The sequence below is a fragment of the Malus domestica genome, chromosome 07, assembly GCF_042453785.1.
Source record: "Malus domestica chromosome 07, GDT2T_hap1".
NCBI lineage: Eukaryota > Viridiplantae > Streptophyta > Magnoliopsida > Rosales > Rosaceae > Malus > Malus domestica.
In genome coordinates this window covers 5,439,369-5,491,390 of record NC_091667.1, presented here as the reverse complement: position 1 = coordinate 5,491,390, position 52,022 = coordinate 5,439,369, and the positions used below count along the sequence as shown (strand labels likewise).

General features: G+C 37.6%; 7 protein-coding genes and 1 long non-coding RNA gene across 9 annotated transcripts; 5 read left to right on the top strand and 3 right to left on the bottom strand.

The window, feature by feature from the left end:
* Nucleotides 1-4,228: 4,228 nt before the first annotated feature.
* On the bottom strand, nucleotides 4,229-6,939 carry LOC103438767 (uncharacterized). The gene is made up of 2 exons (XM_008377310.4): nucleotides 6,153-6,939; nucleotides 4,229-4,727 (listed from the first exon to the last, which is right to left on the bottom strand). Exons 1-2 carry the CDS (start codon nucleotides 6,694-6,696, stop codon nucleotides 4,546-4,548), a joined length of 726 nt encoding a protein of 241 aa, XP_008375532.2. The 5' UTR covers nucleotides 6,697-6,939; the 3' UTR covers nucleotides 4,229-4,545.
* Nucleotides 6,940-10,402: 3,463 nt separating this feature from the next.
* On the bottom strand, nucleotides 10,403-12,499 carry LOC103438819 (pentatricopeptide repeat-containing protein At1g11710, mitochondrial-like). The gene has a single exon (XM_029105327.2). The coding sequence runs from the start codon at nucleotides 12,005-12,007 to the stop codon at nucleotides 10,865-10,867; it is 1,143 nt and encodes a 380-aa protein (XP_028961160.2). The 5' UTR covers nucleotides 12,008-12,499; the 3' UTR covers nucleotides 10,403-10,864.
* A 1,960-nt stretch (nucleotides 12,500-14,459) lies between these two features.
* LOC103438766 (uncharacterized) lies at nucleotides 14,460-16,964 on the top strand. Its single transcript, XM_029105326.2, has 3 exons — nucleotides 14,460-15,346; nucleotides 15,950-16,104; nucleotides 16,571-16,964. Exons 1-3 carry the CDS (start codon nucleotides 14,683-14,685, stop codon nucleotides 16,823-16,825), a joined length of 1,074 nt encoding a protein of 357 aa, XP_028961159.2. The 5' UTR covers nucleotides 14,460-14,682; the 3' UTR covers nucleotides 16,826-16,964.
* A 282-nt stretch (nucleotides 16,965-17,246) lies between these two features.
* On the top strand, nucleotides 17,247-18,364 carry LOC114825815 (F-box protein CPR1-like). The gene is made up of 2 exons (XM_029104824.1): nucleotides 17,247-17,698; nucleotides 17,818-18,364. Exons 1-2 carry the CDS (start codon nucleotides 17,247-17,249, stop codon nucleotides 18,362-18,364), a joined length of 999 nt encoding a protein of 332 aa, XP_028960657.1.
* A 9,082-nt stretch (nucleotides 18,365-27,446) lies between these two features.
* Nucleotides 27,447-29,202, bottom strand: LOC139197855 (uncharacterized). The gene is made up of 5 exons (XM_070825848.1): nucleotides 29,002-29,202; nucleotides 28,813-28,921; nucleotides 28,642-28,710; nucleotides 27,886-27,945; nucleotides 27,447-27,518 (listed from the first exon to the last, which is right to left on the bottom strand). The coding sequence occupies exons 1-4, from the start codon at nucleotides 29,120-29,122 to the stop codon at nucleotides 27,891-27,893; spliced, it is 354 nt and encodes a 117-aa protein (XP_070681949.1). The 5' UTR covers nucleotides 29,123-29,202; the 3' UTR covers nucleotides 27,447-27,518; nucleotides 27,886-27,890.
* Nucleotides 29,203-39,219: 10,017 nt separating this feature from the next.
* Nucleotides 39,220-43,849, top strand: LOC103420560 (uncharacterized). Of its 2 annotated transcripts, none has more exons than XM_029105325.2 (3): nucleotides 39,220-40,103; nucleotides 41,418-41,572; nucleotides 43,456-43,849. In XM_029105325.2, exons 1-3 carry the CDS (start codon nucleotides 39,458-39,460, stop codon nucleotides 43,708-43,710), a joined length of 1,056 nt encoding a protein of 351 aa, XP_028961158.1. In that variant the 5' UTR covers nucleotides 39,220-39,457; the 3' UTR covers nucleotides 43,711-43,849. The 2 variants fall into 2 exon arrangements, with proteins under 2 accessions (XP_028961158.1, XP_070680629.1); XM_070824528.1 differs by having other exon boundaries at nucleotides 39,262-40,103; nucleotides 43,467-43,849.
* A 94-nt stretch (nucleotides 43,850-43,943) lies between these two features.
* LOC114825814 (F-box protein CPR1-like) lies at nucleotides 43,944-45,599 on the top strand. The gene has a single exon (XM_029104823.2). The coding sequence runs from the start codon at nucleotides 44,063-44,065 to the stop codon at nucleotides 45,242-45,244; it is 1,182 nt and encodes a 393-aa protein (XP_028960656.2). The 5' UTR covers nucleotides 43,944-44,062; the 3' UTR covers nucleotides 45,245-45,599.
* A 4,833-nt stretch (nucleotides 45,600-50,432) lies between these two features.
* LOC114825764 (uncharacterized) lies at nucleotides 50,433-51,662 on the top strand. Its single transcript, XR_003774563.2, has 2 exons — nucleotides 50,433-50,653; nucleotides 51,319-51,662. It is a non-coding gene; the product is annotated as an uncharacterized lncRNA (long non-coding RNA).
* The last annotated feature ends 360 nt before the right edge of the window (nucleotides 51,663-52,022 follow it).

Genomic DNA, 52,022 nt, shown 5'->3' with positions numbered 1-52,022 from the left:
AAAAATCCACGTGGTGCCCAGTCATTGTCCACATGGGCACCACGTCACAGTTAACGGAAGACTTAACAGTTTGACTAACAGATGTATGAGACTGTTCCAAAATTTACACTTTAAGTATGACTCTGGGACGAAAAAAAACTTGATGTACTAAATGTTGAAAACCACAAAACTTCAGGGTAGTAAACAGAGTTTAACCCATAATAATAATAATAATAATAATAATCAATGATGATGATGATGATGATGATGATAATAATAATCTCTATTAATTAATAAAACCCTTTTTGTCAACCAAAAGAGAGTGAAAATACAAATTAGTCTTCTATCACACAAAAAAAGGGCAATAATGTAATTTCACAGGTCTAAATTTTACTGTTTTTTATTGAAACCTCACCTACATGTGATGTTAACATAGCTCCAATATTAAAAAATAAAAATAAAAATTTCCCATTTCCCACATTCTCTATCACTCTCTTCCTCTCTCCTTCTATTTCAAAAACAAAAATAAAAATTTTTCTTACACACTTTGTGTGTGATCATATGCTAGAGAGATAATCCATTTGAACCGTATTTTGTAAATCACATGATGTTTCATTGATGACTATTTTTCTTTTTTTAAATCATTAAAGAAAGAATTCAACCATCAATTGTCACATCATGTCTCTACAAACTATGATCTAAAAAATTTGTCTCCCTAGCATTTTTCGAAGGGTTAAGTGGAAATAAACTAACAATGGGCTGGAAAGTCATCAAACGTTTATCATTATAATATTTTCCTTTAGTGTGTAGGGTTTAGGTCATCAAACACTAGTGTTAACGAATGTCAAATTTTAAAATATTAGGTAGTTATTTGAAATAAAATTGGAATAAGAACTAAAAATGTATGGCGCCCATATAAAAAAGGGAGGATAGTATCATTCATTTGCTCATTTTTACTTCTTACACACTCTTATTAATTTTTGGTCATTGATCTTCAATTAATTCGATCTGACTCCCAATTATTGAGAGTAGTGTGTGAGAAATAAAAATAGACGTGTGAATGACACTACCAAAAAAGGGAATGTCATTCCAAATTTTGTAGGAATGACATTTCTTGACGGGGTGGGATTGGAGAAGGAGAATGGGAATTAACTTTATATATCAAAATTGCATTCACATTTTTTATTGATGAAAAGTGAACTAGTTTTTTTTATAATGATTCATTAGTGGAATATATAGAGAGGGAAGGAGAGTGTGTAGCATAAAATAGAGTGGCGCGATGATTGTTATTAATGCAAGGTGAGAATCAACAGATTCATTAATCCAATCTACAACAATATCGGGTTCCAGACCATTCAACGGAATCAAAATACAGAGTGGGATTTTGGACCACTCAACGGAATTCGAACATGATATGATTCCGGACCACTCAACGGAATCTCGGAGTAAAAGGGATTCTGGACCACTCAACGAAATCTGAGTGGATACGATTCTGAACCACTCAACCGAATCACAGAGTATGAGAGATTTTGGAAATCACAGAGTATAACGGATTTCGGACCACTCAACAAAATTGTGGAGTATAAGGGATTTCAGACCACTCAACAATTCAACGGAACCCCAACGAACTCAGTTTCGAACCATTCAATGAAACTAAGCGGAAGTCCAAGAAACATATCAACGGCTCGAAGAAATAAGACATGATTCAAGTTACTCAATTTACAAAAGCTAAACAAAATGAAACAAAACACAAGCACTAAATTTAAAATGGATCAATGAAGCGAGAAGTGAAACAATATCGAAGCAACAAATCCGCATGACAATGGGTTAAGGTCTGCTACTAGCCCTCACATTTCACAAACAATTCAACATGCACTTCAAATGACATTTCACAAATATTTCCAATGTACAAGTCAAATCACATTTCATAAAATAGATCGATGGCTAAATGAAAAAAATCACATTTAAGAAGAAATCACATTTATAAAATCAAATCATATCCACAAAGAATACATAAGAATCTCAGGGTAATAACCATTACCACATATATTAAAGTCACTCACTTGGAGTCCGCGCTACGACTCCTAGCATAATTATTGAGGCGTCCACACGAACGTCGCCAAGAACAAATATCAATTCTTGTCTCAGAACTTTAACGATACAACCCATAATTTCATGTTCTATACATCCTCCAAGACATTGTAAAAGAATTAGGAATGCATTGACCAAAAGTCAACCGGTTGTCAACCATCAATAGTAGGGTCCACAACCCTACGTAACTTGAACTGGAAGATCTGCGCATCGGATTTTTGATCTGTAACTTTCTAAGGTCCTCATTATGGTTCTAGAACAACATATTAAAATTTCGTCACGATCCAACAGTTGGATCTCCACCAATCGCAAATTCAAGTGGCGGTTAACTAGGTGGTCAACTCTGAACTTACGTTAAAACATCGGTATGTCACTAAACGAATTAGGGGCATCGATATTAGCTTGGGGGGAGGTCTTGGGCGAAAACCTGAAAAGTCCACAAAAGTTAATGCAAGGAATATTCGAGCCAAATGGTAGCTGCAGATGTCCTGAAACTCGGAAAGAGGAGAACATGTTAGCACCTGTTTGAAAGCCAAATGGTGGCTGCAGATGTCCTGAAACTCGATGGAAAGTCTCAAAGCTTTTAGAATGTTAGTTAATGGCCCTTTTTTTATTTTCGTGATCCAAAGCTCATTTTTAAGCTAGAGAAAAAAGGAAGGTCGACCTGGTGTTGATCAAATGGTTAGAATCGGGAGGTGTGTGGTGACGTGTATGCTCAAGCAAGGAAGAGAGAGTTCCAGAGAAAGTGAGGGAAGATTGAAAGAAAAAGAAAGACGGGAGAGAGAGAAGCCGGAGAAATCTAGAGAAGTGGAAAACGGTATGTGGGTCCCACGTGGCACACAACCCCATCTAACATGTGTTCCAAACGGCGAAATTATCAAAATGTCCTCGAAGTTTAAAGGTTCGTAAAAATTTCACTATATCTCTAAATTTAACTCTGTTTGCGTTCACGAGTTCGCATCGACGAGTACTATCTAAAAATGCCAGGAAACATGAAAAATATGAAAGGATCAGTTATGACCTCTAAGAATCCTATTTAATCCATTAGGGTCGTTTTCGTCTTTTCACACATTTAAAAAAAATTATACATTGCAAGTATAAACTTTTCGAAAATAGGAAGGTCGACCTGCTGTTGTTTTTTAGATCAAATGGTTAGCATCTTGAGGTGTGTGGTTATGTGTGTGCTCGAGCAAGGAAGATAGGGTTTTAGAGAGAGTGAAGGAGAGTGAAAGAAAAAGAAAAACGGGAGAGAAGGAAGCCTAGAGAAATCCAGAGAAGTGGGAAACGGTCTGTGGGTCCCACGTGGCACACAGCCTAACGTAACATGTGTTCCAAATGAGAAAATTACCAAAATGCCCTTGAAGTTTAAAGGTACATATTTTCTTCGCTATACCTTCCAATTTGACTCCGCTTGCGCTCATGCGTTCGTATCGACGAGTACTGTTAAAAAATGCCAGGAAACATGGAAAATATGAAAGAATTGGTTACAATATCTAAGAATCCTGTTTAATCCATTAGGGGCGTTTTCATCTTTTCAAACTTATTCTCATAAAATTGAGCATTAGTTTTTTAACTTTGACCGAATTGGAGTTGACTTTTGAATAAAAAATTCGTGAGTATTGATCCCTAAACTTATTATAATGTGATTGACCAAAAGAAATTTTTGGTGTAATGTGGAGCAATGGTCATTTTGGCCAACTCTGTTAGAACTTCCATAAAAAATAAAGGATTTAAAGAGACAAAAAATTGATAGAAGTTCTAAACGGAGTTAGTCAAAATGACCATTGCTCGACATTATAATAAGTTCAGGGACCAATCTCACATATTTTTTAGTTTAGGTACGCTCCAGTTAAGCTAAAGTTCAAGGACCATTACTTCAATTACCTCATTTATTCTCTTCTTTTTCTTTTCCCTCCTGTTAACGTAAGACTCGAGACAATGACTAATAGAGGTGTGGAAGTGATGGAAAAATCAATGTTTGAATACAACAGTGAGACAAAAGAACTCTGGATACTAAAAGCTGAAAATTAGAGAAACTTCAAGGTAGTAAAACGAAAATTGCCTGTGGGTTCCCAACCAATTGCAGCAACAAATTTGGGATGTTAAATGTTCAAAGAAGGGAGAGTGGAGATGAAAGAAGGAACAAAATACCAAGAGAGGAAGAACAGCCGGTAGGGCCATTGGAAAATTCACTTGAAAACTCAGGGGGTCGAGCATGTATCTTACAATCATTGCATTAATTTAATATGTCGAAAATTATAAATCTTCTTACAAATTAAGATAATGTTCAAGCATAATTACACACATTAAGTCATTCAAGAAATATTGACGTTCCCGACTTAAAAGTAGCATCAGAAAACATGGATGTCGCCGGTCTCTTTGTAGCCTGGTGGCTTCGTGTTCCACATGAGGTTCACCGGGTCAACAGTTCGACTGGCACCACAAGAAACCATGGCTATCTATTACTTTGGTTTATCAGTTCTTCTTAGAAGGAGATAACCGATGTTTTGACCACTCTTCCAGAGCCCTGCGGTGTAGAGCATTCATCCTAATGTGAGGACGTTTCTCTCGAATTAGTTTCTCAGCATTTTTCCAGTCCTCTGTCACCCCAAGAGCAACTAGCAGTGCACACATGACAGCTACACTTCTCCCATGACCTATAAAAGAAAATTACAAAACAATTTCTCGTTACAACTTACAACTCAATACCTACACCCATCCAAATAGTTCAGCAATCAAATATCATTAAAAAGGTCGTACCCAGTGCACAAGGCTCCCGCTTTACGCAGGGTCTGGGAGAGGTGAATGTCGGCTAGCCTTACCCCCATTTATAGAGAGGCTGCTCCCAAGTCTCGAACCCGAGACCTACCGCTCATGGGCGAAGGCACTTGCCATCGCATCAAGTGCGACCTCTAGCAATCAAATATCATTACTATGAAAAAAAACACAGCGGAAATTTGTTACGAAAAATATTTAGGGACGAGCCCCTTTATCACCCGAAACCTCCTATCGCAGGAAATTTAATGCAGAAAACTTTATTCATCAATCCAACTAGACATGGGAAAATTGGAACTAAAACAGGGAAACTAAAAACCTCAGGAAACAAACAAACAACACAGGAAGGTAATCCAACCACAAAGATATGTTAATGAGATCATCTTTTCTTCCATCTCTTTACTTGGTAAACCGTAAATGGTTTTTCAGCAATGTCCTCATCAAATTCTCTCAACGAAAAGCAATGAATCTAGAGGCTAAAAGTTTGAATAATTCCGCACATAACATCAGGGTTTATCCAGGATCATGCTCAGAATTACACGCGTAAATGCAAACTTAAATTTTGTAACTGTGTGTGACTGTTATTTCTGAAAACCAACAGCGATGACAGTATTGTTCCTCCATAAGAAATGACTGGACAAGATCATATCTAGCTTAAAAATGAGACAGTATGAATAGTTTCGAACCTAAACAATAAACGAGTTAATATAATCGTTAAGTTTCTTTTTCTTTTTTTCTTTTTCTGGGACATTAATTATGCAGAGTATAGAGCGTTTCAAAGATGTTTTGAAGAGCCCAAAGCTAATCGAATCATTTCAACCTCTTGATGTGCTGCGCTTATAACTCATCTATGCTTTTTTAATTATTTTCGTTCTCTTTTGTGTGAACCTTTAAATGTATTTAAAAAAGCGTAGATGAGTTATAAGCGAGAAAGTGCCGAGTGGTAATTGGTATCGAAAGCACTGTGAAACGCTACCCCGTTTCTTATCATCCATTGTTTACCAATTACCATTCTGCAGGAATGATACCCCGTTTCTTATCAAACCCGAGGATGCCCTGAGCAGAGCAGTGGTTGATCAAGAAGTACCTCCTCCATAGGGCTTAACCTTAAGGCAATCTTATCTGCATTGCACCACAACTACCCCTCACTTTACTCACCTATATAGATATCTAGGAGCTAATACCACCAGACATGTTGCATTGCAGAACAATTCACAAATATATACAACCACATTATATGCATCGCAAAACAAGTGAATCTATCTCACTACCAACATGAAAAATTACTCAAAATTTGAGCAGCGTACCGTGGGCGCAGTGGACGAAAACAGGCTTATTCTGAGCCCTTTTTCGGCAAGCCCACTTGACAGCAGATTCAATGGCAGCCGGCGGAGGAGCCCTCGTGTCCCATGTTGGCACACACAAATAAGAATGCCCTGTAACCTCACACTTCCTTGGCAATTCACAAGTGCAATCAACAATGGCAGGGTCACCTGGTGGCAGTTTATCCGGCGAAGAAGGCCACCCGCCAACGAACAAACCCTCGGAGATTTCAGTGTAAAGAGCCTCCCTACTATGCAACCTCTGAAATGCCGAGGAGACGCGGACGAAATACAAATAGGGGCTGAACATTATAACCGACCAAGTGGGGAAACTCCCATCTGGGTTCTTCCCCAACAGCATGGGAAGGTCTATCAATGGATGAGCAGCAAGTGAAACCAAAGCTAAAACCAAAGAGGCATATAAAAATGGTATGGAAAGCACTGTGAAACCAGAGCTTTTGAGGCATGCAAACAACGCGAACAATACTGCTGCCTTCCACCCTATCCGAACCGATAGACCATGACCCATCTTTGCTCCACTACTGAGTACCCCAAATGTGCCTGCCAGGGGCTTGATGGAAGTCCTCAGAGAGGCCAAGGGCAGATCTTGTTTTGCAGATCATATCTCGACTGGAGAAATGTAGTTTAAATAAGGGTGGGATTGGATGCTGGAGGGTATCCTCGTGTTACTCGTAAAAGCAATTTCAAAGTGAATTTAAGACTCCTCCTTCCGTACTCAAAGAATAGAACTAGAGGAATTGATGGTTTCACGGAATTGGTATTGAGACTTCAAAATTCTTATTTTGTCTTCTAAACTTTTTACATATAGAAAGAAAATACACTTGTGAGATAAAATGAGATTTTTATAATGTTAATAACAGTTTCCATAATAATAATAATAATAATAATTACGATTAAAATGACGATGGAGAGATTATTTATTTGACCTGTATTTTGTTAATCACATGATATGGCGGTCAAAATGGGAAAATGATCATCGCCGGATACTTTTCCTAGGGATTCTAGGAATTCTGTGATCGTGACCGTTCATCGTACATCGTGCGGTCATAAATCATTTCAAAATATACAATTTAAAATTAAATATAAATAGTACTTAATGAAAACTGATCACATAATATACGATGAACGATCACGATCACAAAATTCCTAGAATCCCTAGGAAAAGGATCCGGCGATGATCCTTTTCCCATTTTGACCGCCATATCATGTGATTAACAAAATTTTCATACTCATAGAGTATGAGTATGAAAATTTTGTTAATCACAAAATAGAACTAGAGGAATTGGATGCTGGAGGGTATCCTCGTGTTACTCATAAAGCAATTTCAAGTGAATTTAAGATATCTCCTTCCATACTCATAGAATAGAACTAGAGGAATTGATGGTTTCACGGGAGACTTTCTGTTTACTGAATTGTTATTGACATTTCAAAATTTTCATTTTGTATTCTAAACTTTTTACATTTAGAAAGAAAAATACACTTGTGAGAAATACAAAATGAGATTTGAGTGCTAATAACAGTTTCTATAATAATAATAATAATAATTACGATTAAAATGATGATAGAGAGATTATTTATTTGACCCGTATTTTGTTAATCACATGATAAAGTGTCGAAAATGGGAAAAAGATCATCGCTAGATCCTTTTCCTATGGATTCTAGAGATCCCATGATCGTGATTGTTCATCGTACATCGTGCGGTCATAAATCATTTTAAATTTTAAAATTTAAAATTAAATATAAATAGTACTTAACGAAAATTAACTACACGATATACAATGAACGATCACAATCACGGGATCCTATAATCCCTAGGAAAAGGATCCTCGCCGTCTCCTTTTCCGTCAAAATGTAGCTTAATAGTTATTTTAAGGGTGGGATTGGATGCTGGAGGGTATCCTCGTGTTACTCATAAAGCAATTTCAAGTGAATTTAAGATATCTCCTTCCATACTCATAGAATAGAACTAGAGGAATTGATGGTTTCACGAGAGACTTTCTGTTTACTGAATTGTTACTGACATTTAAAAATTTTCATTTTGTATTCTAAACTTTTTACATTTAAAAAGAAAAATACACTTGTGAGAAATACAAAATGAGATTTTATGGTGTTAATAACAATTTCTATAATAATAATAATAATAATTACGATTAAAATGATGATAGAGAGATTATTTATTTGACCCGTATTTTGTTAATCACATGATAAAGCGGTCAAAATGGGAAAAAGATCATCGCTGGATCATTTTCCTATGGATTCTAGGGATCCCATGATCGTGATTGTTCATCGTACATCGTGTGGTCAGAAATCATTTTAAAATTTAAAATTAAATATAAATAGTACCTAACGAAAATTGATTACACGATATACGATGAACGATCACAATCACGGGATCCTATATTATCCCTAGGAAAAGGTTCCTCACCGTCTCCTTTCCGTCAAAATGTAGCTTAATAGTTATTTTAAGGGTGGGATTGGATGCTGGAGGGTATCCTCGTGTTACTCATAAAGCAATTTCAAGTGAATTTAAGATATCTCATTCCATACGCATAGAATAGAACTAGAGGAATTGGTGGTTTCACGAGTAGACTTTCCACCACAATCCAAGGACAAAATGAAAATTTTGAACTACAAGTTTCTATTATAATAATAATAATAATAACAACAACAACAACAACAACGGTTAGTATGATGCTAGAGAGATAATCCATTTGAACCGTATTTTGTAAATCACTTAATGTATCATCGATAACTATTTTCCTTTTTTAAATCATTAAAAAAAGAATTCAACTATCAATTGTCACATCATATATCTACAAACTATGATTTAAAAAATATGTCTCCCTAGCATTTTCCCAAAGGTTAAGTAGAAATAAAGTAACAATGTGCTGGAAAGTCATCAAACGCTTATCATTACAATATTTTCCTTTAGCGTGTAGGGTTTAGGTCATCAAACACTGGCCTAACCAATGTCAAATTTTAAAATAATAGGTAGTTATTTGAAAAACAAAAAAAAAATTGGAATAAGAACCAAAAATTTGATAAAAAAAGAGAATAGTGTTATTTACATACTCATTTTTACTTCCTATCACACTCTTATTAATTTTTTGTCATTGATCTTCAATTTATTTGATTTGACGACCAATTATTAAGAATAGTTTGTGAGAAGTAAAAATAGGCGTGTGAATGACACCACCCAAAAAGGGAATGCCCTCCCAGATTTTTGGAGGAATGACATTTCTTGACGGGATGGGATTGGAGAAGGAGAATGGGAATTAACTTTATATATCAAAATTTCATTCACATTTTTTATTGATGAAAGGTGAACTAGTTTTATAATGATTCATTAGTGGAATATATAGAGAAAGAAGAGAGTTTGTAGCATAAAATAGAGTGGCGCGATGATTGTTAACGCAAGGTGATAACCAACAGATTCATTAATCCAACCTACAACAATATCAGGTTCCAGAACATTCAATGGAATCAAAATACAAAGTGGGATTCCAGACCACTCAACGGAATCCGAACAAGATATGATTCTAGACCACTCAACGGAATCGCAGAGTAGAAGGGATTCTGGACCACTCAACGAAATCTGAGTGGATACGATTCCGGACCACTCAACGGAATCGAGGAGTACAAGGGATTTCGGACCCCTCAACGAAATCGCACAGTATAAGGAATTTTGGACCACTCAACGAAATCGTAGTGTAAGAGAGATTCTGAACCCCTCAAACGGAATCCAGACGGAGCAAGAAACCAGACCACTCAACGGAACCCCAACAAACTCAGTTTCAAACCACTCAACGAAACTGAGCGGAAGTCCAAGAAACATATCAACAGCTCAAAGAAACAAGACATGAATCAAGTTACACAAGTTACAAAGGCTCAACAAAATGAAACAAAGCACAAGCACTAAATTTAGAGCGGATCAACAAAGCGAGAAATGAAACAATATTGAAGCAACAAATCCCCATGACAATGGGTTAAGGTCCGCTACTAGCCCTCATATTTCACAAACAATTCAACATGCATTTCAAATCACATTTCACAAATATTTCCAATGCACAAGTCAAATCACATTTCATAAAAATAGATCAATGGTTAAATCATAAAATAGATCGATGGCTAAATGAAAAAAAATCACATTTCAATAGAAATCACATTTATAAAATCAAGTCATATCCACAAAAGGATAAATAAGAATCTCAAGGTAATAACCATTACCACATGTATTGAAGTCACTCACTTGGAGTCCGTGCTACGACTTCTAGCACAATTATCGTGGTGTCCACACAAACGTCGCCAAGAACAAATATCAATTATCATCTCAGAACTTTAACGATAAAACCCATAATTTCATGTGCTATACATCCTCCAATACATTGTAGAAGAATTCGGAATGTGTTGACCAAAAGTCAACAGTTGGTCAACTATCAACGGTAGGTCCACAACCTTACGTAACTTGATCCGAAAGATCTACACATCTGATTTTTTATCTGTAACTTCATAAGGTCCTTATTATGATTCTAGAACAACATGTTATAGGTTATAATGTCAAGAAGATCCAGCCTCTATAACGAATCCATCAAAAGTTTTGAAATACCCACTGATGCCTCTTTCCGCAACCCATTTATAACAGAATTATATATCATCAAATTAGTTTTTTCTTCCCCTCACATCAGCTTTTCATAAATCTGAACTGCACTTCCTATGCTCCCTTCTTTGCAGTGCCCATCAATCAAAGTGCCATAGGTGACAGTGTCAGGAAGTAAACCACGAACAAACATGCTGCCCGTCAATTGCTTGGCTGCTGTCAAATTTTTGCTTTTGCACAAATAATCAATCAGGATACTGTGGGAGAAAACATCCTTGATGAGGTTCTTCTCAAGGATGTGGTTATGAAGTCCAACTGCTTCCATCACAAGCCCACTTCTAGAGAGCCCCTTGATGAGGATTGAGTAGGTGAACTGATCAGAGCATATATGCCTATCAATCAAGTCAGAGTCAGACAATAAGGAAAAAGCTTCCTCAGTATCTCCTTCCATGTGAAGCCGATGGATAATTGAATTGTAAACAACAGGATTAGGGGCCAATCCCCTTTCCACCATTCCATCGCACAATCGAAGTGCCAACTCCAAACGCCCCTGTTTTGCATACCCATCTACTAGAGTTGCACAAGTCCTCAAATTGGACTCAACACCTGCCTCGGCCATTTCAGCATGAATTTCTTCTGCAACCGGTAAACCACTAATTTTGCAAAACCCATTAATGATACAATTATTGTAAGTAACTGAATTGGCCGTAACACAGTCCTCCGACATTACCCCCATCTTTCTCAAAACCTTCAAGGCAAGTTCCATATCACCCATCCTGCATGCTCCAGGACCATTTAAAATCATGTTAAAAGTAACAACACTAGGCCAAATTCCACTCTTCAACATCTGATAATATTCCGACATTGCTTCTAGTAACTTGCACTCCTTACAAAGAGCATAAATAACCAAATTGAAAGTATCAACATCTTCAACATACCCATATGAAAGCATTTCCTTATACATCTTCCAAAACCTATCAATCTCATTCAACTTAATTAAATGATTAAGAAAGTTCTTCCATGCGTGAATCAAAACCCAATCCAATCTAAGCTTCTTGATCACCTCATAATCACCATCTATGGCCCCGAACCGAGTACAAGCCCTCACAAGTGCATCAAACACTGCAGGGCTTGAACGACCACAACCTTCACCATAACTAGTAACCAACCCCTCCAAAACAACCAATGGGGGCAAACCCTCTTCCCCCATTAGACTCTCCATAAGAGACAATGCATCATCGTACCTCCTAGAATGGATCAAAACACGAATTAAAGTACAAGAAGATTCCAAAATTGAGGACAACAACTCTGGTTCGTACGAACCCAGTTGTAAAACTCTAAAGCCAACTGCGACGAGTTCCGAAACCCGCTAACAACACGGCTGACTAATGAACTGGTTAGAGTGGGGGATACCTGGTCTAAGAACTTCCATCTCCTCTGTCGAAGATTAACACAAATCATTTTGAAAACAATGTTGTCGGAGTTTGGAGGTGAGAATTGCTTACTCGCGTGAAGACCGCGGCAAATTAGACGGGTTGTTTTTGGGGAGAGAAGAAGCTTGGAACCCAGTTCATCAAATAGCACCGCAGTTTCTGGAACAAACCTTCGGACCCCAAATCCAATGCATCGTCGCGCTTCACTGAGATACTGCGACAAATTGCGATAGGCCACAGAGCTTCTACTTCTACGAACCAAAAAGTAAAAAAAATAAAAAACCAGAGTTTCTCTTTCATTTTTTACTTTTATTTTTAAACCTAGATGTTACTCACTGTTGGGCTTTCTGCAGTAAGTCCAAATAAGAGTGCAACTTGGGTCGGTTCAAGACCAACCGGAGCTTATGAGAGGAGTTTGGTGCGGTTCGAGGGGGTTGAACTGACCCGCTATAGTACAGGAAACTACACGGATCATGCGAAGCGTTGTCATATGATCATATGATGATTTTATCAACAAAACAATGACATAGCGCGGATTTATCGATCCAAATCTAAAGGTTCAATAGTGAGAGTAGATATGAAAAGGGAACGCACAATCGTGGATGCAAATGGGAACGCACAATCGTTTGAGACAAATTATGGACTTGAGAGAGTTATGAGAGAAGTAAGTGGCAATTACCATTTTTCTTGTTTGACTTGCTATTTATAGATTTGAACCATAACAAGCAGTTGGGAATGGACGTTTCATGCCATACTAGGTAGACCTTTAAGATCTACTAGTGATGGTGCAAACCAGTCTCCACAATCCTGCCAGCTAGTGGTCCTAAAAGTCACTGTCGACATGAGCGCAGGCCCGCTAGACACCCAAGGGGAGACTCCAAAGGGTCAACTTCCTGCTACCATTGAGCCGAGCATGGCCAATTGACAGGACATATCATGGGCCTTGAGCACCTTTTGTCACACCCCGATCCTGACATACGTCCAGAATCGACGTGCAACGGTAGACTATGTAGGGGGATGCCAAGAAATACAACCGAAATACTAAAATGAAATTAACAATATTTACAACAACTATGCAATAAGGATTACTCTCACTAGGGACAATGTCAGTAGGCTTCCAAAGGAAAGTCGAAAATAAATACGAGGAAAGATAAGGGTAACCTAACATTCCTAGCTGTCTGGCAACAATATGCTACTCCAGAGGCTCCACATATCAACTAAACCTGCATAATCGCCCCTACACCATGGGAACGGTGCACCCGGTAAATCAACAACCCAGATAAGCCGTGAAACTCGTGTGAGTGACAATAATGCAATGTATGTGATAATATAAAAACGTATCCATCAATCACGGTTTATAAACATAAAATATAAACTCAATACTTTATGAAATCATAATCAAACCACTGAAAATCCCGAAAGAGTCACACACACATCCATCGACTTTTCTATAACAAACCACAAAGATCACAGTCAATAGTTCATACAATACACTAAAAAGTAGGGCTAGAACAACACAGTTCGGTCGAAGCCTATATCTTTGAAGCTGTCTCAAATAATTCAATCCAAGGAACCAATGAATCAAAGGATGCAATTTTGGAACACTCAACAAAATATGATATTTTATTTCTCTAATTTTATCAATTTTTATATAAGATGGGTAGAGAATTTGCATGACTTGGCCGTTGGTGAAAGAGAGTAACTTTTCAAATCTTGTTGTTACAGATTGTTACTTGTTTTTCTAAATAAAAACGATAGTTTTACTCTAAACTACACTAACGAAAGGGAGAAGAGTTTGAACCGGGACACAGTAGGTAAAAGAAGATTCTAATCATCAAGACAATTACCATTTTATTTTAGTTGTTAAGTGACTATTCAACCTGTTGGGTTGCTAATGGGTAATTGTTAAGACACTTTAATTTGATATCACTATAATATACATGTGAGATTGATAGTGGTGATGATGGTGTCAGATGATATTTTAACAACTCAATGAGTTGATTTGCCACCTCTGCTTAAAAGACTATATTGATTTACAACACCTATTTTCAAGAATTATTTTGATCTGATTTTCAATTTCAATGACCATCTTTATCTTTATGAGGTGCCTCAATTTTAGAAACCGGATAAAAACTCTTTATTTATTTATTTTATTGGACAAAAGAAGAAGTGTGGTTGACGCACTTTGCTACTAACTTTCATTATAATCTTAGTTCGGATCATACTTGGCTTGACGCTGTCTCTCTCTCTACTTTTTCATCATATCTTGTTCCTCTTTCCATCCATTGCCTTGCAATGCAAGCAAAGTTCCCATGTAAAGAGAAATCAACCACCACAACCACTGCTACTCTATATAGTAATATACATGATGAAAGAATCTAACGGCCTCAATTTTCCAAGTTTTTCATATATAATAGCTACCGGCCGCTACCGATGATATATGTATATCTTTGAATTGTAAATAATGGGGATCTGTTTCGCGAAGCGGAAGAAATCGACGGCAGATATAGTGCCGCAAAAACAACTGACGACAACAGTCCGACTGTACGGCTCTCCCAGCAGCACAAACTACATCCGATTTGCCCTCAAATACAAGGAGGCGGCTGTCTCACTTCGCTGCGTGGTGGTAGCCAGATCTAACGACGACAACGACGACAACGACGACAACGACGACAACGACGAAAACGACGAAGATTATAGAAACTTGGAGGTGGCGATGGAGGTGGAGGAGGGCGGGTCATCGTCGGATCCAGCTGAGAGGGTTTCAGGGCCACCCAATACTCTGCTGCAGTTGATGGAGGCCAGATTCCCTCATCCGCCGCTTCTTCTTCAAACGGGGTCGTCCTCTGAAACCCAAACGACGTCGCTGGTGGCGGCGGTTGTGAAGCTGACTGAGCTGCAACACAGGAGCCTGGCGTGGCACTTGGAGAGGTTGGTGAGGTGGGTTATGGATCTGTTGAAGCGTCCGGGTAAAGGAAGAGGAGGGGTGGTTGATCCGACGGTGGGGAGTGCTCGGATGGAGTTAAGGAAGCTGGGGAGGAACTACTCGCAGCTTTTGGAGCTGATGTTGGAACACGCTCAGATGGAGGAGAGACTCCTCTTCCCCATCTTCAACTACTGTGATCCAGGTCACATCTTTTTTTCCTTTTTTCAGAAGAATATTTACCAATTAAACTTTTACTTTTTTTTGGTATATATATTTTTAGGATTGCAAAAATAAAGGTATATATGTAGGAATCTTCTATAAATATTTTCGGGCACCTAAACTTCTTGTCATTTGTAAGAATTTTCCATGAATATAATTTTGATGGAGTAAAAAACCATAAGATTATATATGTAAGTGAATATGGCAAGATTTTTCACACATACGCCATACTGTATAATGACATAAAGGGAAAAAGAATAAATTGCCATAAAACTCGTCATTTTCGAAATTTGAATATAATTTTTTTTTATTTACAAGTGAAAAAAATACTACTAGATTGTAATACTAAGTGATATAATAATAAATTATTTTAAAAACCCAGCAAATGTCATAACTTAGCTAAAATGTTGAGTTAAAACAAAGCAACTGTTATTAGCATTCCAAAAATCTCATTCTACACTCCTAACAATCGTATATTTCTTTCTGATTATAAATTTTTTTTAGAGTAAAATGAAAATTTTAAAATGTTAATAACAATTATTATTAAATAAAGTTAAGATGGTAAACTAACCAAATAATTATGCAGGAATCTGTAAAGCTGCGAATGAAGAACACGCAAGGGACCTACCCATCATGAACGGCATCAAAGAAGACATCAAATCCATTGAGGTTCTTGACATTGGGAGTCGTTACTACAAAGAAGCTCTTTCTAACTTTTCTAAGCGCCTCAATTCACTACAGGTGATCCATGTTAACTGCTTCTTGTTATTGTTTTATTAGTGTTATATAGAGCTAACTAGTTAGTAATTTAATATAATATTAATTGCGTGTTTAAATTCATTCCATAATCTTTTTTCATAATTCAAAATATTTATTTTTCTGGATCTTCATTCAAAAATCTTTCTTACAGAATTTTATCCATATCGAAAAGCGTTTCAATATCAAATTGGGACAAAGAAAAAATAGACATGCACAGTGTTGCTAAAAACACAATGAAATGTTTATAACAACAATCAAATAAAATGATTTTTTATTTGGACGAATTTTTGTATGGAGTTCTAAAAAATGAAAGGTTTGGAACTTTGGATGATGAGAGAATATTATACAGTGGGGTCTACGTGATTAGCACTGTATTAAGTCATACAATATAATATTCTACACATAATAATATTACTAAATATATATTTTATTTGGACTTAATATGTAGGAGCGTTATAGACAACACTTTACGGAGGAGGAAAGAGAAGTATTGCCGTACATGGAGGCAGCCGAGCTGAGCAAAGAGCAGCAGCAGAGACTATTGGACGAGTGTTTGGATGTGATGCAACAGTCACACTCATCGCATTTGTTCAATTTTCTCCTTGAAGGGCTACTTCCTTGTGAAGCCATGCACTACTTGGACTTGATCTCCATGTCCACCAACAAACAACGAACAACTTCTCTGCTTCACATGATCATTTAGCTACTTATAACATCTTCCTCGTGCATATTTGTTGATAATTTGTTTTTTTAATTTTTCTTTTTTATGATTATATAGCACGAACAATATTTCATTGAGAAAGTTGGTGAGACTTACATAAACTTGTGCAGTTCGAGACTTACATAGATAACTAGCCACAAACTCAGATATGCCCCCTATCGATCTTGTTGGTCGGTGGTCTACTAAAGCCAAATTGGTGTTGGAGCAATAATAGAAAATATGGAAATAACACAAAAATTCTAATAATAATAATCATAAAAGAAATTCACAATATCAATTATATATGAAATTAATATAAACAACAAATTTTAAGGATTCAGATTGTTTGACGAGAATGATTAGGTGGAATCCTTTCCTGATTTCTCCAGATTATTGTTGCTCCTCAGAGAAGAAACCAACGTCAATGTCAGACTTCCCACCGGAGCTACTGTTCGACATCCTATCAAGGCTTCCGCCCAAGGATTTGATTCGATTCCTCAGCGTTTCCAAAGCTTGGAATGCCATCATCCGCCACCACCACTTCATCAAAGCTCATCTTCAACGCTCCATCCAAACCAATTCCTTTCGCACCATTTTAGTCAGGTCAATTGGCTCCCCCTCATTAGATTATTTTTCATCGGCTGTCAACGGCAGCGAAACGTTCCGGACAGTCGTTAAAATTGAGCGGCCGTTGAAATCCCCTGAGAGGTATCAGATACTGGGGTGCTCGATTCATGGAGTGGTTTGCATTTGCAATAGTCTCCGTACGAATGTCGCTTTGTGGAACCCGTCAATTCAAAAGTTTAAGATGATTCCCCTCCCAGCCATTGAGCAGCAGCAGCCATCATCAGATTTACATATATCCCTAGGGTTCGGGTATGATTCAGTTTATGATGACTTTAAACATTTGCGAATTGCGGAGCTTAGTAAGGGAGTCTTTGTGAGTTCTGAGGATAGTATTTATAATATAGCCTCATATTGAACTCATGGAAAAGGATCAAGAACTTGCCTCGCAATGATTTTAGTACACTGAATGTGTATGACACGGCGCTGGAGTTTTTAAATGGTGCTCTGTGTTGGCTAATGCCGAACAGATTAGATATGTATCGATTCATAATTCTGACCCTTGATCTTGCTACTGAAAAGTATCGGGAGTTTGACACCCCGGTGGATGAGGATTACAGTACCGTCATGGAGTTGGAGGTTTTAGTGGGCTCTCTATGTGTTTATGTTCATGATTGGGACACCGGAAATGATGTTTGGATTATGAAGGATTTTGGAGGACCTTGGACCCTTCTGTATTCTATTAAAAAGGAAACTATGACTTGGTTGCTTAACTATTGCCCACCTTTGGTCTTTTCAAAGAACGGTGAAATGGTTCTTTTGAAGGAGGACGAGGAAGCATTTGTTTGGTTTGATTTAAAGGGAAAAATTGGATACCAAGATAATATTTGCGGTCTGCCAGTTCGCTTTGATGCAAAGATTTGCGAGGGCAGCCTTTGTCTTATTGATGGTGATCCCGTGATTGGTTGGAGGCAGTAGTTCTCTTCTACCTCTAATTTCAACCAGTGAAGGGATAAATTTTTTATTGTGACGGGAGCACAAGACGTGTTTTTATGTAAGTAGTGAAAAATTTTATTTTTTAAATTATTAACTTTTTAACACACATATCTCACCATTTGTATAGTGACACGTGATGTACCAACTCGTGTGTTGGTTACACTAAAAAATCTCTCACAAGGGTTTGTAGAGGTACTCAAAGCAACAAAAGATGACTTTAATTACGGTGGAAGGTGGGTAATTGGCTTGATAGGTTGAAATACAAGTACGTGAACTTATGTGCCTTGCTATGTACGCTTATTGATCTCTCATCTTTTGGCTAAGTGTTTTTCCTTTATTGTAACAGTATTAACTAGATTGTTTGCTAGTTGTCAGAATTGTTTCAAATCAATCGTTACCTTTCTCGTATGTTTGGTTGGTTGGTTTTCTTCTTGTGTCTGAATAACTGATGATGTGCTGCAATTTCCTGGCATCCGATTGACCGTGTTCCATGGTCTTTTCTCTTGATGTTTGTCCTGTTTCTGTTGGGAGCTTTGTAAGCATATTAATATTCGGAGGACAATTAACCATTTACGGATCAAATTAATGACATGCTTCAGATTCCCTTTTGAAAAAGGAACACACATTTTTCGTGCAACCTTGCTGCAAGGCCTTGAACATGCAACGGAACATGAATGTATGATGTTTTCTTGTTTGTCTCTTTTTGAGGGAGGACTGTCGTAGGTTTTTCTTTTAATTCGTTTACAGCACTTCCACCTCTAACAACCCACTCCACCCCACCCAATAGGTTGGCCCAACGTGGAAGCCAGCTTTAAGGTCAGCACATAATAGATTGAGCAAGAGACCGGCTTACATGACGCCAGACTGGCGTCAGCTATGTGAATTTCCTTTTTTTTTTACCGTTGGCATGTGGGATTCAGGGTGCGCATTCAAGTGTTAAAAAAAGTCAGAATCTTAAGGGCCACGTGTCCACATTTAGGCTGTTGGATTTCATTTTAAAATAAAAGATTTACACACACACACACACACACACTTCAACCATTTTCACAAAAATTGTATTTTCGGAAATGACACGTGGCATGACAAGATTGATTAAAATTTCTATCCGAAATTTAAAATATTTTTTTTAATTATTTTATAAAATTTAATATGGATTGACTAGACTTTTGCCCAGCTCATTTTTTAGGAGTAGAGATGTACTTGGCCAATTACTGTTCATTGGAGTCAATTACTATTCATTTGGGTGGATTAAATGGACTTTGGGCCAACTCATTTTTTAGGGATGAAGTTGCTCTTAATCGGTAGTAGACACATTTTCACTCATTTTGCACTCTTGCTTTCTTTTGTACCTCAATTTTCTTTTAATTCGTTTAATCCGTAGGCCATAAATAACAAGCATGTGCAACAGAAAATCATTGTGTTGAATTCAGTTACATAATTCACTCATTTATAATGAAATCCTTCTCTTCAAAATAGGAAGAAAATAAAGTTTATAACGAAATCATTCTCTTCAAAAAGGAAGAAAAGAAAGTGGTGATTGGCAATACAAAAACAGAGCCGTGATAGTGGTTAATATGTTAAGAATTAATTCCACATTAAGAAAAAGAGAGATTTGCATGTGCTTAAAAGTAGTTGGGCTACTCCCTCTATTGCCGATTGATTTTATGGTGGAACCTGTTCGCTCCCTAAATCCGCCATGGGGCCTTGCGGGCAAGTCGGGGATTTACTGCACATACGAGATTGGTGGGTGCGGGCGTGCCACTACTAGATGCCGCTAGTAGACGGGATTTGAATGATTGAGGTTGCGCCTTTTGACTTCAAATCAAGAGATTGTGCCATTTGAGTGGGAGTTGCTCAAATCAAGGTTCTTTCTTTGCCTTAAAAATAAGGACTTTACTTATATGGAGAGATAGAACAATATGTAAATGACAAGGTTGCTTGGAAATATAAATGACAAGGGAAAGTGGCTAATATTGCAGATTGCTTGTAATTTATATGACTGGAAATGAGTACATAACAGCTACAAATGAGATCAATACCGCAAGTGAGCAGCAGAGCTAATAAGCTAGATAAAAGAAGGCTTTTGGCAAATCTGGTTTGAGCAGAGTTTGTGCTTTTGTTTGTTTGTTTGAGTGTCCATAATCCTTGTGCATCTGCTCCCTTTTATAGAGGTTTGGAGGAAACCCTCCTGCTGAGGTTTTGTATCTGCCCGAAAGAAGCTTGGGCAGCTTGTATTCCATTGCTTTAGACAGCTTGCATGCTTTTCACTTGCCAACTTGTATGGAGAAATAATATTAAAAGGGGAACTTGCATTTCCACCACAAGCTTTCATCACATGTTTTCCCACTTGTAATAAACTAATCAATTAAAAGAAGTAAGTTGGCAAATTGGCTTCTTTCATCACACATTCTTGCCCGAAAGTATGCATGGTGTCCTTCCATCCACTTGCATGAAAAAGCATGCACTTGTCTTGATTAAACAATTCCCTTGGCAAACCTCCACCACCCAAACAAATAGGAGAAATAATATTATAGTGCCAAACCCTCCACTTGCAACTAAATATCTTTCCAAGTTAGTCTTCTTGCATATTAATCCTCCAAATACCATATTTTACCCAAATTGCCCAAATAAGTAAAATGGGTATATTTTAGGTGTAAACAGTGCCCCCCAAGTTTTACAAATTTGAGCAAAGTTTGTGAAACTTACAACCCTAATGCTGCCAGGATTGATGTCGAAGGAAGAGGCACGTCTACCTCTTCGGTCCTTCTGTCGTTGACAAACTTTGGAAAGAGGAGCAAGGCAATTGGTATTGCAACTAGCATTGGAAAAAATGTTGTCTAACTTGTGCATCCTTCTCGTTGATACCAAAAAACATAGGAGCATCTTCACTGGTTACCGAGATAGTAAACTAGAAAAATGCCCGAAGTCGGGCAAACTGGAAAAGAGAGTTAAGAGAGAAATAAACTGGGCAACTATTCTTTTTTGTCTTTTTCTTTTGGCCTCTTTTCATATAATATATAATATAATATAACTATATATATATATATATATATATATCTCTGGAGCCCTTTAGGGCAAAGTGAAAGAAAGAGGAAAAGAAAGAGACAAGGAGAAAGAGGAAAAAAGGAAAAGAGAGAAGAATGAGAGAAAGATAGGGACAGCCACTTGGGCTTTTGGGAAGAAAAGTTGACTGGCCTACCCTATAATATAATCTATCATATATTATATAGATATACAGCCCATTCGGGCAGAGCAAAGAAAGCAGACTTCGACAGAGATACAGAAAAAGAGAAAGAAATAATAAAATAAAAAAGAAAGAGATGCCCTTTCGGGTAAGAAAGGGACAGAAGAGATAAGGAATAGGAAAAGAGAGAGAAAGAGAAAGAAATAATAAGAGAGGGACCTTTTGTCAGGCAACAGAGCAATTTTTCTTTCTCAGTCTTTAGGCAATATCGGGTTAAACGAAGCTGATTTTCCAAACTTGGAATCACAGGCTACCTCCGTGGAGTTTGCTGCAAGAGCAATGGACTTTTGCTGGGTATGAGGATCCTATCTTGTCAACAGAAGAAGTCACCAGTAGCAGGGGCTTTGTTGTGCCATCTTTATCGCAGCAATGTTCGAATGCAATGGTCCCAACAAGAGCATTGAAATCCTCTAGCAACTTCCCCACTCTAATCACATTCCAGGGGTCCCTATACTGCTCTCTCATTTTATAATCAAATGAAAAACTAGTACAGAATACTAGTCCGACCTTGCGCCGGAGTCCTCGCCATCAGTTCTTTCTACAGAGGCGCGTCACCCGATGCGTACCCATTCCAGGCCATAAACTGATCGATTCTCGAATAGAAGAGCCAACATCGATGGGTGCGAACTGTCATGGGGCGAAGTTATGATGGAAACAACATGGATTTGGCTGAGAGGGGTCGGACGTTTGAGAAACTGCGGATGTTATGTTGGTGGTTGAATGATAGCTGACATGGTTCCCTCACTCCGACTTCTGTGCATCGAGAAATCCTGCTTTGAGGTTCATAAGTCTGCTTCCCAGATCAAGGTAGTGATGCTGACTATGCACTATTACTTTTGTTCCGCTCGGAGAGAGGTGGTCATGTTTGACCGATCTGCAGAATCCTTCAGAGAGCTGGACTTGATTTACTGCCGGTTGTAGCACATCAAATGGGGAAGAAGTCCTTCCAGACTGATGGCTTACCAGGAGTTGTAGTTCACCGCAAGTTGACCAAGATATTTTGCCGTTGAGATTTTGTTGAAGCACAGATCCAGAATAGTCAGTGGTATTATTTCCAGTGACCGGGAGTGGCAACCACCACATCTGCTCCTTGATCAGTATCTCTCAGTTGTGGACCCTTTGGAGCTTCTTCATACGAACGCACAAGACATCTTCGACAACTTTCCAAACTTGACTGCCTCCTTTTGAATCCGTTTTGCCAGCTCCCTAGTTTGATGATAACATCAACACAGTTGGAAATGGAAGGAGTGAGCGGGGCTGTACTAGACTTTGATCCGCTGTTTGATGTTCTTTGCCCGAGCTGCGGTTCCAAAACACCAACCATGGATTCGTTTTTGGAGTAATAACACCACCTCGGGCTCATGGGATTTTGCAACAACCCCGCTGGCGGAAACATTGCTGGAATTAAGTTCGTTATCACTTCCATCATGATGTTGCAGCGTAGGTTTTGGCTGGCTTTTGTTGTCTTCTTCTTCCCGCGAACTCCGGCATACTGGAGAAGTGCCTATCGTATTCTTCCTTTGCTTTGTAGGCGGCATATTGGGCGGCCATGGCTTGCATCTTGTCAACCTTGCCCACTTCATGCTGTAGAAGCCTGCCCTACGTTTAGACAGTCTGGTATTTACAAGAAGTTTCAGTGCTCTCCTTCGAACCTTTAATTCTTTTGTAAGCAGCTTGGTAACACGTCATTGAAGCTACAACGGTCATGGCAAGAACACTTCAGATATGTTTGCCAGATTAAACATGGGGCCCCACGTTTGATTGACAACATCGAGCAAGATAAAATGTCCTGCTCATCGGGCAAGATTATAGCTCTCTCGGGCAGCAGCAATATACTTTCATCAAGCATTCGGGCAAACTGCAAAAACAATTCTGCACCCACCATCCAACCTCCACGGTTTAATCGTAGCCTCCAATGGTAGTCGTCGAAGTAGCCCGACCCTTGGTTGTAGGAGCTGGTGAGAGTTAGGGAGACATGCAGAGTCTGTTGGTGGTGAGCAGGGAAGACGTCACTTCCGTCGGGCATGGTTATGGTGGTCTCATCGGGCACCACCAATCGGGCAAGATAACCCCCTGCTCTTTTGCAATAGCCATTGAGAAGCTGTCTGATAGATTTTTGCACAGGAAAGCCATGATTTGGCTTTTTATAAAACCTCCAATTCCAAGATTCTGGGTGAGATTTGTGGAAAATGTAGTTTTATTGGATGGTTTTGGGTTCGGGCTAAATACACCCATTGGATAAGAGAAAAGTGGAAAGAAGGGTAAAAATGGCTACTCACAAACTGCCCAACTCTTTGATATTTTCTGTAAAGTTCCCAGCAAGAAAACAAAAAGGGAAAGAAAGCAAGAAAAAGCATGAAAGCAAAATGTTTTTGTAATTTTTAATTTTTATATCTTTTTCTTTGTAACAGCACAAGAACACACAAAGAAAACAGAGTCCTTTCAAATACTATAATATTAATATATATACACATAAAGCCCTTTTCGGGCAAAGTACATAATATAATATAATAATATAATAATATAATATAATATAAGACACATAGATATAAAAGGCCCATTCGGGCAACACTTTTATTATATAAAATATATATATCAAAAAACTATATATATAGCCCTTTCGGGCAACATTTTACAAAACAAATTATAATACTATATATATATATATATATATATATATATATATATATATATATAATCTCCATCCCCCTACTATAACATATATGTACATACAGCCGTTGTCGGGCAAAACACTTTTATCATATAATATAATAAATATAGACACATAGATATAAAAGTGTTTTGGGCAGCAGAAAGATAGGTGAGAGAGAGATAGGAAGGAAAAGAAAGGAAGAAAGAAAGAAAGAAAGAAAAAAAAAAAGGAAAGAGAAGGAAAAGGAGGAGAATGGTACTGGAGAAAGTGCACAAAAGAATAACACAAAAGAAAGCCATTCGGGCAAATTGGATGAAGCCCTTTGGCTGCTCAATTGTTATTCTTCTCTCAACACTCAAATCTTTTTCTCTTTTTAAAATTGAGTGTAGAGAGATCATACCCATCATTTAAATTGGCCATGCCATATAGCTTGGGAACCATAGGAGGTGGCCATTCATGCTTGATCCCAAGCTTTGTCCTCCTTGAGATCTCGATGCGGACAACATGCTTGTGTTGGCGGGGAAGAGTGTAGGAGCTATTTTCTTCTTCTTCGGGCTCCACATGAGGTGTGGGCTCATGCCCCCCGAGCGTTGGTGTTTGGCCTACAACGGCTTGGACTTCTACAACCATATCCATTTTCATGGATTTTTCCTTGGGTGGGGCCATTGTTTGGCCTTCATCAACATGTATGATCTGTTCTTCCTTGGTTGTAGTAGGGTGAGTGTGCTTTGTAGAGGGGATTTGACACATTTGATCTATCAACTTTCCCAAAGTTTCTCCAAAAGTTGTATAGCTTTCCTCCACCCTTTTAAAACACTGAGTGACCTCCTCACCATACTCGATGCTTGCCACATGGAGTTTGGACATCTTCTCTATTTTGCCCACATCCTCTTTGTAGAGCCTTTCATCCGGATGATCATGAGTTGGCATCTCATATATTGGCTCTATGTACTCATTGGAAGCCTTTTGATACTCAAAGCCATTTGTTGGCCTATCATAGTATTCATGAATATGATTGTCTTCAAAAGAATAATAACCTTCATCATAGCCATAAGTTGGCCAATCTGTAAGATTATTATTTATTTGATGGCCATTAGTTGGCCGACAATCATGTTCCATGGGACTTGAGTACTCTTCAGCCATGTACCCATAAGTTGGCAACTCATAGGTTGGCTTTATGTGATAGCCATAGCTTGGGCGCTCTTCCACACCGTCATCCTCCAAAAAATCATGAACATAAGGATTGTTCATGATCTAACTTCATATAAGGGTCCCACCGAGCGTGCCAAAATATGTTCGCTCCCTAAATCCGCCATGGGGCCTTGCGGGCAAGTCGGGGATTTACTGCACATACGAGATTGGTGGGTGCGGGCGTGCCACTACTAGATGCCGCTAGTAGACGGGATTTGAATGATTGAGGTTGCGCCTTTTGACTTCAAATCAAGAGATTGTGCCATTTGAGTGGGAGTTGCTCAAATCAAGGTTCTTTCTTTGCCTTAAAAATAAGGACTTTACTTATATGGAGAGATAGAACAATATGTAAATGACAAGGTTGCTTGGAAATATAAATGACAAGGGAAAGTGGCTAATATTGCAGATTGCTTGTAATTTATATGACTGGAAATGAGTACATAACAGCTACAAATGAGATCAATACCGCAAGTGAGCAGCAGAGCTAATAAGCTAGATAAAAGAAGGCTTTTGGCAAATCTGGTTTGAGCAGAGTTTGTGCTTTTGTTTGTTTGTTTGAGTGTCCATAATCCTTGTGCATCTGCTCCCTTTTATAGAGGTTTGGAGGAAACCCTCCTGCTGAGGTTTTGTATCTGCCCGAAAGAAGCTTGGGCAGCTTGTATTCCATTGCTTTAGACAGCTTGCATGCTTTTCACTTGCCAACTTGTATGGAGAAATAATATTAAAAGGGGAACTTGCATTTCCACCACAAGCTTTCATCACATGTTTTCCCACTTGTAATAAACTAATCAATTAAAAGAAGTAAGTTGGCAAATTGGCTTCTTTCATCACACATTCTTGCCCGAAAGTATGCATGGTGTCCTTCCATCCACTTGCATGAAAAAGCATGCACTTGTCTTGATTAAACAATTCCCTTGGCAAACCTCCACCACCCAAACAAATAGGAGAAATAATATTATAGTGCCAAACCCTCCACTTGCAACTAAATATCTTTCCAAGTTAGTCTTCTTGCATATTAATCCTCCAAATACCATATTTTACCCAAATTGCCCAAATAAGTAAAATGGGTATATTTTAGGTGTAAACAGAACCTCAATTTATTCGTAATAGAATGCTATGATCACACAAAACCGCCCTCGCCTCACCTCGCGTCGCCTTGCCGCGTCATTCCTTGCATTGCAACACCATTTGTTGGTAGACATGCAAAGGAGGAGAGGCCATGTAGTCACCCTTCCCCAAAATCTGTTTTACGTTCGAAACATAAAATAACTTGTGCAAACAGTATCTATGGAAAGTGAGTGAAAACTTGTGCAGCAACTCGAGATGGTTTGAGGGCAGTCAAAACTTGTTAAAATGCAGCTAAAGATGGTGACTCTTCCAAACTGTTCCAGTATCTGTTCAACCATGTCGCTGACTCGCTTGATCTTTAGGTAGTGGTAGACCATGGGATTTTCGGGGCTGGCGGGTTTCTGGATGGAAATTGCTGAGAAACATTGTATTCATCTCAATGGCTTGGTAAATAAAATTGAACTCTTCAGTGCTTCATATGTCCATACTATATATATATATATATATATGAGTGTGTATATAGGAGAGATCCTATTTTTTGTCAAAATATCTATGGAGATATATTAAAAACAAGAAAAAGAGAAGAGAAAAGAGAGATACGAAAGAATAGCTTTCTTATCTGTTTATAAATAAAGAAAAAGAGAAAATAAAAATGAAAGTCCGTACTTGTGGGTGTGACACGCCTCGACCCTGATATTCCCTGAATACCAGGATATACACGTGCTGGCCGACACCTGAAGGTGACGAAAGCCATTAATTGATACAAAAGCTAAGAATAAGAAATAAATAAGGGTTATGAATTTAAAATACAATGAAATAATAATTTAGGAACGTGCTCAGAACATACAACTAAACCTATTCACTAAAAAGAATTAAGATAAAATTGAATGAATAAAGAAGTGGGTCCTACATAAAGAGGATTCAAAGATACTGCTGCGGAAGTGTCCTGACGCGGGGATTAGGTGCCTTAATCCTAAGTCCTGAATGGGGGCGCAAAACAAAGGTGAGTGGACCAAGTTCATATATACAATAATAATAAAACAGTTATCAAGATACCAACCCCCGCAGTTTAATAATGAAAACTACTAGCATAATAAGTTATGGATTTAATCAAAATCCTATCGTCATCCATCGGATAGTCTACCAGTTCATGGTTTTTATATAAATACGATATATCAAAATATAGCTCAATATAGGCTAACAATTTATTCCTCACAAACACACGAGATGAAACCAATATATTTAGTAAACAGGCTTGATATAAATCAAATCATAAATTCGTAGGCATGCTAATCATTTATGCAATTAAACTATAAAATCATGTAAATTTAGAAGGAGTCCACTCACAGAACTCAGCCGCCAAAAGCTGCGCTACTAGCGAAGACGGAAACGTCACAATAATTGCCCCTAAGCACATGAATGACTCAATTAATAAAACTATATAATAGCAATTGAATTTGGGAAAACGGACATTGGAAACGGATTCAGAACGTCGAATTACCCTAAGAAGGGTCCCGGACGAAAAGCCAAAAAAGTCAACTCTACAGTCAACGTTGATCGGGGGTCAACGGTCAAATTAGGTCTAATGGGTTTTAGGCTTGAAATCCGAATTAGGGTTTAGGTTAAATATGATTAGGATCTATTGGGTTTTGAGTTTAGGATCCTAAGGTTTTTGGTTTAAAAGGGTTAGGGTTTAAAATGGGTGGTTTTGGGCTTAAGCCCAAACCCACACACAACACACACACACACAGCCCATACACACCCACAAGGCACGGCCCGCAGGCCTAGTTACCAACAACTGGGCTTTAAGCCCCAAATAAAAGGAAAGGCCCTAAGGCCCAGTGGGTCAACCAAATAAATAAAGGAAATAAAATTTATAATTGGGTTGGGTTTTGGTGTTTCTGGGCTGGTCCAAACACGGGCCTAAGGCCCGGGGTGCTTTGGGTGGCCTGAAGGGCCTGCGTGGTGATCGGAGGAGAAGGCTGGAAATTCGGCTGGAAATTCATACCCACTTTAAATGGCCATAACTTTATCAATACTTAACGAAATCAAGTGAAACAAGAACGAAAGTTTTAGCCCTCGAAGATACGAAGAGAATGGTACCTCACACGACATCTAACTTGTCGTGGTTTGGCCGTAAAATGCCTAGAAAGCCTCAGAGGTCGCCAGAAACTGGGTAAGATTCAAATGAGTATAACTTCTTCATTACTCAACGAAATTGAGTGAAACAAAAAAGGAAAGTTGTACTACTCGACGAGACGAAGAGATTGATACCTTGCACGCCGGCCAACTCGCCCTGGTTTGGCCGGAAATGGCCTCGAAAGTGGCGGGTACCTCGCCGGAAATCTGGGGAAGTCTCCCCGACGTATTTTCGTGTCCAAACCTTCATCAAAATCACATTTTAACAACCACTAAGCCTTCTAGACTACTAGGAAGGAAGATTGAAGGGTGTTTTCGACTTACCTCGTCGGAATTCAAGTGCACCGTGACTGTGCACAGTGTGAAGAAGAGAGAGAGTGAGCTCGGAGAGGTGCAAGAGAGAAGGGAGGATCTGAGTGATGGTGATGGGTGCTGTCGTCTTCATTGATGTGGTGTGGAAGTGAGGGTTTGCAGGGAGGAAGGACACGGGTGAGAGGGAGAGAAGAGGGGAGAGAGCTAAAGGAGAGAAAGAGAGGCCGGGGGACAAAATAAAAGGGATGGGCCCCTTGGGCTCATCAATATAGGTCCAAAAACCATTTTTAAATAAAAAAAAGGGATTGGGGTGTTTCAGGGTGTCAATAACTTCTTCAAGTATCTCTAATACAAATGATTTTGCGGCACTAATATAGTTATTAACATGAAAATTGAAAATCTAATACATGTTTCAGCAAATTTCTCAAATATTTCTAAGATATATATTGTGAGTCCCTACTATCACAACAAATGGTTTTGAAGTACTAAGACTTATTAATCTATCTTGTTGTGTCTACACCATTTGTTCCTTTCTATTAATCTTAGGTTAAAGTTTTATAACTTTAATTAATATTCGAAATAATTTTATAAGTTAATATCCGACGTTGATTTCATTATAATGTTAATATAAATTGAACCCTTAAAAACGGATACCATCACCCAAATACCTCCATAGAGAAAGAAAAAAAAATACCTTCATAAATCCCAAACACTTTCTTTTCCCAATATTTTGAAAAAATAAAAATAAAATGAACATGTTTATCTTGTTATTCAAATAAAAGGTGAAAAAATAATTATAAACAAAAACCTGTTTTAACTGTCAACAAGTTTCTCACTTATCTCAACTCTCAGTGAATTTTATGTACCGTTTAAGAATTTTCTCTCATACTGTTATTCATCCATTTCTCACTTATAACTCATAAAGACAATATGTTTTTTTGTACAGTTTAAGAATCTTCCTCCTACTGTTATTCATACATATGCTCAGTCAGTTTTCTGTACCGTTTAAGTTTTCTCTCAACTTCCAATTTTCAGAAAGACATGCTCAATTTTCTACAATTTAAGGATTTGCTCTCCTACTACTATTCATCCATTTTTCACTTATCTCAACTTTCAGTGAACTTCAAAAAGGTTTTATGTACCGTTTAAGAATTTTTGTTCTCCTACTTTTATTCATCCATTCTCTCTTTATCTCAACTTCTAGTCAACTTAAAAAAGACATACTTAGTCAGTTTTCTGTATAGTTTAAAACTTTACTTTCTTGGTGTTATTCGTCCATTACGATTCATCTCTGAGTTAAATATCCGACGTGAATCTACTATGTCATTGTATTTCGGATTTAATAAAAAAAAAATGAAAAATGAGGAAGCAGAACTGGAATTTTGCTCCTCTTCGATTGCAACCTGAGCAAGAAAGCAAACAAAGTTGCAAGCCAACGGTGTATTAGAGATTTAAACAGTGAGGCTAGCCATCCATGTACACTATATCTCCCGTTCACCATGCCAAGTATTCAAGTCCTAATCCTCCACAAGCCACGTTTCAGTCATGTCTAAAGTACCACCACCGTCACGGGTTATGGTTTCTCAAACTCACCAGCCGAATTAAAAAAAAAAAAAAAAAAACAGGATAAAAATCCTCGATTCTTCTCAAAAAAATCTCACAATGTCGAACTCGGAGATGGTTGCTGGTAGTAGCAGTGTTGGGGTTGCGGAGAGAAGCAGGCGAAGCGGCCAGCGCAGAGAAGCTCGAGGAAGGGTTGCATGAGGGGGAAAGGAGGGCCAGAGAACGCTATGTGCACTTACAAGGGCGTCAGGCAAAGAACGTGGGGCAAATGGGTGGTGGAAATCCGCGAGCCCCACCGCAGAGCCCGGCTCTGGCTCGGGACTTTCGACACCTCCTATGAGGCTGCTCTGGCTTATGATGCTGCCGCGGCGGCGGCCTGGAAGCTCTACGGTTCCCAGGCGAAGCTCAATTAGCCATATAGCCATCATCAATTGAACCAGCACGGCCTGCAGCATCAAGTATTTCCCTCGTCGGCCAATCCTGGCGTGCCACCTCAAATTTCGAACCAAACCCTTGTGCAGAACAATCTGTCAGGTACTCGGACTAATCCTGCATGTTATGCTGCTCCTGTGAAATATATTGCAGTACCTGTTATTTGCAATAATTATGCGAATGTGAAGGTGGATCAGCCGGAGCCGGGGGGCATGAAAGTGGAGGAGAATATGAGTAGTGGTGTGAACAATGAAGGCATGGATGGGATATTCTGGGGGAAAATGAGAGAGAGCTTTCCGGTGTTTGATGACTCGATATGGACGGAGGCAGCCATGTCGCTTGATCTTCCAGTGGTGGCAGATCAAGGGATTTTCGGCGGCGGTTTCACGGATGGAAATTGCTGGGAAACATTGCCTTCGTCTCAGTGGTGCATGATGTAAATCAAACTTGAAGGGAAGGTATAGAGATCAAAAGTGGTGACTTGGTAAATAAAGTTGCACAAGGTACAGTGCTTCATATGTCATAGCATATATATATATAGTAGGGTGTGTATATATGTATACAGTACAAATAAATGGAAGTGTGTATAAATATCTAAAGGGCTGAAGGTTTGCTGCCTTAATCTTTTTTATTTTTAGTTTTAATTTCAGGAGTGTACTAAGAAAACGTAATGTGCAGGATATTGTAAAAGAGTCGGAGCTTGCAAGGTTTCTTGTATACATAACAATGTTATGTGATGTGTTAACTAATTTAATCTAATTTGAGGCATCGATCTTTTTCGTTTGTCTATATTAATCAAGCGAGCCTTTTGAATTCTAAGTTAACCAGAAGAGCTTTTTGAGTTTGAGTTAGCATAAGCACAATGGTTAATTATGTGAATGATTTTTGTTCTAATGTTTGTGAGTTATCTAATTCAATCTAATCCAAGGGACCATATGAGTCATCTGAATTAGCTGTTGCACAACAGTTGGACTACTTCGCCTATTTCGTCTTATTATGGGATTTAATTCGTTTCTTTTCCTGGTTTGATTCCAAATTTTGATGGATGTTTTCTAGTATCATCATCAGGATGTGGAGGATTTATCTTCCTATACCTCTTGGGAAGTTTAAGGTTTGAGCTTAATTATCCGTACAACATTTGAGACATTATTTCATCTCTCTCTGTTTTCAATATGTTAATTTGTCCTCTCATTCACCAAGCATCATGTATTTTTGTCAATGTTGGTATTTATTGCCAATTCTGCAAGTGCACTTAATTATTTAATTATTGATTTAACAAAAAAAAATTATTTAATTATTGCAACTGGAGTTGACGAGTCATAATATTATTCTTTATCATATTTGAAGTGTGTCAAAAGGTATAGTAGTTCGACGATTGAGTTCTGATATATAGTTTTGTTCATCCATCTTTCATTCCTTATGCCAGACTAAGCCTTGATGCGTGGTTTCTTATGCTACAGAACTTTGTTTCTTTTTTTGTCTTAAGCATGTACTAGTTATTTACTTCATAATAAATGAGACACTTTTTTTTCTCCATTTGTACAGTCATGCTTTTTTTATCCCTTATTTTTCTTTTAATTCGTTTTGTATGTATGCCAGACACACATTTTTCTCTTTTTGCACTCTTATTTTGTTTTTATCCCTTAATTTTTTTTTAATTCGTTTAATCTATAGCCTATAAATAAACAAGGGTGTGAAGCAGCAGAAAAATGGTGTGTTGAATTCACTTATGTACTTCATTTATAATGAACTCCTCTTCAAAAAAGGCAGAAAAGAAAGTAACCCAACTATTCACAAGCAATTGGTTTCTTGTGATCATTGGAGAAACCGCCCTCGCCTTGTCTTGCCGCATCATTCCTTGCATTGCAACACCATTTGTTGGTAGACATGCCAAGGAGGCGAGGCTATGTAATCACCCTCCCAAAATCTCTTTTACATTTGAATTTAGATATAAAACAACTTATGCAAACACTAGGTATGTCAGGTGAGTGAAAACTTGTGCAGCAACTCTACATGGTTTGAGGGCAGTCAAAACTTGTCAAAGTGCAGCTAACGATGGAAAGCTAACGATGGTGACTCTTCCAAACTGTTTCAATTTCTGTTCTTGAATGATGTTGCTTGATCTTCCGGTGGTGGAAGACCGTGGCATTTTCGGCGCCAGCCGGTTCGTGGATGGAAATTGCTAGTAACATTGCATTCGTCTCAATGGTGCACGTAAATCAAAACTGAAGGTGTAAAGTAAAGTTGAACTCTTCATTGCTTCATACGAGCATACTATATATTATATACGTACGGAAATGTAGGGGGGGTTTTATAGTACAAAATATAAAAATATATATATGTGTGTGGAGAGAGGTGTGTATGAATAAGTATAGGGCTACGGCGCTGGATGGGGTTTGGAGAAAGGTGTGTATGAATATGTATAGGGCTGCGGAGCTGCGTGGGGTTTTCTGCGGTGTGTATGAATATGTGCAGGGTATTGTAAATGAGTCGAAGCTTGCAAGGGGTTTGTTGCAAGTGCTATTGTCCTTGTGTATGCATTGTAATCTAATTAGAGCTGCACACTAAGTTTATCACGTGTGACATGCCCCGACCCTGATATTCTTCGAATATCAGGATAGACACGTGCTGGCCGACACTCAAGGTGACGAAAGCCATTAATTGATTATAAGAGTAATGATTAGAAGAAAACATTCATAAATAACGTCAGAATTTAAGAGTAGTTAACAACATTCACGGAAACATCTAGAATGAACCATACACAGTCTAAACCAGATTTACAAAAAGAAAGAACATTACAAGATATCACACAAGTGGGTGATGGAGTGCTACTGGTAGGGGAATGCCTCGTACGTCCAGTTGTAGTCCTCGTTTCTATGACCTGAATGGGGGCGCAAAACAAAGGTGAGTGGACCAAGTGCATATGTACGATAATAATGAAACAGTTATCACTCCTAACCCATTATTTATGTACTGAGGAGCGAGCCCTTATTCTATAAAAGGGACTCCCTCACCATCATTAGAGAGCATCGCCGCCTGCTGAGCAACCGCCTTGCCACGAGCATCACTCTTAACCCATTATGTATGTACTGAGGAGCGAGTCCTTATTCTATAAAAAGGACTCCCTCACTTTCATTAGAAAGCACCCATTATTCATGTACTGAGGAGCGAGCCCTTATTTTATAAAAGGGACTCCCTCACCATCATTAGAGAGCATCGCCGCTTGCTAAGCAATCGCCTCGCCGCAAGCATCACTCCTAACCCATTATTTATGTACTGATGAGAGAGCTCTTATTCTATAAAAGGGACTCCCTCACTTTCATTAGAAAGCATCGCCGCCTGCTGAGCAACCGCCTCGCCGCAAGCATCACTTCTAACCCATTATTTATGTACTGAGGAGCGAGCCCTTATTCTATAAAAGGGACTCCCTCACCATCATTAGAAAGCATTGCTACCAGTTGAGCAACCGCCTCGCCGCGAGCATCACTCATAACCCATCACTTATGTATTAAGGAGCGAGTCCTTATTCTATAAAAGGGACTCCCTCACCTTTAAACGTCACAAACCGAGCCAACCAAGGCAACATAAGCCACAAGCAGAGCAGCCTCGCAACATGTGCTACTTCTAGTTGAGCATCATTTCACTTTGAGCACCGCCTTATATCAAGTATCAGTTCAAGACGACGTCTAGTTACTTCGGCCCACATATGGACTGAATTTCAAGTCTCCAGCCAAAAGACTCTCTTGACTGAAGACTTAGGGGACTACTGTTTGTACCATACTTAGGGCCTCCGTATTTAGATCTCATATAAATACTCGGGGGACTCAAATGTAATTATGTAAGGAAGGGGCAAATATGTAATAAGTGATGAGCCCTTATTCTGTAAAATGACCCATCACTCTCCTCATTAGGGGAGGCCAATTCCTAAGTCATACCATCACCCTCTCAGAGCTCTCATCCTCACAGAAAAGCTCTCTCTCTCCCTCTTCAACATCTCAGAGAAATACAATAATCAGTGTGGACGTAGCCCAAACATTGGGGTGAACCACGATACATCTTGTGTTATTTACATTTCTTGCAGATTCACGGTCGGATTTACGTTGTTCCAAGACCTCCGATTTTGTGCATCAACAATATTAATAACAATCATATTCAACATCATTCCACAATCACCTCAAGTAACCCATTCCATGAATCAAGGAGACACGATATTAACATTTAATTACGTTAGTCAGTCAACCAGATCACATATCAATGCACGAAATTTAATAAAGGAATTCTACATAATTCCCTGCCTGGATTCCAAGTAATCACATGATAAATCTAATTTATATTCACAAGGTAGGTAATTCCCATTTACTCAAATCCAGGGTTATAGTCTAACTTATGGAAATGAGAAAGAGTAAGAATTCCAGACCACTCAATAGAATCCAACAAAATCGGGTTCCGGACCACTCAATGGAACCAAAATACCAAACGGTTTCTCATAATCTACCCAAACTTGTCATATGTAAAATCAGTGCCTACATCAAGGGAATGATGCACTGGCAAATCAAAACTTGGTTAAGATGTGACGCTCGGGTGAGTGATAATAATACAAGAATGTGATATTAAATAAAAACAGACCATCGATCACAATCTATAAACATCGAGTATAGAATCATGCTTTGTGAAATCATAATCAAGTCGTTGAAAACTCCGAATGAGTCACCTAGACATCCAACGACTTTTCCCATTCAAACCACCAAGATTCTAAAAAATCATCGTTCATATGTACATTAAAAACTAGGGCTAGAGAGACGCAGTTCGGCCAAAGCCTACATAAATAACCAAACAGGAAGTGGCCCTCCAAAGAGGATTAACTAATCAGAGCCATCCTTGAAAAAGTAACCAAGTAGGCAATGACCCCCCAATGCGGATTAACCAAGCAGAGTCACTCCTACAGCTGTTAGGAAGTGATTACCCAATACGGATTAACCAAGCATGATCACTCCTAAGCATACATAGCTATAAGGATCGCCCAACACAGATTAACCAAGCGCGATCCATATATAGTATGGTCCCCTAACGCGGATTAACCAAGCAGGACCACTAGTGACCCCCAATACGGATTAACCATGCAAGGTCAAGATAATCAGGTAGGTAGTGACCCCCAATGCGAATAAACCAAGCATAATCACCCATAAGTATAAATGACCATAAGGATCGCCCAATGCGGATTAACCAAGCGAGATTCATATATAGTATGGTCCCCCAATGCGGATTAATCAAGCAGGGTCATAGTCCTCTACTAGCCCTCAATTTACAGAACATTTCAATATGTAATTCGAATCACTTTTCCACAAATATTACCAATCCATGAATCAAATCACATTTAATAAAATAGATCGATGGCATTTTATAAAATAATCACATTTTAATAGAAAACACATTTATAAAACCATGTCATATCCGCAAAGGATATTAATATCAAGAATCGGGTAATCACCATATCACATATATTAATGTCACTCACTGAGACAAGTCTGCAAAGCTTCACTGAGTTTCTAATAATACCAATTTTTTTTAATTCAAATGGCTCGAGACATGTTGACCAAAAGTCAACTCTTAGTCAATAGTGAGGTCCACACCTTAGCAATTTAACCCTGAAGATCCGCCTATCAGATTTCTAATCTGTAAGCTCTCAAAGTCCCCATTACACTTCTAGAACCACATACTAAAATCCCATCACGATCCGATGGTCGGATCTCCGCCAATTACTAGAATTAGGTGGCGGTCAACAATTTATTTTACAAACTTAGAAATCTAATTTGGGAAGATTCATACATTGGATTCCCGATCCATCAGTTCCTAACATCCTCAAATATTACGTATTATAATGTATTAAAGTTTGGTGACAATCCAACGGTCGGATCGTCGATTTATATTTTGATCAAGGGATGTCTCATAGTGAAATTAGGTTCAAACGATCAAACCACGTCATACGAATATTAACTACAAAATCAGGACATCTATTTGAACTTAGAAAGGCATCGTCGGCCCACTGGCCACTCGCGGTAGTGAGTGGCGGTTTTTGGCGAATGGAAACCCAATTTTCCGACTAACTTCAAAAATTACCAAATTTCACAAAAATGTAGATCTCAATGAGTATATCAAGTTTCATACCTATGGCCAAGCCCAATTTGACCGGGAAAGGCCCCAAATTGACTCAAACCCGTCGAAAACCCTAAGATGGGTGTTCTTCGTTTCGACTTCCTTGGTGTTCCAAAACCCCTACAACTGATTGGGTCTTGTTCCTGGGTCCAAGGGGAGTTGATTAAGGGTGGTGGTGGGTGGTGAAACTCGTCGGATTGGAGGAATCACCGTCGAGCACCTCCGATGCTCCGATGAGGTTCTACACGAAATGGACTTTAAAAATCTTCAAATTTATGTGGAGATGGTAGATGGGGAGTTGTGGAAGATGTTTCAGATGTTGGATGGTGGTGGTTCGACGAAAAAAAAATGGCAGAAATCCCCGGAATGTGGTCAGTTAGGGTGCACGGGTGTGTTAGACAGGGAGGGTCTTTCTTCCTCCTTTTTTTTCCATTGGTTCTCCTTTCCTCCCCCATTTCTAATTGGCCCCTTTCCCACACTGTGGGAGTTTTAAAATAAATTAAAATCTATAGTTTAGTAATATAACTTCAAATATCTGTAACTATACCATTAAAACCCGGACTCGCAAACGGCTTTCGCCTATGCATTCGTGGCTTCGAGATCTTTTAGAAAACATTGCTTGTGACCTCAAGAGGTCAACGAATTTTAAAGATTCATTACGAAATTTCAAACCGATAACTATTCGATTTAATTCCATAAATTAACTGAATTAAAATTAACTAATGAAAATAACATAAACGTGAAATACGGATTTAAATAATGAGATACGTAAATAATAATGAAATTTCAGGGACGGGATTTCACACCTTTTGTCACACTCCGATCCCAACATACGTCCAGAATCGACGTGTAACAGTAGACTGTAGGGGGATGCCATGAAATACAACCGACATACTAAAATGAAATTAATAATATTTACAACAACTATGCAATAAAGATTACTCTCACTAGGGACAACATCCATAGGCTTCCAAAGGAAAGTCGAAAATAAATACGAGGAAAGATAGGGGTAACCTAACACTCCTAGCTGTCTGGCAACAATATGCTACTCCAAAGGCTCCACATATCAACTACACCTGCATAATCGCCCCTATACAGTGGGAACGGTGCACCCGATAAATCAACAACCCAGATAAGCCGCGAAACTCGTGTGAGTGACAATAATGCAACGTATGTGATAATATGAAAACGTATCCATCAATCACGGTTTATAACATAAAATATAAACTCAATACTTTATGAAATTATAATCAAGCCATTGAAAATCCCGAAAGAGTCACACACACATCCATCGACTTTTCTAAAACAAACCACAAAAATCACAGTCAATAGTTCATACAATACACTAAAAAGTAGGGTTAGAGTGACACAGTTCGGTTGAAGCCTACATCTTCGAAGTTGTCTTAAATAATTCAATCTAAGGAACCAATGAATCAAATGATGCAATTTTGGAACACTCAACAAAATATGATATTTTATTTCTCTAATTTTATCAATTTTTATATAACATGGGTAGAGAATTTGCATGAGTTGGCCATTGGTGAAAGACGGTAACTTTTCAAATCTTGGTGTTACAGATTGTTACATGTTTTTCTAAATAAAAACGATAGTTTTATTGTAAACTACACTAACAAAGGGGAGAAGAGTTTGAATTGGGACACAGTAGGTAAAAAAAGATTCTAATCATCAAGACAATTACCATTTTATTTTAGTTGTTAGGTGACTAATCAGCCTGTTGGGTTGTTAATGGGTAATTGTTAAGACACTTTAATTTGATATCACTATAATATACATGTGAGATTGATAGTGGTGATGATGGTGTTAGATGAAATTTTAACAACTCAATGAGTTGATTTGCCACCTCTGCTTATAGGACCATATTAATTTACGACACTTATTTTCCATAATTATTTTGTTCGATTTTCAAGTTCAATGACCATTTTTATCTTTATGAGGTGCCTCAAATTTAGAGACCTGATAAAAACTCTTTATTTATTTATTTTATTGGACAAAAGAAGAAGTGTGGTTGACGCACTTTGCTACTAACTTTCATTATAGTCTTAGTTCGGATATACTTGGCTTGACGCTGTCTCTTTCTCCCTTTCTACTTTTTCATCATATCTTGTTCCGCTTTCCATCCATTCCCTTGCAATGCAAGCAAAGTTCCCATGTAAAGAGAAATCAACCACCACAACCACTGCTACTCTATATAGTAATATACATGATGAAAGAATCTAACGGCCTCAATTTTCCAAGTTTTTCATATATAATAGCTACCGGGCGCTACCGATGATATATGTATATCTTTGAATTGTAAATAATGGGGATCTGTTTCGCGAAGCGGAAGAAATCGACGGCAGAGATAGTGCCGCAAAAACAACTGACGACAACAGTCCGACTGTACGGCTCTCCCAGCAGCACAAACTACATCCGATTTGCCCTCAAATACAAGGCGGCGGCTGTCTCACTTCGCTGCGTGGTGGTAGCCAGATCTAACGACGACAACGACGACAACGACGACACCGACGAAGATTATAGAAACTTGGAGGTGGCGATGGAGGTGGAGGAGGGCGGGTCATCGTCGGAGCCAGCTGAGAGGGTTTCAGGGCCACCCAATACTCTGCTGCAGTTGATGGAGGACAGATTCCCTCATCCGCCGCTTCTTCTTCAAACGGGGTCGTCCTCTGAAACCCAAACGACGTCGCTGGTGGCGGCGGTTGTGAAGCTGACTGAGCTGCAACACAGGAGCCTGGCGTGGCACTTGGAGAGGTTGGTGAGGTGGGTTACGGATCTGTTGAAGCGTCCGGGTAAAGGAAGAGGAGGGGTGGTTGATCCGACGGTGGGGAGTGCTCGGATGGAGTTAAGGAAGCTGGGGAGGAACTACTCGCAGCTTTTGGAGCTGATGTTGGAACACGCTCAGATGGAGGAGAGACTCCTCTTCCCCATCTTCAACTACTGTGATCCAGGTCACATCTTTTTTTCCTTTTTCCAGAAGAATATTTACCAATTAAACTTTTAGTTTTTTTTGGTATATATATTTGGAGTAATTAGGTTTTCATCCTTATTTTTACTACTCTATTGATTAAAACCTTATTACTTTTCAATTTTTGATCAAGGTCCTTTGTATTAATAATATCATTAATTATTTCAATAATAAAATATTTTTTATTTCTAAATATATTCATTTAATATTAAAAATGTTACAATTAGTATATTTATATTTATGGCTAAATTTTTTATCATATATTTTTATTTTTAGTTTGTACCCATTTTTAATTTGCAACCCTTTTTTAATTTGTACCAATTTTCCTTTCAATTTTAATTTGTACCCATATATTAATTTCTTTTTGTGCCCATATTTTTTAAAGTTTTATTTGTATTGTACCCATATTTTTTTATTTATTTGTACCCATTTTTATTTTTGCTAAATGTACCCATTTTGAAGAATGTACCCATGTTTTGATACAATAACTTTTTGGTTATTTTTTATGAATGTACCCATGTTTACACACACACACACAATAGTATATTTATATTTTAATATTTTTAATCCCATCAATTATGTTTTTTATTTAAAATCTCATTACTATAAACAACTATAAATTTTAAATTTTAATTTAAAAAATATAGTAACGTACATAGAAATAAATTATCAATTAATTTTAGGGACTTGGATCAAAAATTGAAAACCAAAAAAGTTTCAGTCAAAGATTATTCATAATTAGGGACCGCATCCAAAGTCTCCCTATATATTTTTAGGATTGCAAAAATAAAGGTATATGTAGGAATCTTCTATAAATATTTTCCGGCACCTAAACTTCTTGTCATTTGTAAGAATTTCCCATGAATATTATTTTGATGGAGTAAAAAACCATAAGATTATATATGTAAGTGAATATGGAAAGATTTTTCACACATACGCCATACTGTATAATGACATAAAGGGAAAAAGAATAAATTGCCATAAAGCTCGTCATTTTCGAAATTTGAATATAAATTTTTTTATTTACAAGTGAAAAAATACTACTAGATTGTAATACTAAGTGATATAATAATAAATTATTTTAAAAACCCAGCAAATGTCATAGCTTAGCTAAAATGTTGAGTTAAAACAAGGGAACTGTTATTAGCATTCTAAAAATCTCATTCTACACTCCTAAGAATCGTATATTTCTTTCTGATTATAAATTTTTTTTAGGGCAAAATGAAAATTTTAAAATGTTAATAACAATTATTATTAAATAAAGTTAAGATGGTAAACTAACCAAATAATTATGCAGGAATCTGTAAAGCTGCGAATGAAGAACACGCAAGGGACCTACCCATCATGAACGGCATCAAAGAAGACATCAAATCCATTGAGGTTCTTGACATTGGGAGTCGTGACTACAAAGAAGCTCTTTCTAACTTTTCTAAGCGCCTCAAATCACTACAGGTGATCCATGTTAACTGCTTCTTGTTATTGTTTTATTAGTGTTATACAAAGCTAACTAGTTAGTAATTTAATATAATATTAATTGCATGTTTAAATTCATTCCATAATCTTTTTTCATAATTCAAACTATTTATTTTTCTGGGTCTTCATTCAAAGATCTTTCTTACAGAATTTTATCCATATCGAAAAGAGTTTCAATATCAAATTGGGACAAAGAAAAAATAGACATGCACAGTGTTGCTAAAAACACAATGAAATGTTTGAGTAAACTGTCATTTAACCCCCTGAACTATCACGTGAGTTTCAATTTCCCTCCTGAACAATTTTTTTAGCCAATTGATCCCCTAAACTATGTTAAAGTGGCCAATTAACCCCCTACCGTTAAGTATCTTTAACTCCATCCAATTTTCTGTTAGAAAGTGTCATGTGCTTGGCACATGACCACCTTTTTACATTTTATGTCTAAATCTTTACAAATAAAACATATAAAACAAATATTAAAAAAAAAAAAAACTTACAAACCCTAAACTTAATCATTCAAAATAATAGAAAAGGTAAGGCTTTTTATATTAACACTCCACAAAATGTTGAATGCACCCCATATTAAAATTTAATATTAAATGACTTATTTACTCCACTATGCAATGACAATTTTGACCTTATTAGGTTTTAAAAAAAAAAAATTATAAATACACCCCAAATCACTTTTAGCGTATTATTTATCTTTTCAACTATCAAAACCCTCTCATCCTCCATTGTTGAACAAAATCCTAACCAATGAAACTACAAACATGTTGATTGAGAAAAATTGTTTTTGACGAATGAAACACGAAATCGATGTTTCTGAAGCTTCACATGAGGTAAGACTTCACATTTTTCATTGTTTTAGTGATTTCGATGACATCGATAATTATTTAATCTTGCGTTTGCTGCATTATTTTTCAATATGAACCCTAAAAGATGAATATGAATATGAATATGAATATATAAGTTTAAATAATGCAGCAAACGCAAGATTAAATAATTATCGATGTCATCGAAATCACTAAAACAATGAAAAATGTGAAGTCTTAACTCATGTGAAGCTTCAGAAACATCGATTTCGTGTTTCATTTGTCAAAAACAATTTTTCTCAATCAACATGTTTGTAGTTTCATTGGTTAGGATTTTGTTCAACAATGGAGGATGAGAGGGTTTTGATAGTTGAGAAGATAAATAATACGCTAAAAGTGATTTGGGGTGTATTTATAATTTTTTTTTTTTAAAACCTAATAAGGTCAAAATTGTCATTGCATAGTGGAGTAAATAAGTCATTTAATATTAAATTTTAATATGGGGTGCATTCAACATTTTGTGGAGTGTTAATATAAAAAGCCTTACCTTTTCTATTATTTTGAATGATTAAGTTTAGGGTTTGTATGTTTTTTTTTTTTAAATTTGTTTTATATGTTTTCTTTGTAAAGATTTAGACATAAAATGTAAAAAGGTGGTCATGTGCCAAGCACATGACACTTTCTAACAGAAAATTGGATGGAGTTAAAGATACTTAACGGTAGGGGGTTAATTGGCCACTTTAACATAGTTTAGGGGGTCAATTGGCTGAAAAAATAGTTCAGGGGAGAAATTGAAACTCACGTGATAGTTCAGGGGGTTAAATGACAGTTTACTCTGAAATGTTTATAACAACAATCAAATAAAATGATTTTTTATTTGGACGAATTTTTGTATGGAGTTGTAAAAAATGAAAGGTTTGGAACTTTGGATGATGAGAGAATATTATACAGTGGGGTCTACGTGATTAGCACTGTATTAAGTCATACAATATAATATTCTACACATAATAATATTACTAAATATATATTTTATTTGGACTTAATATGTAGGAGCGTTATAGACAACACTTTACGGAGGAGGAAAGAGAAGTATTGCCGTACATGGAGGCAGCCGAGCTGAGCAAAGAGCAGCAGCGGAGACTATTGGACGAGTGTTTGGATGTGATGCAACAGTCACACTCATCGCATTTGTTCAATTTTCTCCTTGAAGGGCTACTTCCTTGTGAAGCCATGCACTACTTGGACTTGATCTCCATGTCCACCAACAAACAACGAACAACTTCTCTGCTTCACATGATCATTTAGCTACTTATAACATCTTCCTCGTGCATATTTGTTGATAATTTGTTTTTTTAATTTTTCTTTTTTATGATTATATAGCACGAACAATATTTCATTGAGAAAGTTGGTGAGACTTAGATAAACTTGTGCAGTTCGAGACTTACATAGATAACTAGCCACAAACTCAGATATGCCCCCTATCGATCTTGTTGGTCGGTGGTCTACTAAAGCCAAATTGGTGTTGGAGTAATAATAGAAAATATGGAAGTAACACAAAAATTCCAATAATAATAATCATAAAAGAATTTCACAATATCAATTATATATGAAATTAATATAAACAACAAACTTTAAGGATTTGGATTGTTTGACGAGAATGATTAGGTGGAATCCTTTCCTGATTTCTCCAGATTATTGTTGCTCCTCAGAGAAGAAACCAACGTCAATGTCAGACTTCCCACCGGAGCTACTGTTCGACATCCTATCAAGGCTTCCGCCCAAGGATTTGATTCGATTCCTCAGCGTTTCCAAAGCTTGGAATGCCATCATCCGCCACCACCACTTCATCAAAGCTCATCTTCAACGCTCCATCCAAACCAATTCCTTTCGCACCATTTTAGTCAGGTCAATTGGCTCCCCCTCATCAGATTATTTTTCATCGGCTGTCAACGGCAGCGAAACGTTCCGGACAGTCGTTAAAATTGAGCGGCCGTTGAAATCCCCTGAGAGGTATCAGATACTGGGGTGCTCGATTCATGGAGTGGTTTGCATTTGCAATAGTCTCCGTACTAATGTCGCTTTGTGGAACCCGTCAATTCAAAAGTTTAAGATGATTCCCCTCCCAGCCATTGAGCAGCAGCAGCCATCATCAGATTTACATACATCCCTAGGGTTCGGGTATGATTCAGTTTATGATGACTTTAAACATTTGCGAATTGCGGAGCTTAGTAAGGGAGTCTTTGTGAGTTCTGAAGTTAGTATTTATAGCCTCATATTGAACTCATGGAAAAGGATCAAGAACTTGCCTCGCAATGATTTTAGTACACTGAATGTGTATGACACGGCGCTGGAGTTTTCAAATGGTGCTCTGTGTTGGCTAATGCCGAACAGATTAGATATGTATCGATTCATAATTCTGACCTTTGATCTTGCTACTGAAAAGTATCGGGAGTTTGACACCCCGGTGGATGAGGATTACAGTACCGTCATGGAGTTGGAGGTTTTAGGGGGCTCTCTATGTGTTTCTGTTCATGATTGGGACACCGGAAATGATGTTTGGATTATGAAGGATTTTGGAGGACCTTGGACCCTTCTGTATTCTATTAAAAAGGAAACTATGACTTGGTTGCTTAACTATTGCCCACCTTTGGTCTTCGCAAAGAACGGTGAAATGGCTCTTTTGAAGAAGGACGAGGAAGCATTTGTTTGGTTTGATTTAAAGGGAAAAATCGGATACCAAGATAATATTTGCGGTCTGCCACTTCGCTTTGATGCAAAGATATGCGAGGGCAGCCTTTGTCTTATTGATGGTGATCCCGTGATTGGTGGGAGGCAGTAGTTCTCTTCTACCTCTAATTTCAACCAGTGAAGGGATAAATTTTTTATTGTGACGGGAGCACGAGACGTGTTTTTATGTAAGTGGTGGGAAATTTTATTTTTTAAATTATTAACTTTTTAACACACATATCCTACCATTTGTATAGTGACACGTGGTGTACCAACTCATGTGTTGGTTACACTAAAAAATCTCTCACAAGGGTTTGTAGAGGTACTCAAAGCAACAAAAGATGACCTTAATTACGGTGGAAGGTGGGTAATTGGCTTGATAGGTTGAAATACAAGTACGTGAACTTATGTGCCTTGCTATGTACGCTTATTGATCTCTCATCTTTTGGCTAAGTGTTTTTTCTTTATTGTAACAGTATTAACTAGATAGTTTGCTAGTTGTCAGAATTGTTTCAAATCAATCGTTACCTTTCTCGTATGTTTGGTTGGTTGGTTTTCTTCTTGTGTCTGAATAACTGATGATGTGCTGCAATTTCCTGGCATCCGATTGACCGTGTTCCATGGTCTTTTCTCTTGATGTTTGTCCTGTTTCTGTTGAGAGCTTTGTAAGCATATTAATATTCGGAGGACAATTAACCATTTACGGATCAAATTAATGACATGCTTCAGATTCCCTTTTGAAAAAGGAACACACATTTTTCGTGCAACCTTGCTGCAAGGCCTTGAACATGCAACGGAACATGAATGTATGATGTTTTCTTGTTTGTCTCTTTTTGAGGGAGGACTGTCGTAGGTTTTTCTTTTAATTCGTTTACAGCACCTCCACCTCTAACAACCCACTCCACCCCACCCAATAGGCTGGCCCAAAGTGGAAGCCAGCTTTAAGGCCAGCACATAATGGATTGAGCAAGAGACCGGCTTACATGACGCCAGGCTGGCGTCAGCCATGTGAATTTTTTTTTTACCGTTGGCGCGTATGATTCAGGGTGCGCATTCAAGCGTTAAAAAAAAAAAGTCAAAATCTTAAGGGTCACGTGTCCACATTTAGGCTGTTGGATTTCATTTTAAAATAAAAGATTTACACACACACACACACACACACACTTAAACCATCTTTCACAAAAATTGTACTTTCGGAAATGACACGTGGCATGACAAGATTGGTTAGAATTTCTATCCGAAATTAAATTTTTTTTTTTTATTATTTTATAAAATTTAATATGAATTGACTAGACTCTTGCCCAGCTCATTTTTTAGGAGTGGAGATGCACTTGACCAATTACTGTTCATTGAAGTCAATTACTATTCATTTGGGTGGATTAAATGGACTTTGGGCCAACTCATTTTTTAGGGATGAAGTTGCTCTTAATCGGTAGTAGACACATTTTCTCTCATTTTGCACACTCTTATTTTCTTTTGTCCCTCAATTTTCTTCTAATTCGTTTAATCCGTAGGCCATAAATAACAAGCATGTGCAACAGAAAAACATTGTGCTGAATTCAGTTACACAATTCACTCATTTATAATGAAATCCTTCTCTTCAAATTCAAAATAGGAAGAAAAGAAAGTTTATAATGAAATCATTCTCTTCAAAAAGGAAGAAAAGAAAGTGGTGATTGACAATACAAAAACAGAGCCGTGATAGTGGTTAATATGTTAAGAATTAATTCCACATCAAGAAAAATGGAGATTTGCATGTGCTTATAAGTAGTTAGGCTACTCCATCTATTGTCAATTGATTTTATGGTAGAAGCTCAACTTCTTCATAATAGAATGCTATATTCACACGAAACCGCCCTCGCCTCACCTCGCGTCGCCTTGCCGCGTCATTCCTTGCATTGCAACACCATTTGTTGGTAGACATGCAGAGGAGGCGAGGCTATGAGTCACCCTTCCCCAAAATCTGTTAAAATGCAGCTAAAGATGGTGACTCTTCCAAACTGTTCCAGTATCTGTTCCAGTATCTGTTCAACCATGTCGCTGACTCTCTTGATCTTTAGGCAGCGGTAGACCACGGGATTTTCGGCGCTGGTGGGATTCTGGATGGAAATTGCTGAGAAACATTGTATTCATCTCAATGGCTTGGTAAATAAAATTGAACTCTTCAGTGCTTCATATGTCCATACCATATATATATATATATATGAGTATGTATATAGGAGAGATCCTAGTTTTTGTCAAAATATCTATGGAGATATATTGAAAACAAGAAAAGGAGAAGAGAAAAGAGAGATATGAAAGAATAGATTTCTTATCTGTTTATAAATAAAGAAAAAGAGAAAATAAAAATGAAAGTCCGTACTTGGGGTGTCAATAACTTCTTCAAGTATCTCTAGGAGACTCAATATGAGTCAAACAACAATACAAATGGTTTTGCGGCACTAATATAGTTATTAACATGAAAATTGAAAATCTAATACATGTTTCAGCAAATTTCTCAAATATTTCTAAGATATATATTGTGAGTCCCTACTATCACAACAAATGGTTTTGAAGTACTAAAACGTATTAATCTATCTTGTTGTGTCTACACCATTTGTTCCTTTCTATTAATCTTAGGTTAAAGTTTTATAACTTTAATTAATATTCGAAATAATTTTATAACTTAATATCCGACGTTGATTTCATTATAATGTTAATATAAATTTAACCCTTAAAAACGGATACCATCATCCGAATACCTCCATAGAGAAAGAAAAAAAAAATACCTTCATAAATCCCAAACACTTTATTTTCCGAATATTTTGAAAAAATAAAAATAAAATGAACATGTTTATCTTGTTATTCAAATAAAAGGTGCAAAATTAATTATAAACAAAAATTTGTTTTAACTGCCAACAAGTTTCTCACTTATCTCAACTTTCAGTCAGTTTTATGTACAGTTTAAGAATTTTCTCTCATACTGTTATTCATCCATTTCTCACTTATAACTCATAAAGACAATATGTTTTTTGTACAGTTTAAGAATCTTCCTCCTACTGTTATTCATACATATGCTCAGTCAGTTTTCTGTACTGTTTATGTTTTCTCTCAACTTCCAGTTTTCAGAAAGACATGCTCAATTTTCTACAATTTAAGAATTTTCTCTCATACTATTATTCATCCATTTGTCACTTATCTCAACTTTAAGTGAACTTCAAAAAGGTTTTTTGTACCGTTTAAGAACTTTTTTCTCGTACTATTATTCATCCATTCTCTCTTAGTCTATGTAAAAGCTCTGCTACCTTCTCTAGTATCGATTCTCTTGTGTAAACTCATTTACCACTCATCCCTCTTTTATTACCTAACCCTTTGTCACTGCAAAAAAAAAAAGAGATCGCAAGACGTATAACCTTGCCCGACAATGTGAAATCTTGCCCGCCTCTCTTTGTTTTGTCTTTCAATTAATAGATCTGGTGTTATAAGTATTCCCCAGTATATATTCAAGTCATTTCCAGTCTTTTGATGATCCAAAGTTCCATCAGTTCTCAGATATGGTTCACTTAGTGGTTTTATTGTCATAAGAAGATTAAAAGTGAATTAAAATTGATGACTTGATCAGATCTGAACCTCCACTCTTTAAGCATACAAGATAACGAACTAAAAGTCCTTGATCTCAAGGCATAGTAAAGAACTTAATGTAGACGTAACCCATCTACGACAATCCTTTGATAACAAGAAGTCAGAATAACTTGGGGCACAAGTAATCGGCTTAAATACACTTGTTCTACATCTGCCATACAGAGATGGCAGTGGCATGCCTTAGCACTTAGTTAGTTTTGATTGCAAGCCTCAAGGCATACGTCTAAGGCCCCACAAAGACACATTTCAGAACTAACTTTGTCCTCCTCTTGCAGCATCTCGGCAAGTCAGAGCCCGACAATCAACCAAAGTGCCAACTCCTTAGGAAGCTGTGTGCTCGAGCCAGGGACCTTGCCCAGCCAAATTTCCTGCCCGAATAGGAAGAATACTGATTTGCAGAGCTTGTGTCTGAAAGGGAAGGATTGGCAAATCGCTAAAATCCATCTCTCTATCTCATCTCCCTCTCTATGCAAATCCCTGAAATCCCTCAACAAATCCTCCCATCTCTCTCAGCCCATTCCGTGAGTTTTGGCTGAAGCACAGCCAAACACACAAACATGAACAATGCCTTTTTCAACCTCTACTTTAGAATAGACTGGGAAAACCGTAAATATTTCAAAATCTGTTCTGAGACAAAATTACCCTCCTAACTTTTAATAATTACCTTCCAACTCAACCACAACTTTGATGATAGTGGTGTAAATAAAGCAAAATCGAAACAATTTGATCCCTCCCTAATTTTAGAATAAAGAATGTTTGTAGAGGGGCTTGTAACCCGTATGTGAGGTAAATCATCTAGTTCTTATGAATAGGTTGTTCAAAGCTACATGATTTGAACGCATTGACCTTTTAGTTATGATTTATGGATCATTAAGTTAGTTTCTCAGATATTCGTTGTTCTATCGGTGGTTATTTTGTTTATTGGGGCTTTAATCTTATCTTTTGGTGTTCCAAAGAGCAGTCCATTATTGCTCATTTTAGTGCAAATCTGAATACCGCTCATTGTCTCACTCCTATGAAAAAACAGCATGGTTGTCTTACTTACTTTATGAACTTGGCTTCTCATTGCAGTTTCTAATGCTTCTCTATTTGTGATAACCTCAGCGCCACTTATATAGTTGCCAATTCTGTTTTTTTTGCTCGCACTCGCCATATCGAGCTGATTATCATTTTGTTGAAAAAGTAGTATTGGAAAACCATCGTGATCACTTTGTTCCTTCTGCTAGTCAGCATGCTGATATGCTCACCAAGCCTCTCCACAAGATGTGCCATTGGCCCTTATTGTGAACTCAAAATATATTGTATATTTAAGAACGAATGAAATCATCAGAAATTCTTTTTCTACACTATACGACACCATGTCAAGACTTAATTTCTATAAGAAGTGGTGCATTACCAAATCCTGAAACTATAAAGCAATCTCGAAACCTAATAACAAGAAAACAATCTTTATTTTTATTCCACTAAAAAAACCTTAATAAATTACTATCTACTAAAACCCAGCAAAAAAGCACTGTTTATCGTGTGAGAGAAAGCACTGCTTATTAACAGTGTTTTGACGCTTTTGCCCCTATTTTGTTTTCCCGCACACTATCTTTTGTCAAATTCTACAGTGAAATGACGGAACTGCCCATGAAGGACGCATGTGGATCGTCTGAATGAAAACCTGTCGACACGCTGTGTTGTCGTTCTCTCTCTTCGACAACACTCTTCTTCTCTGACGAAAAATCTCACCAGAGGTCCAGAAACCTCCAGTTCTTCCCATCAAACCAATTCGTCGGTCATACAACGAAGCCGCGGAAGGTTTCTAGGTGCTGTTTTCAGTTTTTGCTTTGGATAGGTGCTGTTTTCAGATTTTGTGCATCTTATTTTCGAAGTGATTCATCGATGCTTTGCACATGTTAGTCTTCTACTCATTTGTTAAGAATTGTGAATAATAGTTGTTAAATATTATGGCATTATAAAATCCTTGCTTCTGTAATTGTGATATGATACAGTATATTTGCTTTATTTAATTATAATTTTCGTGTGATGGAAAATTTTAAATTTGATTTATGTGTGTATGATTTTATCCCTTCTCAGATATCCATCTTTTGGTTGGAGGGACTAAACTTATGGGGTGTGATATCCATGCACCCTTTTTTACCTCTTACACATTTTTTTAATTTTCGACCGTCGGATCGGATGAATTGAAGAAAATCAAAGAATAAAAATCAATAAGGGTGTATGAGAAGTAAAAAATGGTGTGTAGATAGCACACTCCAAACTTATAACATGTGGTATTAATTCTCAAAAATTGTGGCTGTGATTTGGAAACAATCGGTAACTAAAAGCAAAAGGTTTTTTTTTAATCAACTTAATACCGAGGGATTCAAAGAGTATTGTTATAACGTACTGAATTTCATCACCATATCTGAATATACAATTCTTAGGAATGGACGCTCCACTCCTGTGCATTTGTATAAAATTTACTTGATTATCGAATGTTACCATTTCTTACAAAAAAAATTAGAATGGGGCAGGAGTTAGTTTATGTGAGGATTTATGATCCTAAATTCAATGCAGGTTCAAATGAACAAGAGGAACATAAAGGCAAAGAAGAACAGGCAGGTGACAATTACCAACGATGAAGAAGACGGTAATGCCATCGGGCTCAACAGACGGAGCTCCTTCAAGCTTGAGTCCAACAGAGGTTGCACCTCTCAACTTGAGTGGCAAATGAAGAGCTAGAAGGAACATCCACTGATTCCCAAAGCCTCTATGCAAGGGTGAGTGTATAGCCCATACACTACAAATGTTGTTTAGTTGACTTAAATTGGTTATTGTAATTGACTCAAATTTGTTACAAGGTTTCAGGAGACTCTGGTTTTTTTTGGATTTTAAGACAGAAATAGTGAATTTAATTATAAGTTGGTCTCACTCTGCAAAATTTGGTTTCCCTTGCTTCATCTTTTCTTGTAGAAAAATGTAAATTTGATGTCCTAGTTTCCGAAATGTTGTTTAATCTACTGATTAGATTTCTAGGAATTTGATTTCATTGACTTTATGGGCATTTGCATCAATAATCAATAAATTTAAAAAGCCATTGATTGCATGATCTGAGTAACCTTGACACACTGCTCAGGTCAGCTATGGCTTTTGGATGGTTAAGGAATAAGTCGTAAACCTCATATTTTTATTTTTCTCTCTTCTTTCCTCTTTATTTTTTTCTTGGTACAAGTTTTTATTTATTCTTTTATTTTGAAATATTATTCTCTTGGTTCCAGCTC

Bases quoted from the DNA above. Each gene is read 5' to 3' on its own strand.
- LOC103438767 (XM_008377310.4), bottom strand. From the start codon at position 6,696: ATGGGTCATGGTCTATCGGTTCGGATAGGGTGGAAGGCAGCAGTATTG. The intron at 4,728-6,152 runs GTACGCTGCTCA...TTTCTTTTATAG, and splicing joins TTTCGTCCACTGCGCCCACG to GTCATGGGAGAAGTGTAGCT.
- LOC103438819 (XM_029105327.2), bottom strand. From the start codon at position 12,007: ATGGAGAGTCTAATGGGGGAAGAGGGTTTGCCCCCATTGGTTGTTTTG.
- LOC103438766 (XM_029105326.2), top strand. From the start codon at position 14,683: ATGGGGATCTGTTTCGCGAAGCGGAAGAAATCGACGGCAGATATAGTG. The intron at 15,347-15,949 runs GTCACATCTTTT...ATAATTATGCAG, and splicing joins CTTCAACTACTGTGATCCAG to GAATCTGTAAAGCTGCGAAT. The intron at 16,105-16,570 runs GTGATCCATGTT...CTTAATATGTAG, and splicing joins AGCGCCTCAATTCACTACAG to GAGCGTTATAGACAACACTT.
- LOC114825815 (XM_029104824.1), top strand. From the start codon at position 17,247: ATGTCAGACTTCCCACCGGAGCTACTGTTCGACATCCTATCAAGGCTT. The intron at 17,699-17,817 runs GTATGATTCAGT...CTCATGGAAAAG, and splicing joins CATATATCCCTAGGGTTCGG to GATCAAGAACTTGCCTCGCA.
- LOC139197855 (XM_070825848.1), bottom strand. From the start codon at position 29,122: ATGAAGACGACAGCACCCATCACCATCACTCAGATCCTCCCTTCTCTC. The intron at 28,922-29,001 runs GTAAGTCGAAAA...ATTTTGATGAAG, and splicing joins TGCACTTGAATTCCGACGAG to GTTTGGACACGAAAATACGT. The intron at 27,946-28,641 runs GTACCATTCTCT...TCATGTGCTTAG, and splicing joins CAAGTTAGATGTCGTGTGAG to GGGCAATTATTGTGACGTTT.
- LOC103420560 (XM_029105325.2), top strand. From the start codon at position 39,458: ATGGGGATCTGTTTCGCGAAGCGGAAGAAATCGACGGCAGAGATAGTG. The intron at 40,104-41,417 runs GTCACATCTTTT...ATAATTATGCAG, and splicing joins CTTCAACTACTGTGATCCAG to GAATCTGTAAAGCTGCGAAT. The intron at 41,573-43,455 runs GTGATCCATGTT...CTTAATATGTAG, and splicing joins AGCGCCTCAAATCACTACAG to GAGCGTTATAGACAACACTT.
- LOC114825814 (XM_029104823.2), top strand. From the start codon at position 44,063: ATGATTAGGTGGAATCCTTTCCTGATTTCTCCAGATTATTGTTGCTCC.